At 54.0% G+C, this 67,701-nt stretch overlaps 5 protein-coding genes across 5 annotated transcripts; 2 read left to right on the plus strand and 3 right to left on the minus strand.

Annotated features, from left to right (window-relative positions):
- The first annotated feature begins 5,239 nt into the window (after window positions 1–5,239).
- On the plus strand, window positions 5,240–12,548 carry INO80B (INO80 complex subunit B). Its single transcript, XM_081877166.1, has 5 exons — window positions 5,240–5,321; window positions 6,501–6,687; window positions 7,817–7,935; window positions 8,855–9,000; window positions 10,639–12,548. Exons 1-5 carry the CDS (start codon window positions 5,264–5,266, stop codon window positions 11,101–11,103), a joined length of 975 nt encoding a protein of 324 aa, XP_081733292.1. The 5' UTR covers window positions 5,240–5,263; the 3' UTR covers window positions 11,104–12,548.
- A 3,467-nt stretch (window positions 12,549–16,015) lies between these two features.
- On the plus strand, window positions 16,016–24,147 carry WBP1 (WW domain binding protein 1). The gene is made up of 4 exons (XM_081877161.1): window positions 16,016–16,133; window positions 18,315–18,417; window positions 20,328–20,489; window positions 22,753–24,147. Exons 1-4 carry the CDS (start codon window positions 16,059–16,061, stop codon window positions 23,397–23,399), a joined length of 987 nt encoding a protein of 328 aa, XP_081733287.1. The 5' UTR covers window positions 16,016–16,058; the 3' UTR covers window positions 23,400–24,147.
- Window positions 24,148–26,966: 2,819 nt separating this feature from the next.
- MOGS (mannosyl-oligosaccharide glucosidase) lies at window positions 26,967–35,605 on the minus strand. The gene is made up of 4 exons (XM_081876785.1): window positions 35,217–35,605; window positions 33,862–34,082; window positions 29,906–30,102; window positions 26,967–28,840 (listed from the first exon to the last, which is right to left on the minus strand). The coding sequence occupies exons 1-4, from the start codon at window positions 35,578–35,580 to the stop codon at window positions 27,118–27,120; spliced, it is 2,505 nt and encodes an 834-aa protein (XP_081732911.1). The 5' UTR covers window positions 35,581–35,605; the 3' UTR covers window positions 26,967–27,117.
- Window positions 35,606–38,890: 3,285 nt separating this feature from the next.
- On the minus strand, window positions 38,891–51,721 carry LOC309350209 (programmed cell death protein 4-like). Its single transcript, XM_081877009.1, has 11 exons — window positions 51,562–51,721; window positions 49,498–49,777; window positions 49,263–49,360; window positions 48,451–48,564; window positions 44,991–45,212; window positions 44,795–44,892; window positions 42,741–42,855; window positions 40,929–41,036; window positions 40,681–40,791; window positions 39,842–39,981; window positions 38,891–39,195 (listed from the first exon to the last, which is right to left on the minus strand). The coding sequence occupies exons 1-11, from the start codon at window positions 51,631–51,633 to the stop codon at window positions 39,144–39,146; spliced, it is 1,410 nt and encodes a 469-aa protein (XP_081733135.1). The 5' UTR covers window positions 51,634–51,721; the 3' UTR covers window positions 38,891–39,143.
- Window positions 51,722–54,030: 2,309 nt separating this feature from the next.
- On the minus strand, window positions 54,031–65,793 carry CCDC142 (coiled-coil domain containing 142). The gene is made up of 11 exons (XM_081876729.1): window positions 65,707–65,793; window positions 61,362–61,524; window positions 59,461–60,885; window positions 58,454–58,540; window positions 57,489–57,653; window positions 57,224–57,381; window positions 56,879–57,019; window positions 56,529–56,643; window positions 56,144–56,321; window positions 55,820–56,028; window positions 54,031–54,757 (listed from the first exon to the last, which is right to left on the minus strand). Exons 2-11 carry the CDS (start codon window positions 61,474–61,476, stop codon window positions 54,495–54,497), a joined length of 2,856 nt encoding a protein of 951 aa, XP_081732855.1. The 5' UTR covers window positions 61,477–61,524; window positions 65,707–65,793; the 3' UTR covers window positions 54,031–54,494.
- Window positions 65,794–67,701: the final 1,908 nt, after the last annotated feature.

Here is a 67,701-nt window from a genome sequence, read left to right on the forward strand (position 1 = left end):
TCCAAGGAGCCTCCTGGGGCTGCATCAGTCCTGGGGGGCAGGAGCTTCCCAGTGCCTGTGGGGGGGGCACCCAGTCTCCCTCTGCTTGGTTCCAGACAGTAGTAGTAGTAGTAGTAATTTATTATTTCACTCCCGCCCATCTGGCTGGGTTTCCCCAGCCACTCTGGGCAGCTTCCAACCAGTGGCGTAGCGTGGGGGGTGCAGGGGGGGCCAGCCGCACCGGGCGCAACATCTGGGGGTTAGGGTTAGGGGGCGCAAATCAACAGGTTAGGGGGCACAAATTACTTGCCTTGCCCCGAGTGCTGACAACCCACGCTACGCCACTGCTTCCAACAAAAGATTAAAAATACAGTGGTACCTCAGGTACCATACGCTTCAGGTTACAGACTCCACTAACCCAGAAATAGTACCTCGGGTTAAGAACTTTGCTTCAGGATGAGAACAGAAATCGTGCTCTGGTGGTGCGACGGCAGTGGGAAGCCCCATTAGCTAAAGTGGTGCTTCAGGCTAAGAACAGTTTCAGGTTTGGGTTTGGGTTTGATATCCCGCTTTATCACTTCCCGAAGGAGTCTCAAAGCGGCTAACATTCTCCTCTCCCTTCCTCCCCCACAACAAACACTCTGTGAGGTGAGTGGGGCTGAGAGACTTCAGAGAAGTCCAGAACGAATTAAGTACTTAACCCGAGGTACCACTGTACATTAAAACATCAGTCATTAAAAGCTTCCCTAAACAGGGCTGCCTTCAGATTTCTTCTAAAAGTCAGATAGTTGTTTATTTCCTTGACATCTGCTGGGAGGGTGTTCCACAGGGCGGGAGCCACCACTGAGAAGGCCCTCTGTCTGGTTCCCTGTAACCTCACTTCTTGCAGGGAGGGAACCACCAGAAGGCCCTTAGGAGATGGACCCCGGTGTCCGGCCTGAATGATGGGGGTGGAGACGCTCCTTCAGGTATACGGGACTGAGGCCGTTTAGGGCTTTCAAGGTCAGCACCAACACTTTGAATTGTGCTCAGAAACATCCTGGGAGACAGGTGTGCCTTGTGGCGTTTCTGTGCTGCTCTCTTTTCGGGGCTTCTGCTGGGAGTCCGCCTGGCCAGGCTGGCGTTGGGCTTGTGCCAGAGTCCAGTCTCACTCCACAGGCGGGGGTGTTTTTTTTGGGGGGTGGGTCTGGTGCCCTTTGGGGTTTGCCTCTGGTTTGCTCATCCGGTTTGGTGCAGCAGAATATTCCTTTGGCAGACAAGTGGGACTTCCTGCCTGGGCCCAGCAGGAAAGGGAGACTCAGAAGAGCCCCTGGGCTGGATCAGGCCAGACTCCTGTTTCCCCAGGGGCCAGAGGGAAGCCCTAAAGCAGGATTGGAGCTCAAGAAGCCCCCCCCCCACCGACTTTTCCAGCCACTGGGATTCAGGAACATGTCAGATTCTGACTGCGGAGACCAAGCCATCCTGGCGAGTAGCCACTGACAGCCCTCCATGAATTTGTCCTCTTTTGAAGCTGATGCCTGCACAGGGGGATTTTCTGCCTGTGGGACTCCCTGCCTCATGGGGGACAGGGAATGATTTAGGTTTGCTTTGATGAAACTCTGTCAAACGCCACACCCCTCAAGGATGCTGTGAAGAAGGACCAAGCCCTCCCTGAGTCTCAGGCAGGTGGGCGATGGCAAAGCAGCAACGGAAAAGAGTCTGTGCTGGTGTTTCTTATTGCTAACAGGATCTTCTGAAGCAGCGGCCAGTCTGCATTTTCCTTGCATCGCCCCCTGAAAGCAGGAGTGGGAAACCTCTGTCAGCCTGAAAGCCACTTTCCCTTGAAATAAAAAATGTAAGGTTATATATATATATATATATATATATATATATATATATATATGCTTTCGTAGATTTTCACGGGTACAGGAATGCAGGTTTTGGTGTCCTCGGGTGTCTTCCCGTGTAAAAGTTGGGGTGTCTAGGCGACGTTTCGACGAGGTCTCACTCGTCATCTTCAGGCTGGTGCTTTCGGCTTCTTGTTACTGGAACAGAGCAGGATCTCAGTGTTTGAGTTCCTATAAATACTGTAGAGGGGGTGTGGTTTATATATATATAAAAATAAAATAAAAGTTCATAAATGTACCAACCAAGCACATACATAGATATGTGGACCACACATCTGGAGCAGCACAGGAAGACCACCCTGAAACCATTTTGACTCCCAAACTGACCAAATGTTTTCTCTGCAAGGAGGGAGGGGGTGAGGGAGCCTCCCCATTGTCTCAGGAATTGGGAAATCACCATCTCAAAGGAATGGCCAGACTACCAGGAAAGGCAATCAGATAAGGCATTATCAGATAACCTGGCAGACAGGAAAAACAACAACATTCACATTTCTGTTGTAGACCGCCTTTTCTGTGATGTAGGTGTGATGTATGGAGGGGTGGTCTGGAGCTCCAGGGCAGGGAATTTAAATTTCTATATAAAGGCAGGCACACCTTTGTTCTGGGTCCTCCTCCTTTCCTGCGTGTGAGGGGAGCACCCTGTTGCAACAGATCAATAAAGATCAGGCTTCCTAGCTGCTTTGCTTCTCAATATTCCCTGGTTGGCTTCTGTTCTTTTCTCCGACCGATGGAGAACCTACAAAGGACTCTATAAGGGCTCTTGCATCCCCCATAAGGGAATGAGGGCAGATTTTGTTTATTACAGTTTATTTTGTATCTGTCTATGTTTTTCTTCTGCAAACTGCCCTGTAATTCTTGCACAAAGGGCACTATAGAAATTCAATATAGAAATAAAAACCAGAACTTCTCGGGAGATGGGAGGCTCTCCTTCCTTGGCGGTTTCTCAGCACAGGCTGGATGGCCGCCTGCCATGTATGATCTAGCTGAGATTCCTGCATTGCAGGGGGTCAGACTAGATGATCCTCGGGGTCCCTTCCAACTCTCCCATTCATTGGGGTTTTTTCAGCAGAGGTTTCTGGGCTGCCTGTCAGGGCTTCTTCAGTTGGGCTTCCTGTATTGGACTAAATGGCCTCTGGGGATCCCATACACTTCTCCCCCGTGGCTGCTGCCAGTTGGGGCTGGAGAGACCAGCTGAAGGGAGGAGATGGAGGCCTCTGGCAGGGGAACAGAGCAACGTGGCCACCAGTGAAGGAATGGGTTTCCCAAACCCCAAAACCTGACTGTGCAGTCAGTCTGAAACGGGCCCCAAAATCCCCATTTTTCCTTCTCCAAGGGAGCATTTCTAAAATGCATTAACCTGAGCTCTTGAGCCAATGTATAAACAGAAACTCAGCTGTATAAACAAGTGCTCAAAGCCCTCTCCTTCATCAGTCCGTGACGGCAATGGATGACCTTGTCAGTTCCGAGTGGAGCAGGGATGGCACATCTGGGTCTTATCTTACATCCTGACCACACTGACGCACAGACCTTGTCAGCCCGGGAACAGTGCCAGGAGTGCTCTTAGAGTTGGTGACCTTCTTACCCCAAGATAAGGAATACAGGAACAGGAACACCCTTTTATGGTCAAGAGTGCAGGAACAGGAATATCTGTTTATGGTCATGGATGTCAACTTACATGTATAAGCTGACGTGGCTGGATTCCTGGGGAAGGGGGGAGAGGGTGCCTGGAGGATATATATACTGCATGTAATCTCTCATTTCTTTGGACTTGCTGTGGACTGACCACGCTGTTACGATATGGATGCAATGCAGCTGCAAAGTGCTAGCTTGAAAAGTAAACATGTTGGGACTGCCGTGGGAAAAAGAGGGACAGTCATTTCACAGTGCGAAGCACCGGAATTACCTCAGAGTGTAATATGAGCTGTACAGGAAGTGTTTGTCACTAGACTGCTGGAGCTTGAAGAGAGCAGTCATGTTTTTTGTAACGCTGCAAAGACAGAAATAAAGGCATGTAAATACGTTTCTGTCTATCTCTTTCCCCTGCCAGGGGGGGGGCAGGAAAGAGGGGTGTGTTTTTCTCACGTTTGAGAAGAATCGCCGATCGAGACCTTGCCTGCGCCTGCTGGGGAATGCAGCCAGGGAGGTCAACAGGGAATCAAGCCGGGTGCCTAGGATTGTTGCCAGTTCCTCCTGATAAAGGGCTTGATATCCCGACACACGCAAGTGCCTTTCTGCTGCTCTGGAGAGGAGAAATAAAGAACTCTTTCTCTGAACCAAACCTCGGTGTCATTTGACTTCCTCCCTCCCATGCGGGAGCACCGCAGAGCCCACCAATCGGTAAAGTCTAATAAGGCTACACCGCCACTCCAACTCTGGGTGTGGAGCCTGGTGACGGTCAGCTGCGAGGCGCCGAGTGCAGATCCTGCGCCAGGGACTCACTTGGCTGCCGGCTGGAGCTTCTGGGGCGCTGCGCCCTTGCATGGAAGCAGGCCGGTTAAGAAGGGCGGAAAGAAGAGAAGGAGGAAGAAGCAGCCGTGTCGAAAGCAACAAACGCATTCCAGTGAGGATGAGATGGTTTTGCTATTTTGTCTGAATTATTTACTTGGGCTTGTATCTTGTATTTTATTCTGTGAACCCCCCTGAGATCTTTGATTCATTATTATTACTATTTATTGAATTTATATGCTGCCCTATAACCGGAGGTCTCAGGCCAGTTCACAGAAAAGACCAACATAAAAACCACAATATATATAATCAAAATAAAAACAACAACACAATAACACCCTCCCCCTCCCCCCAAAAGAGCCATATTTTATTTTTTAAAATAATTTTTATTAATTTCTTTCTTATAAGACAGTATTTCCATCAGTACAATAACAAACAAATATACTCTTTTCTCTGCCCAGCTTGTGACTTCCCTCCATCCCTTCAACAGGTTTTTTGTTGAAGTCTTTCTATTGCACTTTAAATCTTCAACTTCTGACCTTTATGTCCTTATAGTCAACTCTGCTCTTTGGCCTAGTTTTAAAAAAATAATAATATTGTTACAGGATTTCTTTCAGTCCCACTAATGAAAAAAGAGTCATCTTTTAAAAGGGCATAGGGTATGCGGTATATAAATTTAATAAATTAATAGCAAATTAATAATGGCACGGGCTTGGACTAGATGCCCCTCGGGTCCCTTTCCCACTCTGCTGTTTTGGAGTCTATATGATTTTAAGCATCAAACGAACCCGGAAGTTAGCGACCCTGCGCGAGTCTATATTACTCTGCTGTCACAGTCTGTCTATGGTGTGACGTCACTCCGGCCGCGCCAGCTGCGGGGCGGAAGTGCGTCAGCTGCGCGCGCGGGGCCTTGTCCGTCCGCTATTGCGTCCCCCCGGGCAGCCGCCGGCTCGATGAGTCAGTCGTGGCGGAGGGCGGAGGCCGGAGCCCGGATGGAAGGCGCCGCGCGGGGTGAGTAGCCGAGCGAGGCCGGGTCGGCCTGGGCCTGGACCCCTTTCCTCCCGGGAGACCCAAGGGGCGGGCCGGGCTCCAGCCGCACAAGAGCCCGGTCATTTGAACCCCGGTCTCTCCCGGCTCCTAGGCCAGGCAGAGGCCAACCCCGGCCCTCCAGATGCTCGGGACTACAGTTCCCATCGTCCCTAGCTCACAGGACCAGTGGTCAGGGATGATGGGAATTGTAGTCCCGAACATGTGGAGGGCCGGAGTTGGCCTCTGCCTGTTCTAGGCCGTTGTTGCCCTTTATTAAATTTATAAGTCACTTTTTCGCGACGGGAACTCAAAGCAACTTGCAAAATGATTTGACAAACAAGCAAGCGTGCATCATCGTCATGAATTGAATTGAAATACTTTATTGTCACTTGTACAACTTGTATACAGTGGTACCTCGGGTTACAGACGCTTCAGGTTACAGACTCCACTAACCCAGAAATAGTGCTTCAGGTTAAGAACTTGGCTTCAGGATGAGAACAGAAATTGTGCTCCGGCGGTGCAGCGGCAGCAGGAGGCCCCATTAGCTAAAGTGGTGCTTCAGGTTAAGAACAGTTTCAGGTTAAGAATGGACCGCCAGAACGAATTAAGTACTTAACCCGAGGTACCACTGTACAGTGAGATTACACAGCAGCCCCCACTCAGTTCTCTTAGTCTTAATTCCCCTCGTTTACTGACGCACACCCACCAAACCCAAAAGTCAGTTGTCCTGTTGTTATCTTTTCATTCAGCAGCCTAACAGCCCACGGATAGAAGCTGTTCTTTACCCTGTCGTCATCATCATTTTATTTATATGCAGCCTATCCATAGTTAAAACAGTGCTCAAGGCAGCTTACAACATGACAAGATTTAAATAATTACCAACGTAACAAAAATCATAAACAATAAATAAAACACATCAAAAAGTACACAGCCAAATTGAAAACAATTTCCACATAAATCATAATGCATGCAGACATAAAAACCAAGAAAGAGGGGGGAACACATTTCAACAGCCCACCCGCTCTGAAGGCTGTGGAGAATTAAAAGCGGAGAATTAAAAGCCAAAGGCTTGGTTAAAAAGGGAGGTTGTTGCACCGTGAAGCTGCTGGACTGACTCCTATGGTCTTCTGCTTGCTTTCTCTGTCCCCCCGCCCCTCGCAGGAGATGAGGATGAGTCCAGCAACCATGGATCCCACAAGAAGAAGCACAAGAAGCATAAGAAGAAGCACAAGAAGAGGCATCACCGCGAGGATGCGGGCCTGCCGGCAGTGGAGCCTCTGGCCGCCCTGCCAAAGCCTCAGCTGAAGCTCAAGATCAAGCTTGGAGGACAGATCCTGGGCACTAAGAGGCATGTAGCAGGATCTCCAGAATTTAACTTTTTTTCACAAAATCTAGGCCCATTTTTTCTTGTAATAGTTTTCTTTCTTCATTATCCAGATTTTTCTCAATTACTTTGGTTTTGCTCTTGTTTAATTTGAATCCTGCTACCTGACCAGCGCGGGTGGTGCTGTGGGTTAAACCACAGAGCCTAGGGTTTGCCGATCAGAAGTTCGGCGGTTCAAATCCCCGTGACGGGGTGAGCTCCTGTTGCTCAGTCCCTGCTCCTGCCAACCTAGCAGTTCAAAAGCACGTCAAAGTGCAAGTAGATAAATAGGTACCGCTCTGGCGGGAAGGTAAACGGCGTTTCCATGCGCTGCTCTGGTTCGCGTGGCCACATGACCACATGACTGGGCACATGACTACATGACTGGCCACATGACCCGGAAGCTGTACGCCGGCTCCCTCGGCCAATAAAGCGAGAGGAGTGCCGCAATCCCAGAGCCGGCCACGACTGGACCTAATGGTCAGGGCTCCCTTTACCTTTACCTTTTTACCTGACCAGACTCTTGTATCAGCTCCAGTGCTTTCACTGCACTGGAGTCTGGATCTTGTAATGTCAGAACTAGATCATCAGCAAAGGCTTTTAATTTATATTGTTTCGAACCTACTGTAATACCTTTGACTTGTTCACCCTTTCTAATCATACTTAGCAAGACCTCCAGGACTGAAATAAATAGCAGAGGGGAAAGTGGGCACCCTTGCCTGGTTCCCTTCTCAATTCTAATTTCTGCTGAAACCTTTGGATTTATTTCTTGGAGTTGTAGGCAAACCACTGGCATATGGTGCATGTCATATCTAACATATATGTAAAATCTAAGCCATTCAGATAAGATGTATGACTCCAAGCAATGTTGAAACCACCTTTACCACACAGCCTAGAAGAGAGAATTTTGCCCTGTTTCTAGAAAATGCTCAAACCTCTCAGAGGGAGGAGGGACTTAGCTCAGTTGTGCCCTCCAGGTTTTTCTGATCCGTAACTGCTTTGCTTGGAAACCCCGTCCCTACCACCCATTCGCCCATCAGAGCTGGGTTTGGCTAATCTCTGGACCCCCCAGTTTATTGGGATGAATTCATTGGCTTCCTCTTTGTCTTCCCAGTGTGCCAACCTTCACCGTCATTCCCGAGAGGCCGCGCTCTCCCTCCCCACTGATGGTTGTGGATGATGAGGATGAGCCAATGGAAGGGGTGCCCATTGAACAATATCGCGCATGGCTGGGTAAGTGAGTGATGCTTTTCTGGTGGAAACCCATAGGCCACAGCTGGAGGGAGCTACTGGAGTTCTTCTAGATTTGCTGGTGTATAGAAGTGTGGTTTCTTTCTCTACATTAGCTAGTTCAGCTGTAGGGCCGCTTATTTAGTAAGGTGGCAAGGCTGTGCTGCAATATGGTCCCCAAAAGAGGACAGGAAGATTAGCTGCCTGATCACGACGGATTGGTCACGGCCATAAACACAGTTAAGAGTATGAAACCACTTTAAACTTGCAAAACAGCAAGGCAATTGTCCACTCACTCATGGTAATGTAATAATAATAGTAGTAGTAGTAGTAGTAATATATTATTATTATTATTATTATTATTATTATTATTATTATTACCCCGCCCATCTGGCTGAGTTTCCCCAGCCACTCTGGGCAGCTCCCAAGTTTCCTTCTGTTGCTTTATGGCCCCATTGTGTTTGTCACTTGCTTCCAAAATGAACTGAAACGTCATCTTGTGATTGCCTATAAGACTGCAGAAAATATTCTACTCTCATTAACAGTAGCTTCATTCTTTAGGAGTATTTATACCCTGCTTACCAACCAAATTTCCCAGGGTGGCTTAAACTTTTATAACAAAAGAAAACAGGCAGTGATACAATAGTCACTGAAACGGGGCAAAGGTGCATAAAAATCCCCCCTCCCAACGTTCTCTGGTGTTGCAGCAAATGCCATTCTGCAGCTGAATCCCCTGGCTGTTGAAGCAGCTGGCTGTCAGTCCCACCAAGGCCAGGCTGCTACTGCTGTCCCTTCCATCCCTGGCTGTAGATAGGGGAGGTGCAGGTGGAGCAGTGATATAAGATGCCTCCCTCCCCCCGCCCCCAGTTCTCCAATGTTGCAACTCAAAGTTAAGGCAAACTTTTCTTGCGCACAAACGCAGATGAGGACAGTAATCTGGAGCCGTCTCCCCTTCCGGAACTCGATACTGAGGAGCAGCGCTGGCTGGATGCCCTGGAGCGCGGGGAGCTGGATGACAACGGGGAGCTCAAGAAGGAGGTGGACGAATCCCTGCTCACAGCCAGGCAGGTAAGGAGGAGGAAGCTGTTACGGCAGCCCTCGCTGGGGAGCACGGACGGGGCTCCGCGCTGGGGAAGCTGAGGAAGCCTTTGGTGCTCTGTTCCCAGAGTGAATGTGCTACGTGGTGCCTGGGAGGCCCCGAAGGACTCTGGGGCAGCTTAAACTGGGGGAATACTTGATACAGAAGGAAAACGGGGCCAGATCAAATAGCAGTATCCATGACCTTGATCTGTCTTGAAAGTAACAGTTCTTACGGTATTTCCTTTAGGAGTGAGAGTCTTCAGCCTCCAAATCAGGTTTGCTTCCACTGTGGCTCCCTGCCTGCCTGCCTAGGAGATGCAGCTTCTAATTTCAGTCTGTCAGGGGCTGATGCTTCTGCTTGGGGAGGGAGCAGGAATTTGTTCTTGCTCTCCCTCCTTACAGGCAGCCCCATCCCAGCACTAGTGTCTAATAATAATAATAATAAAATAAATGTTATTTATACCCCGCCCTCCCCAGCCAAGACCGGGCTCAGGGCAGATAACACCAGGTAAAAATTGATTAAAATACAACTTAAAAACAAGATAAAGTACAACATTAAAATGCAGCCTCATTTCAGTAGAAACTCAAATCAAAAACTTTTTGGGGATGAAAACGTCAAGTCTTCACCAAGGTCAACTATCCAGAGTGGTCCTACATGGGCCAGAAAAAAACCAGGGAAGTCTCCAGATAGGAGTCCCATCGCAGAAGGAGAAACGAAAAAGGAAAGAGGGGAAGCGGATCAAGTGGATTTCAAGCCAAAGGCCAGGCAGAACAACTCTGTCTTCCAGGCCCTGTGGAAAGAAATCAGATCCCACAGGGCCCTGGTCTCATGAGACAGAGCGTTCCACCAGGCTGGGGCCAGTGTTGAAAAGGCTAATCTGACCTCCTTAGGGCCTGGGACATCTAGGGTGTTGCTATTTATGGACCTTAAGGTCCTCCGTGGGGCATATCGGGAGAGGCGGTCCCGTAAGCACCTAAGAAAAGCCTGCAGGGTCAGGCCAGAGCCCATCTAGTCCAGCATTCCGTTCTAAAGACGGCGATGCTCTACTTCCATGGTGGGAGGCAGGAAGACTTCTGAATACTGGCTGCCAGAAACCACAGGAGGGGAGAGATGCTCTTGTGCTCGGGTCCTGCTTGTTGGTGTCCCACAAGAAACCCTTCAGCCATAATGATGATGATGATGGAGAAGATGGGTCCCTTCTGGCCTGATCCAGCATGCTCTATGTTTTGTCATAATAATAATAATTATTATTATTTATTATTTCAACCCTACCCATCTGGCTGGGTTTCCCCAGCCACTCTGGGCGGCTTCCAACAAAGATGAAAAATACATACATGCCTCCATGGACAGCTGTGAGTCCAGAATGACTCCCAGGCTGCGCACCTGGTCCTTCAGGGGCACAGTGACCCCATTCAGGACCAGGGAGTCCTCCACACCAGCCCCCTGTCCCCCCAAAACAGTACTTCTGTCCTGTCAGGATTCAGCCTCATCCATTGATGCAATAAAATCTACCATCAGAGTTGTATCTCTGTGATGCCCGATAGTTGCCGCTGGGCCTTGCTGGCTGCCAGCCTCTTCACTGGTCCTGCACACTCTCTTTTGTTCTCTCTTTCCCTGCCCTCCAGAAAGCCCTCCTGCACAAGCAACAGAGCCAGCCGCTGCTGGAGCTTCCGATGGGCTACAAGGCCAAGGAGCTGACGGAGGAGATGCTGGTGAAGCGAGAGGAGCGCGCTCGCAAGCGGCGCCTCCAGGCGGCCAAGAAGGCGGAGGAGAACAAGAACCAAACCATCGAACGCCTCACCAAGACCAGCAAGGCCAAGGTGAAGACTCTGCGGGAGCGCAAGGCCAAAGCAGCCGCCGCCCCGATGGTCTCCTACCGCAACGCTGCCGACGGGATCACGGTCTCCTTCCCTCTGGGGGTCTCTGCACCTCTGCTGCCCTCCTTGCCGCCTGCCGTGCCTCTGCCCACCCCCTGTGGAGTCGGGGGGTGTCCCAACCTCAAGCGGTACTCCTGCTCCCTCACTGGGGTGCCGCTCTGCAGCCTGGCCTGCTACAAGAAGAACTTGCTGCTCCAGCAGGTGGCAGCCTAAGCGCCACCATCCTTGCCAGAGGAGGACCACCTTGTGCGCCTGGAACTCCTCTAGGAATGCCACCTCTGTGATCTAAAGGAGGATGCGGAAGACCTTCAAACCCGCCCCCCCAATGTGGAGATGGCCTTGGGCAGGCTGCTTTGATGCTCCTGAACATGCTTGTCTCTCTGTAGTGGTCAGACATGGGTCTCGCGGCCTTTGCTGACTGGACTGGCAAAGTGACGGAGGGTGGCAAGGCAACTGGCCCTGTGGCACCAAGAGACAAGGGCCTCTCTCATGTGGGACCCAGCAGAGACTGCACTCCTGGCAGCTGCTCTTGACGGAGAAGACGTAGCATCACTCCTGCTGCAGCTACTGTGGTGGCACAGGAAGTTGACATGGGCAGGAGGCGACCTCGGTAGTCTTGCCCAGAATCTGTGGGGAAGGAGAAAAAAACCCTTCCCAGTTGTAAAATGAAGCCTCTTCTTTCTTTTCGCTCCTGTGTAAGACAGGAAGGAACCAGGTGTTTGATCTTGGGTTCCTTGCCCAGTTCTACTGTGCCCTAGAGAAACATGGTTCCACTGGTGATTTATTTATTTGTAATAAAAGACAGAGTGAAGATAAGAGATACCCAGAAGTGCATAAGACTGGTCTCATCATTTCATTGTTTTTTCATCCCTTCGACAGTGAGCTCTAGAGATGCTAGTGGTGGGGGTGGCCAGACCAGGTGGGGGGGGGGGGAGACACTGTTGTGGTTTTCACAAACCATTTTAGAAAGGACTGCTGCAGGGATGCCATGTCTCTTGCCTCCCCTTCCCATGTTAGGTCATGTAACTAACTGCACAGTCTATTTAGAGCCAAGCACGGAGGTCCAGGCGGCAAATCTGGGAAAAAGCAGTGAAATATGTGTCTCAGGAATCTGGTTGGCTACTATACTGTACTCAACAAGCCCTTGGCCTGATCCAGCTGCAAGATTCTTATATTCCAAAGGACTGTGTATACATTTAATAATAATAATAAGAAGAATAGTAATAGCAGCAGCGGGTCAAAATGGAAAGAGGTGTGGGAGCTACTGTGTTAGAAGCCAACCAAATTTCAAACTACCAGTCTTGGGACGCGCTCATTTGTATCTTTCTAGCACAACAACTAACACACATTACAGACCTACACAACTGGTGGCAGAGACACCCACCTTGATTGTGCAGTTTGCACAACCTAAGCCTTTAGTGTCCCTCAATGACCCCACTCCAAAATTTGTTTAGATTTTAAGCACCACTGTGAGAGTCTGAAGTAGATAATACTTTAAAATGCACTCCTTAAACCACAATAAACTAACCAGTCTGCCTGGCAGCATGAACTAATAACCACATGTCACATGAATTGGGTAATATCACATTTTAATAGAAATTGTTAATAAGTTTAATTTTGTGTTTGCAAAATAAATGATTCTGTCCTTCAGTTTTCAAGACACACTACTCTTTATTGTTGTCTATCCTTAACATATACTTCAAGGCTTGAAAGCACGCACATTTCGGTAAACCTTGTGATAGCCCTTTTAAGGCAGACCAGTATTACAGTGATTGTTAATACTGATGTTATTGTTTTTGCATTGTATTTTCCGCTGTGTAATGACCAAGCTATGCTTCAAAAGGTGGCCTATACAAAATGTTCTTGATAATTAAATACCCAAGGCCATGTTTACACTTCCGCGGCATGGTGACTCATGCTCTTTGCCAAGAAAAGCTGAATTTGAAACTGCTTTGGCAGTCACAGGAATTACACAGAATGATGTCACCCCGAGTGGCGCTAGAAGGGCGAGCTGCTTAAACCACCGCTGTAACAAAATGAGCCCACTGCTTTTGTTTCTTGGATTGCAGACACAGTTTGTCGTCACTGTCTAAGTTGGCAGGGCAATTTTTGCAGATATGCTTTGTAGAACCACAAGGAAAAGGCTTCCAAACCGCACAGGCTGCCTCCTTGCCAGCTGTATTCCTGCTGAGACGCTTTCTGACCTGCCTGAGGCGTCGCATCCCTAGTGGGGACGAGGAGGTCCCGGGTAGGAGGCAGAGAATTTAAAACGATGCAGACTTCCTGTATCATCAACTTCAATGATTTCCTTTGACATGACTGGCAGCCTCTGCAAAGGAGCCAACATGCTCTGCTCTCTTTCGGGTTAGTTGTGTGGAGATGCCACGCGGCTGCGATGGAGCCCCAGCCTACGTATAAGCTAAACAAGCTATAGCTTAGGGCTCCACTCTCTTAGGGCCCCCCCAAAAAATTCTTATTTGTATTTCACTATTAATATACTCCCGAAAACTCCCAGAAGTGCAAGCTGGATTTCGAAGGGGCAGAGGAACCAGAGACCAAATTGCAAACATGCACTGGATTATGGAGAAAGCTAGAGAGTTCCAGAAAGACATCTACTTCTGCTTCATTGACTATGCAAAAGCCTTTGACTGTGTCGACCACAGCAAACTATGGCAAGTTCTTAAAGAAATTGGAGTGCCTGATCACCTCATCTGTCTCCTGAGAAATCTCTATGTGGGACAAGAAGCTACAGTTAGAACTGGATATGGAACAACTGACTGGTTCAAAATTGGGAAAGGAATACAGCAAGGCAGTATATTGTCCCCCTGCTTATTTAACTTATATGCAGAATTCATCATGTGAAAGGCTGGGCTGGATGAATCCCAAGCCGGAATTAAGATCGCCGGAAGAAATATCAACAACCTCAGATACGCAGATGACACAACCTTGATGGCAGAAAGTGAGGAGGAATTAAAGAACCTTTTAATGAGGATGAAAGGGGAGAGCGCAAAATATGGTCTGAAGCTCAACATCAAAAAAACGAAGATCATGGCCACTGGGCCCATCACCTCCTGGCAAACAGAAGGGGAAGAAATGGAGGCAGTGAGAGATTTTACTTTCTTGGGCTCCATAATTACTGCAGATGGTGACAGCAGCCACAAAATTAAAAGACGCCTGCTCCTAGGGAGAAAGGCGATGGCAAACCTAGACAGCATCTTAATAAGCAGAGACATCACCTTGCCAACAAAGGTCCGTATAGTTAAAGCTCTGGTTTTCCCAGTAGTGATGTATGGAAGTGAGAGCTGGACCATCAAGAAGGCTGATCGCCGAAGAATGGATGCTTTTGAATTCTGGTGCTGGAGGAGACTCTTGAGAGTCCCATGGACTGCAAGAAGATCAAACCTCTCCATTCTGAAGGAAATCAGCCCTGAGTGCTCCCTGGAAGGACAGATCCTGAAGCTGAGGCTCCAAGACTTTGGCCACCTCATGAGAAGAGAAGACTCCCTGGAAAAGACCCTGATGTTGGGAAAAATGGAGGGCAGAAGGAGAAGGGGACGACAGAGGACAAGATGGTTGGACAGTGTTCTTGAAGCTACCAGCATGAGTTTGACCAAACTGCGGGAGGCAGTGGAAGACAGGAGGGCCTGGCGTGCTCTGGTCCAGGGGGCCATGGAGAGTCGGACACGACTAAACAACAACAACACAACATTAATATACTTCTTAATTGTATTTCAGCTCAACAATTACTTTGATAAAATACACATTTTGTTATGTGCAAATGGCTTGAGATACCTATTAGGTCTATAAATGACCATATAGCATCTATTCAACACAAATAACAGCGGCAATTTGTTTTGGACAAAGGAGAACTGTATATATCAAGGGCCCCATTACCTTCAGGAGCTGAGGGCCTCATCAAAGCTCAATCCGGCCCTGCTCGGACCCCCGACATGGGCCGGTGGAGGATCCTTCAGGCTCAGGAGGATCCTCAGGAGGGCCTTCTCGGTGGTGGCACCCGCCCTGGGGAAGGCCCTCCCACCAGATGTCAAAGAGATAAACTAGTGTGACTTTTAGAAGACATCTGAAGGCAGGGAAGCCTCTTTAGGGAAGCCTTTAATCTTTAACAGACCACTATATTTTAATATTTTGTTGGGAGCTGCCCAGAGTGGGCGGGGTAGAAATCCTCCTCCTCCTCCTCCTCCTCCTCCTCCGGATGGGCTGCTGACTGACAGGCCTCCGCCGGTTCTCTTCCTGCTTGGAGGCCCCCTTCAGCCTCCCCAGGAAGCTCCACCCCAGCCGAGCCCGCTTCCCGGCTCCCTGGCCTGCCCTCTACTCCGCCCGGCTCCGGCTTCCTCGCAGCCGCCGGCCTCAGGCGCCCCTCCCCGCCACCCATGCCTTCTACTCGAGGGAGGCTCCACTTCCGGCTCCAGGCCCAGCGTGCCCTCTCGCGCGACGAGAGAACAGCTCCCCCCCCCCTTCCCCTCTCTGCGCAGGCGCTGAAACGCTCCTTTCGCAGCTTCAGGCGCTCCCCCGGGAGGCGAGAGTCGCCGCTTCCCATTGGCCGGCTCCCTCATCACGCGCCTCCCCCTCCGCATCCCATTGGCCGAGAACGCCCCGGAGGTGGGCCCGGCGAGGGGTTGTTTCCGCAAAGCTCCGCCGCCCCTTGGTCGGGCCCTGCTGTCCATCGGCGCTTCGGCCGACCTCTCGCGCTGCCTTTGGCCAGCGCCGCTGCCAGTTACGAAGGCGGTCTCTGCTCGTTGGCTGGAGGCGCCGCGGAGGGCGGGCCCCTGACCTCTTTGTCTGCTGTTGTTATGGGAGAAGCCGGCCGGCGATTGGTCCCCGCCGGACGGAGGCGCGGGCGCCGGTTGGCCGCCCGCCCCGCGGAAGGCGCGGATTGGAGGGCTGGGCGGGGCGGGGGCGGGGCGGGAGCCGCGGCCCCGAGTGATGGCGGCGTCGGCGTCGGGGCCGGCGGCCTGGGCTGAGGCGGCGGAGCCGGAGCCCCGGGCGGCCTGGGCGGCGGAGGCGGAGGCGGAGGCGGAGGCAGCGGCCATGAGGGCCGGGGGCGCCGCGGGGCCGGAGGCGGCGGGCGGGCCCCGGGAGGCCGAGGCAGGGGCGGCGTCTGGGCGGCTCTAGGCGGCGGCTGAGGCGGCGTCGTCGTGGTCGTGGTCATGGAGCGGAGGAGGCCTCCGCCCGGGAGGGAGGCCCAGGCCGGCTGGGCGGCCTTGCTGGGCCGGGAGCGGCAGGTAGGGGCGGCTCTGGGCGGCGGGCCAGGCAGAGGGCCTCTGGCCCGGGAGGCTCCCCCGGGAGGGACCCGTCCCTGCGGGGGCCGGACAGCCCCTTCTCCCAGCGCCAGGCCCCGCCGCTGCCCCTTCGGGGGGGCGGCCCTAAAGAAGCCCCCGGAGGTAGCGGGGCCCTTGCGAGCTCCAGCTGCCCTTTGGCTGGTTTGGGGGTGGAATAGATGCTAGATGGTCATTGACGGGCCTCGTAGGGATCTCAAGCCATTTGCACCTCACACAAGATGTATTTTATCAAAGTAATTGCTGATCCCTTATTTTCTAATCTGTAAGTTGACAGCTATGGAGCGCCAGGGTTGACTGGGGCGCCAGGCACATCGGGCAAAGCAGCCTCTTCCCAAGGGCGGCCAAGCAGGTCACCCTCTTTCTCATGATCTTCCGTGCCCCCGTAACAATCATCTTCATCCTTTTATTTGTATGCCGCCTTTCCATAGTTAAAACAGTGCTCGAGGCGGCTCACCACACGACAAGATTTACAGAATCACCAGCATGACAAAGGTCATAGGCAATAAATAGAGCACATCAAAAGGTGCACAACCAAATGGAAAACCAATTTCCACATCAATCATAAAATGCCAAACTAAAAATCCAGCATTATTATCAATCGCAATTTAAAATGACATTGATGAAAACAATATTTAAGAAGGAGCCCTCTCTGTTGAGCAGCAGCAGCAGGTGCCCCTTACTGGGAATCCAGGAGCAGCGCCCTCCTGAGATTTTCAGAAGCTGGGATACAGAAGCCTGGCTCCCTCCAGCTGTGGGATGCAGAGCAGAGGCATCACAGCTGTTGGATTTGTGGACAGACCCCTCCTCCTTCCGGAATTTGCCTAGCCTCCATTTGAAGCCAGGTCAATGGCGGTCGCTGCCTCCTGTGGCAGCGAGTTCCATAGACTATGTGGTGCATGAAGGAGGACCGAACTGACAGATAAAGGGCATCATGCAATTTTTTGGGGTGTGTGTGTGTGTGTGCAGAAACAGCTTCACAGGATGTCAACTGGAGTTCCAATATCATTATTATTATTTCATCATTAATTAAATGTCTATGCCACCCTTCATCCAAAGATCACAGGGCTGTTTACAATATAGAAGCGCATAAATACATACTATAGTAACAAACAAAAACCAACCCCCCCCCATGGTTTAAAAGCCCATACTTTGCTTAGATAGCCAAAGGCCTGGGAGAAGAGGAATGCTTTCGACTGCGGCCTAAAGATATGTAACAAAGGCGCCAGGCAGGCTTCCCTAGGGAGAGCTTTCCACAAGCAGGGAGCCACCACAGAAAAGGCCCGTTCTTGTGTTGCCCCCCCCCCCGACCTCTCATGGACGAGGCACACAAAGAAGGACCTCAGATGATGTTTGCAGGTTCCAGGTCAGTTCGGGTGGGGAGAGGCAGACCATGGGGTATGGCGGTCCTGAGCCATTTAAGGCATTACAGGTTAAAACCAGCACAGAAACTTATTGGCATAAAGGTTCTCATGTTAACTGCAATTAATCCAGAATGCGGCAGCCAGACTGGTGACTGGGAGCGGCCGCCGAGACCACATAACACCAGTCCTGAAAGACCTGCATTGGGTCCCAGTACATTTCTGGGCACAATTCAAAGTGTTGGTACTGACCTTTAAAGCCCTAAACAGCCTCGGTCCTGTATCCCTGAAGGAGCATCTCCACCCCTATTGTTCAGCCTGGACGCTGAGGTCCAGCTCCGAGGGCTTTCTGGCGGTTCCCTCACTGCGAGAAGCCAAGTTACAGGGAACCAGGCAGAGGGCCTTCTCGGTGGTGGCGCCCGCCCTGTGGAACACCCTCCCATCAGATGTCAAAGAACTAAGCCACTATTTGACTTTTAGAAGACATCTCAAAGCCGTTTTTAATGTTTAATGCTGTATTGTGTTTTTAATATTCGGTTGGAAGCTGCCCAGAGTGGCTGGGGAAACCCAGCCAGATGGGCGGGGTAGAAATAATAAATTATGAAGATGATGAGACAGGGAGAAATACTTTTCTCTCTCCGCCTTCTCTATGCATCATTTTATACAGTTCTGTCATGTCACCACTTGCCTCTTCTCCCCTTGGGTGTTTTCGGTGCCCTTTTCCTGAACCTTTCCCTGCTTTGTCCCCATCTTCTCTCTGGTCCAGGCGCGCGAGTTCTGCCCCGGGGTGAATGACCAGCCGTACGTGTGTGAGACAGGTCACTGCTGCGGGGAGACCGGCTGCTGCATCTACTACTACGAGCTCTGGTGTGAGTAGCAGGGAAGGAGGGAACTGTTAGATCCCAAAAGTAAGAACTTGTCAAGAATGTATAACTTACTGTTGAAATGGAACACTCAGGATGAAACGGTGAAATCAGCTATGATTAAATGGGCACAAGATGTTGGACATAATATTATGATGGCTGACTGGGAACAGTTATGGACCACAGGTATGAAATTTACGGCATGTAACGCCTTAAGAGAGAATATAATGAAAATGATATACAGGTGGTACATGACACCAGTCAAGCTTGCAAAAATTTACCATTTGCCCGATAATAAATGTTGGAAATGTAAAGATACTGAGGGTACATTCTTTCACCTTTGGTGGACGTGCCCAAAGATTAAGGCTTTCTGGGAGATGATCTACAATGAAATGAAAAAGGTATTTAAATATACTTTTCTGAAGAAACCAGAGGCCTTTCTCCTGGGCATGGTCGGCCAATTGGTGCCAAAGAAGGATAGAACTTTCTTTATGTATGCTACAACAGCAGCAAGGATACTTATTGCAAAGTACTGGAAGACACAAGATCTACCCACCCGGGAAGAATGGCAGATGAAGGTGACGGAATACATGGAACTGGCGGAAATGACTGGCAGAATCCGAGGCCAGGGAGAAGAGTCGGTGGAAGAAGATTGGAAGAAATTTAAAGTTTATCTACAGAAACATTGTAAAATTAAGGAATTTTAGAAGGAGGCTGGAATGAAGTTATGTGGCTTTAGCAGAAATATTATAAAGGATTAAGTAAAAATAGACTGTTAATGGATGAAAGGAGGAAAGGTAAAGTTACATTATATTAAGATAAATTATAGGATAAAAATTGGGAAAGATGGAAAGGATTTGCTGAAATAGCTAACCGAACTAGAATACAAAAAAGGGAGGTGCGAGGAGGTCAAGGAAACAAGCAAATGAAAGATAAGTCATGAGAAGGTTCGTTGTGTGTTTTTTTCAATTGTTTCTATTTTTCTGTTTTTTATAATTATTATTTTTCTTTTTCTATTCTCTTTTTTTCCCCTTATTGTGATGTGATGTTAAGTGTTTGTTTAACTTGGTGTTATTTCTTTTTCTTTTTGTAACCTTTGAAACTTTAATAAATATTATTTTTTTAAAAAAAGAGTAGCAGGGAAGGAGGGAGAGGCCTCTGTGTCACAGCAGCGTGGGAAGCTGCCTTACGTTGAGTCGGATCCATTGACCCATCTAGCTCAGGAAATCCAACACTGATTGGCAGCAGCTCCCAAGATTTCCCGGTCTGACATTGGGAATTGAGCATGGGGCCCTCTTGCTTGGAAAACCAGGTGCTCAGCCACTGAACTGTGGTTTTCCTCAAAGCAAATTCTAGACCTCATGATTCCATTTAAAGGCTGTTTTTAACAGAAACCTTGGAAAGGGCCTTATGCCAAGTGAGAGCCATTGCGCAGCTCAGTATTGCTTGTGTACTATTTCTTTAGTGCCCATGCCTTGACGTCCCTGTGGGCCTCCCCAAGGTGCTCTTCAGGCATACAAGCTCCCCAAGGGGCCGACATACAATCCGAACAAGGCAGCCTCTACCCCCACAGGCTTACTGTCTTTCTTTTAAATAAACAGACACAGGAAAGGAGCCAGGGAGGAAACAAGAATCAAAACTCAGCAAATCAACAGCTTTCTATGCTGTCTATGCTGACTGGCAGCTGTGGCTCGTAACCTTAAAATAAAGCAGGATTCTAGTCCCCATGATTCTGAACAGGCAGTATTGAACAGCTGCCTTCTCCTGAGAGAGAGAGCCTTGGTCTGTGTAGCTCAGAATTGTCTACACACTGACAGGCAGCAGCTGTCTCTCCCCAAACTACCTAGGAGAGGAGGGCCAGAGCGGCCTGTTTCCTCCAGAGCTGACCTTCCTCCTTTTCGCCCCTTCCCTGGCAGGGTTCTGGCTCCTGTGGACTGTCCTGATCCTCTTCAGCTGCTGCTGCGCCTACAGGCACCGCCGGGCCAAACTGCGCCTCCAGCAGCAGCAGCGGCAGCGGGAGATCAACCTCATTGCCTACCACGGTGCCTGCAACTATCCCCCGTCCATGATGGATCTCAGTGAGTGCCTTTTCTCTTGGGCTCTGCCTCGCCCAGCCCCTCCCTGTGGGGGCAGCGGGTGGGGCAGTGCCACGAGGCTGGGAGGGAGGGAGGGGAGCGAAAACGGGGGGCTGCAGGGGCACCTTGAGCCAATATCCCCAGAGATCTCAGGTCCTGCAGCCAGAGCCTGTTTCTCAAACGAGACTCTGGGAGCGGCTGGCAGGCCCCTGGGCCACCCCTTTGCCTGCTGATTAGTTGGGAGACAGAGGAGTTCAGGGGAAGGAAGGCCCCCTCTCTGAGGAAAAAGGGGTTTAAGGATAACCAGTAGCAATAATAAATATTAAGAGTGATAAATAGGGAATATAAAGGAATGGGATAATAGAGGAAGGTTGTTACAGGAGCAAAAAAAAACAAATACAGTGGTACCTCGGGTTACATACGCTTCAGGTTACATACGCTTCAGGTTACAGACTCCGCTAACCCAGTAGTACTACCTCGGGTTAAGAACTTTGCTTCAGGATGAGAACAGAAATTGTGCTCCGGCGGTAGCGGGAGGCCCCATTAGCTAAATTGGTGCTTCAGGTTAAGAACAGTTTCAGGTGAAGAACAGGTCTGGAACGAATTAAGTACTTAACCCGAGGTACCACTGTATCAAAGGACAAAGGGTGAAAGAAACTAGCAGGAATTTGTGAGGGGTAGAGGTACAAGTCGAATGCAGAAGAAGAAGCAGAGAATAAATTACAGAAAATACTTTGTGAGGCATGTGGGGTGGGAAAGGAAAAATATGTAAGAAGACGGCTTCTCTACTTGCATCAACAAATTGTGGAGGCTGTCATTAAAACTCCAGAGAAAATGCCTTTAGCTTGAGGAAACATGAACTGTAGACTTCCTTGCTACAAGGAAAACACATGGCAAAGAATTCTCTAAAGATGGACTAGATATTGATAGAGAGCAGGGTCAGTAATTGGCCAGTGATGATGCCAAATGGTGCCTCACCTGTCACCATTTTGGAACCGGTTCTGGCCCTCCCCGTCCTGTTGTGGCTGGTGGGCCTCAGAAATCTTAAGCCGACAGCTAAGGCTTGTAAACTAGGGGATTGGAGGAGATTGGGTCAACTAGCCAGAACATCTAGTTCTGGGTGTTTTTTGCTCAAATCATATCCAGCCGGTGCTGTTTTAAGGAGAAGCGTTGAGGGAAACCTTCAGAGCCAGCAGTTGAGCCCCATGTTGGTGCCCCTCCGTTTATGTGAAGGCAGCAACTTTTTTGTCCGTTTCATAACTTGGCACACACCCCTTAGACCGCAGAACTTTTACTGAACTACAACTCCCATCATCCCTGACTATTGGCCATGCTGGCTGGGGCTGATGGGGGTTGGAGGCCAGCAACATTCAGCGGCCTACAGGCCTGCGACCCCTAATCTACGCTTGCTGGCAGAGCCTCTCCAGGTTCTCTACAACCCAGCAGTGCCAGTGATCGAGCCCAGAAACTGTGGCACGCAGAGCAGTTTGCTTTGCCACTTAATAATAATTTATTATTTGTACCCCGCCCATCTGGCTGGGTTTCCCCAGCCACTATGGGTGGCTCCCAACAGATTGAAAACAGAATAAAACATTGAACATTAAAAACTTCCCTGAACAGGGCTGCCTTCAGATGTCTTCTAAATGTCAGGTAGTTGTTTATCTCTTTGACATCTGATGGGAGGGCATTCCACAGGGCGGGCGCCACTACCGAGAAGGCCCTCTGCCTGGTTCCCTGTAGCTTTGCTTCTCACAGTGAGGGAACCGCCAGAAGGCCCTCGGAGTTGGACCAAGGCCATTTAGGGCTTTAAAGGTCAACACCAACATTCTGAATTATGCTCAGAAACGTACTGGGAGCTAATGTAGGTCTTTCAAGACTGGTGTTATGTGGTCTCAGCGGCCACTCCCAGTCACCAGTCTAGTTGCCACATTCTGGATTAGTTGCAGTTTCTGGGTCACCTTCAAAGGTAGCCCCACGTAGAGCGCATTGCAGTATTCCAAGCGGGAGATAACTAGAGCATGCACCACTGGCCAGACAGTCTGCGGGCAAGGAGGGTCTCAGCCTGCGTACCAGATGGCGCTGGGAGACAGCTGCCCTGGACACAGAATTGACCTTTGCCTCCATGGACAGCTGTGAGTCCAAAATGACTCCCAGGCTGCGTCACCCCTTCCTGCTGGTCCAGCTCTCAGACGTCCGTCTGCTTCTGCGGTCCTGGGTGGTGCTGAGCCGGTCTCTCTGCCCTCCTCCCCACCTTCTCCTTCTGCAGGGATGCTGGCTTCCTTCAAGCTGCCTGCCTACGAAGAGGTGGCCCATCGCCCGACCACCCCGCCACCCCCCTACAGTGCCATCCTGGGAGGCTCGGCCAGCCGCCTGGGCTCCAGCACGCTGACTCTGACGGGCAGCTCGGAGAACTATACCAGCTGCTCTTGTGAGTCCAGCTGCCTGACGTCACCCAGCAGCACCTCTCTGTCGGCCACGGAGGCCAGCACCCCCAGCGAGGGCGAGGCGGATGCTGAAGGGGCCGGCGGATGCAGCAGCAGCCCGGGGGGCAGCTGGGAGCTGGCGGGCAAACTGACACCCTGCCCCACGCCCCCCAAGCACGCCCTCTTCTCCTCCAGCGTGGAGCTCTTTGAAGGCGACTCCCGGCGAGTCTCAGACAGCGACGAAGGGCCTGACGACGAGGGCGAGCACTTCCGCCACCGCCGGCTGACGGGCGACTCGGGGATCGAGGTGGGGCGCGGACAGGACGAGGAAGAGGCCGCTGGCGAGGACAGCGAGGAGGAGGCGGCCCACCTGCTGGCCAAAGGGGTCCCCTGCTCTCCCCCGGGCAGCGAGACCCAGAGCCTGTGTGCGGGGCAAGCGGAAGGCCACCCTGAAGAACTGGCCGCCTCCTCGCCTACGTTGCCTGTCTGAAGGGCGCCCGCCCTGCTTGGCTGACTTCCCCTCCCTGCTTTACGGGGACGGCCCTTTCCTGACCCCCGGGACTCCGCCGCTGCCGCCCTCCTGGCGCCCGGCAGCAGGAGGCGGGCAGGAAGGGCTTCTGTGCCCTGCAGTTCACTGTGGAGAATTACCGCCTTAGCAGCAACACTGCCCTCTGCCCATAGCCAGATCTCACGCTCTGTTTCTTGTTTCCCTGCCTAGGCAGTCCGTAGTGCGCCCCTCAAGCTCTCTTCCAGCTTTGTGACCAAAGGTCTGCTCCCCCTCTTGCCCTCTGGGTTGGGTGCTTCCGTAGGAGCCTTCTGTGGACTTGTACAGTGCCCTGTCTCTTGGGGGGGGGGCCCTGGACTACCCCGACTACCGTAGCAGTTGTGTGTGTGTGTGTGTGTGTCTCCCGCTGCGCTCCGTAACCTTTGGTGACAAGGTGCAGCTCTTCCTCTGGGTGGGGGCTGCCTCCTTCCTTCCCTCCCCCTGGGGGTTTGCACTGGGTTTGGGGTTTGCTGGTTGCATGGATGAAACTGTTCTGGCCGACACCTGCTCCTTGCTCCAACCAAGCTGGGCTGGGAGCGGGGAGCTGGCCTTCCCTGGGCAGGCTGCTTGAAGCAGCTTGTTGGGTCCTTACCATACCAGTGCCTGGTAGCCTTGGGAGTGGAGGCGCTTCTTCTCCCCGTGTGCTGTGGGGGGGGGGCAGCAGTACGTGCTTATTATTAAAGAGATGTGGACACCCCTGGCTCAGAGGCTCTTGTTTGGAGTGTGTGTTGCAGGGCTGTCTGTGTGGCAGAGCTCCTTTGTGAAAACCTGCATACTGAGGCAGCTGCATCTTATAAGTTTGGCCCCCTTTTAGAGTTACAAGGGTGGGCTGGGATAAGCAATCCCCCCCCCCACTCCATAGGTCAGGAGATGCATAACTGGGGCAGGGAAGGGGGACTTGGCTCATTGTGGCCCATCCTCCTGTCTCAGCAAAGGTGCCCTGTAACCTGAATCCAGTGACTTTTTCTTTTTTTAGTCTCGGGTGAAGGCACACATTCTTTCTGAATTTACCTCCCTGGCATTTGATAAGTTAATTGGGGTTTTGTTCTTAGAAGGAGTGCCGTAGTGGTTCCCATTTTTTTAACTGCCATCCTTGTATTTGGATGAGAACAGCCAGCACAAATGCCACAGGGTCTGCTCACCCCCTCCTTGGTCTAATCTAAACACAGCCCCCTTAAGATTTGAAGCATTCCTGTATCCTGACTTACCCACCTCTGTTTGAGCAGAACTGGACCTGTCACTCCCGGCTGAGATCTGAGCGTGCCTTGGAAGCAAACTTAACTGCTTGCTACACAGCTGTAGCACTGTACTTGATTTCTCCCACTGAAGCGCACATGCTTAGCTTATACCTCCATTTCTTCTGTAAGAATCACACTAGCGTGCTCAAAACATCAGGCACACCTCTGGCAACAACTCCTTAAGGCTGGATAGCTCAGCTGGCTAGAGCATGCTTCTGCTAACAGGTTCAATCCCTATATGGGACAGCTTCATAGTCCTGCCTTGCAGAGGTTGGACTAGATGACCCTTAGCGTCCCTTCCAATTTTTATGCTTCTGTGAAGTAGTTCTCTTCTGTCTGTTGCCCTCCATATTCTGCTGGCCCCCAGCTCCCATCATCCCAAACTTTTAAATCATTCATTCATTTGTGTAGCCTGTCTTTCAGCTAAGGAATTCACGGAGAGTGTGACTGAGAATCTACAAGTTGTTACTCTTGCAAAACTCCTTTTGAGCTAGAGCTGATTTTTTATTTTAAAAATCCAAATCTTGTGTTTGGGGGCAGAGTTTGCAGCTGGACTTCAGCCCTTGGCTTGTGGGTTGCAAAAAATAATAAAAAATAAATAAATAGTGGGAGCAGTACAAGTGTACAAATAACTCGTTCCAGAAAGCAGTGGGAATCCTTAGCATGATTTCTTGCCCAGTGAGGAAGTCATGCAATATCCAGGCTACATCGTGAAGCAAGGCAAATGTGGTTGGAGAATCAGCAGACAGTCAAAGGAATGGTGGGGTGCATTTATGTATTGCTCCCTAACTATGGCAGGGGCCACTCATTGGGGGGGGGGGTTACAATGGAGACGGCACACTCTTTCACGATACCAGTTTGTCCACAAATCCATGTGGTCAAACAGGGAGGCCCACCTCATATGGCAGCCTGTGGACTCAAAACCCAGCGGTTCCGCAGCTGAGGAGTGTGCTTGAACACCAAGTCCACACATGCAGCGGGGCCACACTTGTCTCCTGTGAATGGGGGGGGGGGACGACTCTGGGAATCTGGCCGGGACGGGGAATGGTCAGCTGTAGCACCCTGTGCCAAAACAATTTTCTTGCAAGTGGCAACCCAGATTTCCATGCAACTGCTAACGGAGGGCAGCACTTTCTGTAAGGAGACAAGAGGAGCTCTGCTGAATCGGTGCCACAGCCCATAACAGCCTCCTGTTCTCACAGTGGCCAACCGGGGGGAACCAGGATCCAAGCACAAGAGCCCCCTCCCCCCAGCTGTCCCTGCTGAAGGGGCCTGCAGCCCAGGAAAGGTGAGGGCATGATGTTAAGTATTTGGGGTGCCTTGAGATGGCCTGGCGAGAGATTCTGTGGTCCGGGGTCAGAGCAGCCTCCTTGGAGGCAGGACGTTCAAGCTCCATGGAAAAAACTCCGGTAGCAGATGATGTTTTGGGGGGCGGGGGATTTCCGCCTCTGGAGTTTTCCATATCTCCCAGCAACCAGCCAGGCAAGATCCTGTGGCGCTCAGCTCATTCTGTCCCCTGGGGTTGGGATTTGGAGGCTTTTCCCTCCCTCCTGTGGGCAGATGGTGCCATTTTGCCCACCTAAGTATTGGCACGGATGGAATTCAGGTGAGGCTGATGGCCTGTGTGGCTACATTGACAGGCATGCATATATCTCTTATGTTTGCCTGGCCGCAACAGCTCAGTTGCTTAGAGCCTGGTCCTGATAATGCCAAGGTTGCAGGTTCGATCCCTGGTTGGGACAGCTGCATATTCCTGCATTGCAGGGGGTTGGGCTAGATGATCCTCAGGGTCCTTTCTACAACTCTTCTATTCTCTGAGTGTGGGGAAACATGTTGTGACCCTGAAGCAGCTAATCCCAGTTCATATCAGTTTATTGCACCATAAACCCATTACTCCCCAGGGCTTCAAAAAGTTGTTAACTTGCAGCACATTTGTAGCTGCACTGCCCAAACAGGGGAGCAGCAGGGGACCAGTCAAAGCCCTCCCTCCCAGGAGCTAAAAACATGTAAAGGCTTTGAAGGCTTTTCAAAATAAAGTGGCATATAAATTTTGCAAAACAACAATAAATAAAATCCCAAGTGCAGATTCACCAGCACCCCCTGGGAGCCGCTCTGAGCGCACAAACCCCTTTCATGTTGCCTTCACTTCTGACTCCAAGGCATCTCCCCTCCCTGCCCCGAACTCCAGAGGCGGCAGCGCATGGGAATGCCCAAGCAGCCCAAAGAGGCTTCTTCCCACAGCCCAGCTCCTTTCCCGCAAGAGGCCACTGGCACGTCCAGCTTCACAGCTTTATTTCGCTAGAAAATTAGATCCTGGAGGGAGAGCAGTGGAAGCCAGCTGCCCAGGAGTCCAAACACCTGAGGGGAGGAGGCGGGCACCGCGCCCGCCAAGAGCATGGCAGAGGCAGCCTGGCACTTTTGGAAGCTCAGTACTCCTCGGCCATCATGAGCACCACCAGGGCCGACCAGCCCGTGAAGGGGTAGCACCCTTGGCCCTTGCCCGTGCCGTCGTGATACTGCTCCCACACGTAGCCGCTCTCCAGGTACTGCCGGTAGACGTTGCCCACGACGTTGGCGCGCAGCTCCTGGTACAGGGCGGCCGCCTGCTCCCGGAAGGGCCCCTCCAGCCGGCTGTAGTGCTTAAGAGCCCGCACGGCCAGGAAGTTGATGTTGACCCACACCGGACCCCTCCAGTAGGGGGGGTCGTGCTCCGTGTTGTGCTTGAGGTAGAAGGGGCTGGTGCGCGACAGCGAGCGCAGCCCAAAGGGCGTCCACAACTTCCTCTCGCTGCGCAGGTCGGTCAGCAGGCTGCCTAGCCGCGGTGAGTCGGGGCGCAGCAGCTGCAGCAGCAGCGGGAAGAGGCTCACGTAGCCAAAAGCGCCCCCCACAAACTGCAGCCGGGGCGGCTTCCGCACCACCCGCAGCAGGCGCGGCGTGGGCAGGGGCTGCCCCGGAGGAGGCGGGCGCAGCTTCTCACGCTCCAGGGACGCCGCCTGCGTGTGGTTGCCGTAGTCGGCAAAGGTGCCCAGCGCCTCGGCCCAGTGGTGTTGGTCCAGCAGCTGCCCGTCCGACAGCGCCTCCGCCATGCGCCGGTACTCCTCAGCCGGCTCCCCCAGCCGCGTGGCCACCTCCGCCATGACGCCCGAGGCCACAGCCATCCAGCAGCGCAGGTCCAGGTGACGCTCGTCCTCCGAGGGGTGCGAGGCCCTCGGGTAGTCGTCCAGGCCGGAGGTGAGCGTCTTGGGGTTCAGGAACGCCTGGGTGTCCTGGTCGCGGCCGCGCCAGCGGAAGGTGAAGGGCAGGGGCCCGGCCTGCGTGCTGTTGTACCAGTCGTACCAGCTCTGCAGCCGCGGGTAGAGGCGCCGCAGGTAGTCCGTCTCCAGAGCTTCCTGCGCCAGCAGCTGCCGCAACGCCAGGAAGAGCGTCGGGGGGTTTCCGGCACTGCTGTGCTGCACGATGAACTCCGCGGGCACCTTGGCACGGGCCTCGGCGCCCAGAATCTGCTCCCGTGGGATCCAGCCTTCGGCGTTCATGAGGTCCAGCCAGTGCGCCAGCACATCTCGGCTGAGAGCCGCATCCCAGCGGGCCAGCAGCAGCTGGTGGAAGCCCTCGTCCCACAGGAAGCCCCGCGGGAAGAAGGAGCGCGAGGGCACGGCCGTGAAGAGCGGCGCCTCCGGGTAGGGCTGGGGGAGCTCGGCGTGGGGCGACTGCACCAGTGAGCGCCCGTGGAAGTAGCCCATGCCGCCCAGCATGTTGCTGAGGGCGGCCCGCGCAAAGCTCTGCTCCGGCGGGGAGAAGCCCTTGCGCGCCAGGCCAAAGGCCTCCTCGAAGCGCCGCTCAAAGGCCGCAGTGTGCCGGCCCAGCTCCTGCGACAGAGCCTCGCCCGCCATACGCCCGGCACGGTTGCCCGCGCTGCCCGACTCAAAGAGCACCTCCAGGCGGCAGGGCAGGGACACCGTCACCTGGTGCACCAGCAGCTGGCTGTGAGGGGGCACTTGCTCCCCGGCCGGGGAGTGAGAGGCATCCACCCCAAAGTAGCGGCGCTTGGGGGCTCCTGGGGGGGCGAAGGTGAAGCGAGGGGTCAGGCTGGCTTTCACCACGTCGCTCAGGCGGTCTAGCCCTTCGGCCTTCGCCTGCAGGTGGTTGTAACTGGAGAGGGAGAAAGGGAGTGAGAATCACCGCCAAGGACTACTGCTCTTCCTCCACATTCAGAGGCATCTATCTATCTATCTTTCTTTTTATCTATCTATCTTTCTATCCAGCCATCATCTATCTATCTTTCTATCTATCTATCATTTATCTATCATCTTATCTATCTATTTCATTTATATAGTGCACCTTCACCCGCAGCTCTCAGGGCTGTTCACAAGATAAAAACGAAGGATAGTAGCACAAAATATATACCCTATTTTTCTGTCTATAAGACACCCCCATGTATAAGATACCCCCTATTTTGGGGGACTCCGGTTTAAGAAAATGGGGGGAGATGGCCCCGTGTATAAGACGCCCCCTAATTTTTGACATTATTATTAAGGGAAAACGCCTAGTCATATACACTGAAAAATATGGTAGTTAAAGCAAAAGCAAAACTAAACATACCCCTCCTTCCCACAAACAGAGTTAAAAGGCCATAGAATATGATTCGTTAATTTTAATATCTTAATATTAATTTTAGAACTGCATTGATCATAATTTGGTACCTTAATGACTGAACAGTAGGCAAGTTAAATTGGCCAACCGGAATGTATGCAATACCCGTACCCAATGTCTTGTGAACTGCCCTGAGATCTTTTGCCGACAGGTGATACATAAATCAGATAATCAATCAATCAGCCCAAGGTCTGGTTGAAGAGGAACATTTAGCCTGGCACTAAAGATGTATGGCGAAGGCCCCAGGCGAGCCTCCCTAGGGACAGCATCCCACAAATGGGGAGCCACTGCAGAAAAGGCCCCATTCTCCTGTTGCCACCCTCGGGACCTCTTGTCCAGAGCAATGCTTCCGAATGCCAGCTGCTGGAGGGCAGAGTTGATTTTGTGCCCAGATCCTGCCTGTGTGTTGCCTGCAATGGGTATCTGGCTGTCCACTCTGAGAGCAGCATGCTGGGCCATGGGCCTGATCCATCCACCTCGGCCTGGGTTCTTACTTAAGGGAGACACAATCACATCCCCACCCCCTAGGATTGAAAAATGCGGCACTTCTGCCCTGCAGGGTACCTGGCGTAGAGAGGTGCTGTGCCAGCCTCATTGGTGGGTGGCTGGAAGGTGATGGTGAAGTGGCCCAGCTCCTCAGTGGTGCCCGTCAGGGATGCCAAGCGGCCGGTCTTCTGCTCCACCACAGGCTGCAGAGACCCCTGCCCATCTGTCGCCACGTAGAAGAGCAGGGAGATGAAGGGGGCAGGGGGCCCAGTTCTCTGCAGACAGGAAAGCGCCGTCAGGAACCCGCAAGACTCCTTTCCCTGCCTTGTGGCTTAGGGCCCTCGTATTTATGGACCGCCTCTCCTGCTCTGCCCCACAGAGCACCCTAAGGTCCATGAATAACCATAGTTTAGAGGTCCCGGGCCCCAAGGAAGTCAGACTATCCTCCCCCAGGGCCAGGGCCTTCTCAGTGGTGGCTCCGACCTGGTGGAATGCTCTGTCCCAGAAAACAAGGGCCCTTCACTAGGGACCTAGATTGGCTCCCAGTCCGTTTCTGAGCACAATTCAGAATGTTGGTGCTGACCTTGAAAGCCCCAAACGGCCTTGGTCCAGCATACCTGGAGGAGCATCTCCACCCCCATCGTTCAGCCCAGACACTGAGGTTCAGCTCTGAGGGTCTTCTGGCGGTTCCCTCACTGTGAGAAGCCAAGTTACAGGGAACCAGGCAGAGGGCCTTCTCGGTGGTGGCACCCACCCTGTGGAATGCCCTCCCACCAGATGTCAAACAGAACAACAACTACCAAACTTTTAGAAGACATCTGAAGGCAGCCCTGTTTAGGGAAGCTTTTAATGTTTAATAGGTTATTGTATTTTAGTGTTTTGTTGGATGCCGCCCAGAGTGGCTAGGGAAGCCCAGCCAGATCTGTGGGGTATAAATAATAAATAAATTATTATTATTATTATTATTATTATTACTACTACTACTACTACTACTTCAGGATTTAACTTCCTTCCGCAGGGCTTGTAAGACAGAGCTATTCCACCTGGCCTTTAATTTGAATTCAGCCTGATCTTTTATTTCCCTTGTCTTCCCTCCCCTTTTATGAAGATCACCTGCTCTGAGACCCCACAGCTAATTCTCCCCTGGTCTCCTCGCTGGCCCAAGTAGGACCAATTCAGCCAGCTAGCCCTGGGGATTATCTAATGCTTATTAGATGGATTTCCCCTAAATTGATTTTTGAACTTTGAATTTTATTGTTATTTCTGTTTTTATGCTGTCTTTTATGCTGCTTTTACAGTTAAGTGTTTTAAATTGGTTGTTAGCCACCCTGAGCCCGGTTTTTGAAGCGGCAAGGGGGGGGTATAGATAAAATTTTTATTATTATTATTTATTATTGAGTGCGAGGGTGAGCTCTGTCATGGATACACTGCAGGGGGGTTGGGCTAGAGGACCTTTGGCACCCCTTTCAAGTCTGCCACTCTAGGAGTCTGTCTGCCTGGGCGCCTGTCTGCTTCTGAGAGGCCCGCTCTGGGTGACCCTTGTGGGTCGAAGTCTCGGGGACCTGAGCTGAGACAGGCCTTTGCATCCTGGCTGAGCATCTTGGAGCAGGCGGGGGCCAGTTAGCCCCATGCATTCTATTATTTTTCCCCAATTTTTTTTTATTGGTTTTACAAAAATTTTAAACAAACAAACATAAATCTTAACTGTACTTAATCCAATCTTCTTAACATGGTTAGGTGACTTCCTCTAATCCCTCTGGCTGAGTTTCAGTATATATCTTTGTAACAGTTTTTCAAAACCAAATTAACATTGTTAATTAATTAACACTTAACATCGTTCTTTCTTTTCATTTTAACTTTAAACATTTTATTCTCTAACATCACATATTTAAATCCTAAGCCTATCTGATATTTGCAAATTTTCCCAATTAAGTTGTCTTAACATATTTAACTAAATAGTCTTTGAATTTCATCCATTCCTTCTGGTACACCTCCTCCTTCTGGTCGCGGACTCTTCCAGTCAGGTCGGCTAGCTCCGAAAAGTCCATCATCTTCATAGCCCCCTGCATTCTAAACTTGGGAGAGACTTGGCTCCCTTCCGCCCCTTGGACAGAGTTTGGGGCCTCGGCTGCCGTCTCGAGGTCACGGGATAAGATAAGAGGCAGAAGGAGAACGATGCGGTGGATTATCTTTATGTCCTCAAGGACTGTGCGTGTTTTGGAACAAACAAGGCAAGGAAACCAGAGGCTTCCATGTGCTTAAAATTTAATTACGCTGAGGTCTGCCGGCAAGCGGGTGCCAGGGCTGCCATCTGAAGGCCTGTGAAGGAGCCATCAGGCTCAAGCCACGGAGCAGAGGGCTAGCAGCGGCAATGAGCCACAACAGCTGCATTCCGCTTCCATGGTCGGAGGCAGCAAAGCTCACCTCTTCGGCTCAGATCCTGCTTGCGAGTTTCCCGCAGGTCACTGGCCTGATCCTGTAAGCTCTTCTTAGGTGCAAGCATGCCTGGGCCTGGTAACAGCTAGGCAGGAGCCCCCCTGCACCTCCCTCCAGCTCCATGAAGGTGCATACCTATGGGACCGCCTCTCCTGGTATGTCCCACGGAGGACCTTGAGGTCCCAGATTGCAAGGTGGTTAGGTTGGTCTCAACCAGGGCCAGGGCCTTTTCAGCACTGGCCCCGACTTGGTGGAACACTCTGTCACAAGAGACTAGAGCCCTGTGGGACTTGACATCTTTCCGCAGCCCTGAAGACACAAGATTTACCCACCTGGGAAGAATGGCAGATGAAGTTGATGGACTATATGGAATTGGCGGAAATGACTGGTAGAATCCGAGACCAGGGAGAAGAGTCGGTGGAAGAAGATTGGAAAAAAAATAAAGCTTATTTACAAAAATATTGTAAAATTAATGAGCTATAGAAAAATGGTGGAATGAAGTTATATGGCTTTGGCAGAAATGTTATAAGGAACTAGGTACAGATAGATTGTTAATGTGTTAAAGGGAAAAAACAAGGTTAGAATATGTTAAGATTAATTATAGGACAGAAAATAGATGAAGATGGAAAGGAATTGCTGAAACAGTTAACTGAAGTGGAATACAAAAAGGGAGGCGTGAGGAAGTCAATGAAACAAGTGAATGAAAGTTAAGATTGAAAATATTGGAAGTGTTTTTAATTGTTTTTGTTTTGTTAATTTAATGTTTTATGTAGTGTTTTTGTTTTTGTTTTTGTATTTTATTATGTTGATTTGTTTAATTCTTTAATTCTTTTTCTTTCTTTTTGTAATCTTTAAACTCTTAATAAATATTATTTAAAAAACAAAACAAAACAAGAGACTAGGGCCCTGCGGGACTTGATATCTTTCCACAGGGCCTGCAAGACAGAGTTGTTCCGCCTGGCCTTTGGTTTGGACTCAGTCTGACCCTTATGTTTCCCTCCCCTTATGGTCTTCATCTATCAGCTACTTTTAAAACGAGGCTGCATTTTAAATTGCATTTTAACCTGTATTTTTTTAGGGACGTGGGTGGTGCTGTGGGTTAAACCACAGAGCCTAGGACTTGCCAATCAGAAGGTCGGCAGTTCGAATCCCTGTGACAGGGTGAGCTCCCATTGCTCGGTCCCTGCTCCTGCCAGCCTAGCACTTCGAAAGCACGTCAAAGTGCAAGTAGATAAATAGGTCCCGCTCCGGTGGGAAGGTAAACAGCATTTCCGTGCGCTGCTCTGATTTCACCAGAAGCGGCTTAGTCATGCTGGCCACATGACCCAGAAGCTGCACGCCGGCTCCCTCGGCCAATAAAGCAAGATGAGCGCCGCAGCCCCAGAGTCGGCCACGACTGGACCTAATGGTCCCTTTACCTTTTTAACCTGTATTTTAAATTGGTTTTTGTTTTTCCCCTATTATATTTTTATTGTAATTTTACTGGTGTTAGCCACCCTGAACCTGGTTCTGGCCGGGGAGGGCAGGGTATAAATAACTTTTATTATTATTATTCCTTAAGAGATGCCCGTCTCTCCCGCTGGCCCTTCCCCCCTCACCTCGGGCCGCACTGTGACCCTCCAGCTCCAGTCTCCCCCGTGCTGACCCCCAGGTCGCTTCACAAACTCCGTCTGCAGGCTGAGGCCCACGTCCTGGATCTCCTGCACCCCAAAATTGACGCCGTCGTGCAGCAGCCAGCCGTAGCGCGGGAGGCCGTCGCTCTGCTCGCAGGTGTGGCGCAGCCGGACGTCCCCCTCCAGCTGGTGCATCCACATGAGTCCTGCAGGAAGAGCCGCAGAATGGCAGTCGGAAGGGCCCTCCAGAGTCATCTAGTCCAACCCCTGCAATGCGGAGAGCAAGGGCAAGAGCCACTCTGCCAGGGACAGCAAAGGCCAAGACCCTGTTGCCTCCTCGTCTCTTGGCCACGCTCCATGAGGACAGAGGCCGGGATGGAAGCCTCGCAAGCCCAATTTGTGCCTGACTTGAGAAGGAAGGTTCACAACAGGAACTTAAAGGAACTATTGGAAACTCAAGGCAGCAGAGATATGAGATGATCAGAGCCCCCCCCCCCCCCGAACTTGAAGCATGGGAAGTCCCAATAAAAATTTATAATTTGGCAGAATATTTGGACTATATGATATGTATTTGTATAATCTGGAATATTTAATGTGACCTGATTGGATTGTTAAAATGGAAAATTTAATTTAAAAATATATTTTTTAAAAAATATCTGTGCCTGACTTGCAGAACTCACTGCCTCCCTTCTTTCCTCTTGGAGCACAGATGATGCCCAGATTTTGGGAGAGGGTTGGGCAATTGCAGAGCTGGGAGGAACTTATACGAAGATCAGAACTATTGGGCCACAGATTCCAAAACCATAGCTGCCAACTTTTCCCTTTTCTTGCGAGGAATCCTATTCGGAATAAGGGGATTTCCCTTAAAAAAAGGGAACCGTTGACAGCTATGTCCAAAACAGCTGCCAAGGAACAGCTGTTGGGACAAAGAACCTCCCCGGTCCCAGCAGCCTGTGACACGGGCCAGCTCCTCACGAGTCGCATCATGCCAGTGCTCTCTCCTTTGCTGCGTGAGTGGGGGGCAATGGGGGGGGGGGTGTCTTTCCAGCAGCAGCTACCTGGGGTCTGTCTTGCGCTGGATGGGGGCCCCAGGCTGCAAGCCCACGGTCTCTGCAGGCTCTGACGCCTGTCCAAATCGGACTTTACCCCGACGCTGCCATCTTGAGACCAATGGATGCCCATAGGAGCTTCCCGGGGGCTCCAGACTCTGTGCCCCCTGCCTGGTGCCCCCTGCCAGGTAGACCTGGGGCAAGGCTGCCCACCTTTCCCTGTTCTGGCGGGGAATCCTATTCGGAAGGAGGGGGTTTCCCTTGGGACGGGGCCCCCGGGGGTCCTCTCACCTGCGACGGGCGAGCGGGGGCTGCGCGCCTTCATGCCGAAGTAGACGTGCGGCCGGTAGGAGCCCCAGAAGCGGGCGGGCTGGGCCTCGGGGCCGCCGCCGCCGCTGCTGCTGTTGGCGGCGTCGAGGATGCGCGGCGCCGGGTGCAGGGCGAGCACGCGCGCCGCCCGCCAGCGCCGCGCCCCGACGCCGTAGCCCACGGCCGCCAAGCCCAGCGCCAGCGAGCCCAGCGCCAGCACAGCCGCCAGCCGCCCGACGGAGCCCCCGACGGCGCCGCGCCCCTTCCTCGACGCCCCCCTCGGGGCTCCCTTCTCCGCCGGGCGCCGCCCCGCCTCCGGTCCCGGGCGCCGCCGCTCGCGGGCCATCCTCCGCCGCCGCCGCCCCTGCAGCCCCGACGGGGCGGGAGAGGGGAGAGAGGCGCTGAGGAGCTCGGGGGCCGAGCGGGGACTCCCCCGGCCCCCGACGGGCAGGATCCTGGCCGGGGTCCCCCTCCCCCAAGGCGGCAGCGCGGCCTCGCTCACCCGGCCGGATCGACGCCACGCGGCTCCCCGACGCGGGCAGCAGAACTACCTTTCCCGGCAGGCCTCGCGGCGCCCCAAGCCCGCTGCCCTCTGGGAGATGTAGTCCCTCCCTCCCCCCGCCCCCGCCCCCCGGAAGTGCTCGGGGTCCCGTCCCCCCCCCGTCGGGGCTGGGCAAGGGTGGCGTGGCGCCTGGCGAGAGGTTGGCATCCCGCGCATGCGCCTCCGCGTCCAGGGAGTCTGCCAAGGGGGCGGGAGGGAGCCTCTCCAGGGGGGCGCCGCCTCCGTCCAGGGCCGGATTTACGCAGACGCTCAACAAGCTCTACTTTAGGGCCCCCCTTTATTTGGGGGGGGGCAATAAAAATCAAAGGAAAAACCACTGGATGTACATTTCCAAAATATAAGATAAAAAACAGCTAAAATAAAACCTACATACAGTTAGAGCTTAACAATTTCACTATTAATATACCTGTATTTTGTATTCATGTACAAAATAATATTGTATTTCACTATGAACGGACTTCATTGTATTTCAGTTCAACAATGACTTTGATAAAATACATATTTTTGTTCTGTGCAAATGGCTTGCGATACCTGCTAGGTCCATTAATTACCATCTAGCATCTATTCAACACCAAAAACAGGGACGCTGGACCAGAGCACAGCCCAGGCCCTCCGGTCTTCCACTGCCTCCCGCAGTTTGGTCAAACTCATGCTGGCAGCTTCGAGAACACACCCTGGGGATAGCTGGACACTAGCCACTGCACCACACTGTCCCTGGGGGGCAACAGGAGGCTGGCCTGGAAGGGTCCCTCCTCGGACCTGATCCAGCTGCAGCAAGGAAACAGCCACCCTAGTGGAGCCGAGAGAGCAGGGCCTGTCACATGGGGAGGACCCCTCAAATACTGCCCCCCCAAGAGACAGGGGTCCCTCTTCTGCGTCACCACCTGTCCCACTTCAAACCCCCCCCCCCATCAGAAGAGGGACCTGGAAAAGGCCGAGAGCCACCACAGGGGTTTCAAGGCTGGCAAAACGGGTCCCTCAGCCCTGGTCCCGGTGAGCCCCTGCAAATGTGTGGGGCAGCCCCTCCATGCCTCCCAAAGTCCACAGGCATCATTAAAAAGCCAGGGTTGCTGTATTTTTAGATTTATTGCATTTATATCTCACCTTTTCCCCCAAGGAGCTCCAAGTGGCAAACATAGTTCTCCCCATTTTTTTGTCCCAATGACCCTGTGAGGCAGGCCGGGCTGCGTGGGAGTGACTGGCGCAAGGGTTTCACGGGGAGCTTTGTGGCTGCTGGGGATTTGAACCCGTGTCTCTCTCAGGTCCCAGGCCAACCCTCTGACCCAGGGGTCAGCCAACTTTTTCAGCAGGGGGCCAGTCCACCATCCCTCAGACCTTGTGGGGGGCCAGACTGTATTTTTTTTGGGGGGGGGGGAATGAACGAATTCCTATGCCCCACAAATAACCCAGATATGCATTTTAAATAAAAGCACACATTCTACTCATGTAAAAACACGCCGATACCTGGACCATCTGCAGGCCAGATTTAGTTTTCCTACCCATGTTCTGACCACTGCACCCCACTGCCTCCCATGAAGCCTCTCAGCCTTGCCTGCCTCACAGGGTTGTTGTGCAGATTAAAGGAGAAAAGGAGAAGAACCACATGCGCCACCCTGAGCTCCTTGGAGGGAAAACAAAAGGTGGGATATAATGCAACATAAAGGAAATTCTCCAGCCGATCTGAGGAATGGGTCCCTGAGCTTCTCTGACCCTTTTGCCACCTGACACAGGACCACGCGAGAGACAAGTCGCCCTTCTTGGTTCTCTGAAGCTCAGCTCTCCATGTGGCTGAGACCCTCCCGGCCCGCAGACTGTCTGGCCAGAGTGGTGCATGCTCTGGTTATCTCCCGCTTGGACTACTGCAATGCGCTCTACGTGGGGCTACCTTTGAAGGTGACCCCGAAACTACAACTAATCCAGAATGCGGCAGCTGGACTGGTGACTGGGAGCGGCCACCGAGACCATATAACACCGGTCTTGAAAGATCTACATTGGCTCCCAGTACCTTTCCAAGCACAATTCACAGTGTTGGTACTGACCTTTAAAACACTAAACGGCCTCGGTCTCCACCCCCATCGTCTATCCAGGACGCTGAGGTCCAGCTCCAAGGGCCTTCTGGCGGTTTCCTCCCTGCGAGAAGTGAGGTTACTGGGAACCAGGCAGAGGGCCTTCTTGGTGGTGGCGCCCACCCTGTGGAACGCCCTCCCACCAGAGGTCAAGGCAATAAACCACCACCTGACTGTTAGAAGACATCTGAAGGCAGCCCTCTTTAGGGAAGCTTTTAATGTTTGATGTACTATTGTATTTTAATCTTTTGTTGGAAGCTGCCCTGGGTAGCTGGGGTATAAATAATAAACTAATAATAATTTTTTTAAAAAAGTCCAGTAGCATCTTATATAGACCAACTAAGTTTGTTCTGGGTATAAGCTTTCATGTGCATCCACACTTCTTCAGATACCTTTTGTAAAAAAAATTTTTTGACTGCGTCAGACCAACACGGCTACCTGCCTGAAAACAATTCATTATTATTTGCTTTTATGTGTCCGGGGGGGTTCACACCTTTTGCAAATTGTGTGAGGGTGACGGCCGTGCCCCTGCCAGGGCCATTCCCGCCCCCCCCCCGGGCCTTTTGTCCCTGCCCCCAAGCAGTCGCAGGAAGAGACGGGCACAGCCAGCTCCTTTGGATACATTTTTATTTTTAGATTTTCCACGTGCCACCCGTTCCCCCCACCGCTGCAAGGACACCAGGCCCCTCCCCATCTCCACCCCCCACCTTATCTTCCAGCCGTGCTCATGAGACGCCGCTCTGCCCTCCCCGATACCCAAGAGAGCTGCTTCCCCTGACCTTGAGATCTTCCTCTCCCCCCCCACACACCTTAAGCAGCAAGGATAGACCTCTCCCCCACGCAGAAATTAGGGGACTGCGGAGGGGGCTTTGGGGGAGGTATTTGTGCCCTTTTGGGACGCAGCAAGGGGCTAGACCTGTTGGAGGAAGCCTGGGTCCCTAGGGAGCCCTATAGGGCCAGGAATGCCAAGGTGGCCGCCATCCCTGCTGAAACAGGGCCCCAGGCTCCCCTCTGCTTCCTGAGATGCGTTTGGGGGGGCTGGGGAAGGGGGGCAAGACCCAGATGGGGTGCCCTGCGGGCGGGCAAGCACCCTCTTTTGACCCCCTCGCCAGGCTGACCCGGATGTGGCGGCTGAAGCTCCCTTTCCTTCCCAGGCTGGTTCTGGTGGGGGGGGGCGAGGGGTGTCTGGTGCAGCCTCCTGGCCTCTCCCTTGAAGCTGGCAGGCCCTGCTGGGCTGGGGGGGCATCGCAGGGGGCAGAGGCCAGGGCTGGAATAGTCAAGCTAGGGCTTGATTTGGCCGCCGTCCCCCTCGCTGACAAAGCGCTTCCGGCCCCTGAGGAAAGAAGGAGAGAGTGAGTTGGGGGGTGGGGGGGAGTGACAACACAACACAAACATACACACACACACACAACCACAGACAAAGCCTTTGGATCTTCGCTGCCCCATTCCCAGGCCCCCCACCACAAAACCTCCTCCCATTCCAGTCTGCAAAGACCTGCAGACCTGTAATGGCCATCCTGCCACACACAGAGAGAGAGAAACTAGCTAGCTGCAAGGGGTTGGACTAGAGGACCTTTGGGGGTCCCCCCAACGCCACGATGCTCTTCTTTTGACCCTTGAAAGAAGAGCAAAGAGACAAGCGGGCTTTGGGACTGGAGAGACCTAGCAAACTGCTCCATCTCCGGTTCAGATGAACAAAGGACCCTCCCGGAAGTTGGGGCGGAACGGAGGGGGCTCCAGCGCCCGTCAGACGCAAGGAGCACATCAGGAAAGCCGGACGGATCAGGCCAGCAGCCCACCCAGTCCAGGCCGCTACTCTCACTGGTGCACATTTGCCTGTGGGAAAGCGGCCCGCAGGATCCAAGCCCCTGAGGGCTCTTTTGAGAGAGAGGCCGCCAGACCGGCAAGCCTGGCGCTCTGGACACCCGCTCTCTCCCCGCCTGAACCCCCGAGGGCAAGAAGGGCGGATCCTGGCCTACCGCGCAGGGCAGGCGTCTCTCAGCTGCTTGGTGATGACGCCCTCCTCAAAGCAGAGGTCCACCAGCCGCTCCAGGATGCTGTGCGCCAACGGGACGTCGAGGCTGATGTCTCCCAGCTCATCGTACACCCGCTGGAAGCCCTGGGGGGGGGAGGAAGCAAGAGGGGTCAGTGCAGGGGGGGCTGAGGGTGGAACCCCCCCCCCGAGCAGCACAGCTGCCTCCCTGCCAGACTGCATTAGCATTACACCTTACCAGTCTATGCGCACTTCATTTTTATTATTCTTTTTGGTCAAATATCAGGAGAAATTTTGACTTTCTCATTTCCTTGAACTTCAAGATTCAATCCAAATCTGTCAGGAGATCTGTGTTCTTACCGTACATTTAAAGATATTCTTTAAACGTCAGCCAATCTTTACTCAATTTCTAGTTAGAATTTCTTCTTCTTATTTATTATTATTACTACAGTCATACCTCATGTTACGTTTGCTTCAGGTTGCGAGATTTCAGGTTGCGTCCCGCAGCGACCCGGAAGTACCAGAAAGGGTTACTTCCGGGTTTCACCGTTTCCGCAAAATGATGTCACGCGCAGAAGCGTGACCTGTGCACACACCAAGATGCGGATTGCGTTCTGCTCATGTTGCGAACGGGCCTCCAGAATGGATCCCGGTCGCAACCAGAGGTACCACTTTCTAATTTTTTTCAATTGGTACAGCCCCCAATACCCACAGATCTCCGGGCGCTGCGCAACCTAAAACCCCCATTCTCTGGCCCCTCTGGGCCTGCCTTGCAGAACTCTGGGCGGCAGCCCCGCTGCGCCCCTCCCAGGGGGCGGCCCTCACCCGGTTCATCTGGTCCAGCGTCACCAGGCCCGTCTCCCACAGCACCTTCAGCAGCCGCACCATCATGGCCACGGCCGTGTCTCCCGTGGACTCCAGCACCATCACCACCGCCTGGGGGAAGGAGGCCAGGAAAGGGCTCAGAGGGGACCAAGCGAGGCCCAGCCCAGAAGCCGTGCCCAGCGGCCAAGAGGCGGGCACTGCCCGTCCCCACGCAGCACCCAAGGGCCCCGAAGGATGCCCTGCGCTACCTCGTAGACGAGTTCGTGGTGGAAGTGAGGCACCTCCAGCTGGCGAAGGCAGTGCTCGGCCTCAGAGACTTCGCCCGAAAGGAGGTATTCGCGGAGCAAGAGGTTCATCTGGAAGAGCGGAGAGGGCGGTGAGAGACCAGCAAATGAAGCATGGTAAACACACATCAAGACTTTAAAAAAAGATGGGGAACCTTTTAGGATGTATATACAGAAGCAATGCATTGAAATGAACTCACTGGCCAGATTTGAGTAATACACTTGCAATGGACAAATATTAAGAAGAGATTAAGAAGACAATGTTAATTTTAGCATATAAGGGATATAAAATTAAAAGCAGAACAAACAAATATGTTACAAACCAGAAAAGGAAGTTGGGGTTAACTGAAATTGTAAAATGTAATTTGAATTTTTGAATTTGTTAAAATTTGTTGGAAAATCTTAATATAATAATAATAATAATAATAATAATAATAATAATAATAATAATAGCGATAGCGGAGAGGGAGCACTGAGCCCCACAACAGCTCAGGACAGCTCCCCCCCCCCAGCCAAGCCTAGAAACAAAGGTTGCTATTGTGGGGCATTGACACCCCCCAGGTTTTGCAAGGAATTCTGCCGCCCCCCAAGAAGGAAACGCCTTGACGTTTTAATTTGGGTCCAGGCAGGACGCAGCACCTCTCCAGACCTTCACCAAGGCAAAATTCCAGCCCCCTATCTGGCAACACCCGCCCCCCCCCCCAGCCGTGCACAACACCAACTGCTGTGTCTCCCCAGACAGTGTCTGGCAGAACTGGGGAGAGTTCAAGGCCAGGAGACGAAAGCCTTCCTTTGCAAGTGTCGCTGCTCTGTGGGGCCGGTCCCGGAAAGGGCAGCCATGCAAAGTGGGGCCTACGGAAGGCGAGACTTGGCTCCGCAACTGGGGGGCTCAGAGGGATGCATCCTGCCCAGAAATGGAGACTTCTGACCCCAAGGCTGCTCCACCTTTGAGCCCCTGGAAGACTTGCACAGTGGTTCCTTGGTTTGCATGCGCCTTGGACTACAAAAACGTCAAACCCAGAAGTGCATGTCCCGGTTTGCAACCTTTTTTTGGATGACAACCCATTGGGGTGGGGGGACTATGAACAAATCATTTTCTGGAGGCCCCATTGGTGAAAGCGCGCTTTGGGTCACAGCCTGTTTTGGTTTACAAATGGACCCCCGGAACGGATTATGGTTGTAAACCAGGCACCCCCCACCTTCGGCCCTCCAGATGTTTTGGACTACAATTCCCATCATCCCTGACCACCGGTCCTGTTAGCTGGGGATCATGGGAGTTGTAGGCCAAAACATCTGGAGGGCCGAAGATTGCCTATGCCCGTTATAGACCAACTAAGTTTGTTCTGGTATGAGCTTTCGTCTGTTTTGCTTATTGTTACCCTTTCTATTATCCCTGCGTCCTTCTTATTCTGCATATCGATATTTCTATTCTGAAAGAATGTTTCTTTATATATTCTCTTACACAACTCCATTCTCTGTTTTTTGGTTTGATTTTCCTCTTATTGCAGTTAATTTTGCCATATTTAGGAATTCACAAAATTTGAGGGTACAATTTTTTGCTATCCATGCCCTGGCAGCTGCCGCTGTGTATAAGAATATATTTATCCTATTCTTGGGGATGGTCTTCTGGTTTCTTCTTAATTGATGTTTCAAATATCTTCTTTAATTCTTCGCATATATTGTTCCAAAGCTGTTTTATGTTTTCACCCCCCCCCCCAAATACGGTGCATTTGAGCATTTTTCTCAAGCCGGCCGCCAACCATTTTGCTGCCTCACCTCCTTGATGAGATGCTTAACGGGCCTCTGTCCTCCCCCCACGCCCCAGACGTTGTCCAGGCGGTTGACGTCCCGCTTGATGCGCAAGAGGATGGCCGCGCGGTCCAGAGCAGCCCTGGAAATGGAGAATGGTTTTGTGGGGTTGGGAGGGACCCCCAAGAGCAGCCTGGCCCCATGCGCTGCGGAGAAGGCGGCAGCCAGACATCAGGAAAGAGGGGCCAGTGGGGAGGGCGAGGGGGTCCAGGGGCGTCTTGCCCATAGAGGCTGGTTGCGCGGCGCACCAGGGTGCCAAGTTTTGGGAAGAATGGACAAAATTTAACGATTATTTAGCTAAATTTGTTAAGTTAAACTAACTGGAAATAGCTTGCAGGCAACAGATTGGCTTAGGAATTTATACAAGTGATGTTTAACATGTACAATTTTGAATTGAAAAGATATAAGGATATTAATGGACTAAGTTAAGTTTATAAGAATCAGGATTTGGAAAGCCGTTATAAGGATATGCATGGAAATTCAACCAAGGGAAAGCGAGGAAGTCACTTAACAATGTTAATAAGCGTAATTCTAATAAGGTTATGATTTATGTTTGTTTGTTTGTTTGTGTTTTGTTTGTTTATAGCCTTGTGAAAATTAATTTTAAAAATTGGGGGGGGGGGAGTTTTGGAGGGTGCCAGGTGTAGGAGTGCAGATATCCAGAGTGTGGGGGTCAGGGGGGATTACTATGAGGAATTATAAAATAGGCATCAAACCACTGTGTCCACTATGAAAGCATGGCGTTGACTGGGTTCGATTCATTGGCAATAATTTCTGATCAAATCCCACAAGCCTCTGCATTTCTGGCCATTTTCTCTACTGTTCATTTTCTACGCCTGACAGGCACCTATCAGCATTCTAAACACAGGCCAGTTGCTGCATCCTGGGTCATCAAGATGGTAGATAGCTTTGATGTAGCTATTGTTAGTTTTGTTAATCTTAAGGGCTAGGAAGAGAGTTCATAAGGAGATGGTAAATCCTGCCTCTCCTGTATATGACCTCCGGAGTTTCCTAAAAGCATTTCTCTTCACTTCCTCTTTTATTCACTCTGAATTACATACGCATGCTCAAGTAGGAAATTAGCTCCTTGTAGTTTTAACTTTTACCTTTGTCCCACATTGGGGTTTTGAAATGCTCAGAGGAAATCTGATTGGTTCTTGCGTACACTGAGTAAAAAGTTCTTTTGTGAATAAAACGACCTGGGCCAGAGGGTGGAGAGGAATCATTATTATACACGCTCCTCCCAGAGTCTTGCTGGTCCAGCCTCTGTGTGTCTTCTGATTAATCAGAGTTCAATCCTTCCTTTGCTTTGGGAAGGCCTCACCAGGGAAGAGGTGGAGGCTGGACTGGCACCTCCTGGCATCAGCTCACTTCCCTCACCTGCCTCCGCATGCCTCGCCAAAGCAGGGCCGCGCCCAGAGCCATGGTCTGCCGTGGCAACCATGGCACGAAGCCGCCAGCTGAGCCAGGAGGCGCAGCACCCAGCACCCAGCCTCCACCTCTTCCCCGCTGAAGGAGCCGCCCTCCAGCCCCGCCAGCAGCGCCGTCCTCCCTAAAAAACTCTGGGAAACGGGGGGGGGGGTGCCGGAGGGAGTTTTGCACCACAGCGCCGGATATGCTTAAGACAGCCCCGAGTGTGGAGAATTCCGTTCCAGGAACAAACACGGGAGAGTTGCGTGTCGCATGTCTGTAACACGCACCAGCATTGCACGCTGGGAACTTCCATTTGTGTTTAGTTTTCTGTTTTGCTTTGGACACGAAGGAGATCAGACGTGTTTCCTTTTGTCCTGATCTACACACAGCCTCTCTGTTTGCGCACCGTTTTCTCTGCTGAATAGTGCGCTCCGTCGTCTAAAGCCTGGACCACTGATTGATGCTGCACCAAGGACCGGAGTTTGCCCGGCACGCCAGCCTGCCAACTGCCCCCGTTTCCTTGGGTGCCTGCCAACCCTGAGTGGGTCGCACCTGGGGGCGGGCGAGGGCCCCCATCTGCCCTCCCCCCGTGAGCCCGGCCCTCTCACCGAGCGTGCTCGCAGTCCACGCGCCCCTTGTAGCGCTCAAGGAAGTCTAGCGGCAGCGCATGGTCCGCCACGGCCCGCGCGATGAACTGACCCAGCATCTGCAAAGACGGACACAGGGGGCGGAGGGGTCACACGTCCGTCTGCCCCCCGTTCCCCCCAACCCAGCCCCCCTTGCAGGGCTCGGCCTGCCCCCCACCTGCGGGGCCTCGGGGGTGTCCAGGATGAGGTCGGGGAGGTCGCTCAGCGTCCGGTCAAAGGCGGCCGCGATGTCCTCGGGGCTCATCACCTTCCCCACCAGGTCAGAGAGCAAGCGGGAGGTCAGCTCCCGGTGGCTGGCCTTGCCCTCCAGAGACAGAGCCACGGCCAGCGAGGGCACAGCCGCCTTGTGCCCGCCCAGGTTCAGCTCGCGGAGCAGCTCCTGCAATAAGAAGAACAATAACTTTATTATTTGCACCCCACCCATCTCACTGGTGTGCCCTGGCAGCTCTGAGCAAGACAGGCAAGGAAGTTTTGAGGAGGCAGGATCAGTCCACAGCCGCACTGCCCTGGGGGCAAGACATACGGCTGCATTTAAAATTGCTTTTTAACCTGTAGTTTAAATTGGTTTTTTTCTTTTCTTCCCTCCCCCCCCTTTCCCCCCTATTATGTTTTTACAGTGATTTTATTGGTGTTAGCCGCCCTGAGCCCGGCTCTGGCTGGGGAATAAATAAAATTTATCATCATCATCATTATTATTATTATTCGGAGAGCCTGCTGGATCAGGCCAATGGTCCACCCAGCCTGGCATCCTTCTCTCCGAGTAGCCAACCAGACGCCCATTATGGGAACCCCACAAGCAGGATAGGAGTGCAAGTGATATTCAGAAGCACAACTGCCTCCTTCCAGAGCAGAGCCACTCTGGCTAGTAGCCACCACGACTTACTAGTCCTTGCTAGTCCATGGTGGAGGCCCCATGGAGACACCCTCGCTGCCCTTCCAGTGGGGTAGACCTGAAGGAGCGTCTCTGCCCGCACACTGAGGTCCAGCTCCAAGGGCCTTCTGGCGGTTCCCTCCCTGCGAGAAGCCAAGTTACAGGGAACCAGACAGAGGGCCTTCTCGGTGGTGGCACCCTCCCTGTGGAACGCCCTCCCACCAGATGTCCAAGAAATAAACAACTATCTGATTTTTAGAAGACACCTGAAGACAGCCCTGTTTAGGGAAGTTTTTAATGACTGATGATTTAATGTGTTTTTAATCTCTTGTTGGAAGCCGTCCAGCGTAGCTGGGGAAACCCAGTCAGATGGGTGGGGTAGAAATAATAAATTATGATTATATTATTCAGTGGAGCATTCGGGTGGGCAGGATAAGCTGGTGGCCTCCTTTGCAAATGCGACTCCCTTCTGCCCAGCACAGATAGGAACTTGCCAAGCTGCTCTTCTCACCCCCACAGAATCACAGAACTATAGCTGGAAGGGGTCCCATAGGGCCATCTAGTCCAACCCTCTGGGGTGCAGAAATCACCCTGGCAACCTGTTTAAGAAATTCCAATGTATCACGGAATTGTCGGCTTGGAAGGGAAGACTTCCATCCTCTCTGAACTTTGCTGGCACCTGAGCTTCAGGGTGAGACAGAAGAGGGAGCCCAGCCTCTTAAGGACCATAGGGGACCTGGGATCCACTGACCTTCGATACTGCAGTTACAGATAGGTAGCCGTGTTGGTCTGCCATAGTCAAAACAAAACAAATTCCTTCCAGTAGCACCTTAAAGACCAACTAAGTCAGTTCTTGGTATGAGCTTTCGTGTGCATGCACACTTCTTCAGATACACTGAAACAGAAGTTTCCAGACCCTTCTATATAGTGAGAAGGTGGGGAGGGGTATTACTCAGAAGGGTGGTGGGAATGGGTGATTGGCAGATAGCTGTGATGAGCCTGTTGACGACTCTTAACGACTGCAATAGGTCTTACAGGAAAAAGCAAGGGGTGAAAAGGTGAAAAATGGCTTTGTCATGTATAATGAGATAAGAATCCAAGGTCTTTGTTCAGACCAGGTTTCTCCATGGTTTTGAGTTTGGTGATAAGTTGTAATTCAGCAGCTTCTCTTTCCAGTCTATTTCTGAAATTCCTTTGTAATAGAACAGCTACTTTGAGATCTTGTCCCGCCGCCCCCCCCCCTGGCGCGGGGACCCTCCGGAGCGGCGTCGGAGGGCTGCACCCCTTCGCCCGCCCGTCCCCCCCGACACGTGTCCCGCCCCCCGAGGCGTGTCTCGCCCCCTCGACCCGTTTATTGTGTGATGTTGTTGGGGCCAGTAATGCTGGGGCCGGACAACACCATTACTGGCCCCAACAACATCACACATACCATCTCGGGACTATTTAATTGCTCATCGTCTAACATTGTGTATGCCATCAAATGCCAACAGTGTCCTTCAGCTCTCTATATTGGACAAACAGGCCAGACCTTACGCCAAAGAATAAACGGACATAAATCGGACATCAGGAATCACAAGACAGAGAAACCAGTAGGAGAACATTTCAATCTCCCAGGACATTCTATACAAGATCTCAAAGTAGCTGTTTTACTACAAAGGAATTTCAGAAATAGACTGGAAAGAGAAGCTGCTGAATTGCAACTTATCACCAAACTCAAAACCATGGAGAAACCTGGTCTGAACAAAGACCTTGGATTCTTATCTCATTATACATGACAAAGCCATTTTTCACCTTTTCACCCCTTCCTGTAAGACCTATTGCAGTCGTTAAGAGTCGTCAACAGGCTCATCACAGCTATCTGCCAATCACCCATTCCCACCACCCTTCTGAGTAATACCCCTCCCCACCTTCTCACTATATAGAAGGGTCTGGAAACTTCTGTTTCAGTGTATCTGAAGAAGTGTGCATGCACACGAAAGCTCATACCAAGAACTGACTTAGTTGGTCTTTAAGGTGCTACTGGAAGGAATTTGTTTTGCTTCGATACTGCAGTTCTCATTACTGCCAGCGGATTCCTCAAGGCCACCTGGCCACTCTGGAGGGTCTCATCATTCTGTTTATTTCAAGAACCGACTGGCCCAGGAGAAGGGGAGCAGAGCTCCCGTCCTGGCCAGACTTTCCCAGCTGTCATGTCAAATAATAATAATAATAATAATAAATTTTATTTATACCTTGCCCTTCCCAGCCAGAGCTGGGCTCAGGGCGGCTAACACCAATAAAATCACAGTAAAAAAATATAATGCAATTTAAAATACAGCCTCATTTTAAAGTAGCCGATAAATCAAACAAAGCCCCCCTTGGCCTCACAAATGCCCCCTCCCTCCCCAGTCAGAGCTCAGATCCAGCGTCCGATTCTGAATGAGGAAGAAGTGACCCTGTCGCTGGATCCGTTCTTTCGCCTTGGAGGGAATGCCCTCTCCTTCGCAGGAGGTTTTTAAGCAGAGGTCAGAGGGCTGCCAGCCTGGGATTCTTTAGCTGTGACACCTGCACTGCAAGGGGTTGGGCTGGATGAGTCCTGGAAGTCCCTGCCCAAATCTACAACTCTGGGATTCCTCTTCCATGACATCCCTTCCTGCCCTCCCTTCCCCCCAGAGAGCCCACTCTGGCTTGCAGCAGAATTCCCCCGTGGCCCAGGGGGCAAACACCTGAGGGGGCCCCAATCCCAGCTGCCCCCCAGAATACGCACCACCACCTCCAGAGTGTCCCCGTGCTCAAAGTATTCCTTCATCATGGGCTGCACGGCCTTCTCCAGCTCCTCCTCTTCCAGCTCGGGCACCACCGTGGCGTAGACCGTGTCCCCCTGGGGAGAGGCCAGGCGGCACAGAGGGAGGGGTCAGGCTTGTCAAACCCCACAAGCCCTCGCCCTGGAGGACCCTGCCCCTTTCTCCAGAAGGGTCCTGCCAGGCACCCAGAGAAGACCCCCAGAAAGGGGGCAGAGAGCCCAGCCGGAGCAACGTCAAGCCTTCTGGAACCGGCGGCCCATGAACCCCACGGGGCATCATCCCCAGAAGGTGTGGGCTGCCCCATTGCTGTGGGGATCATGGTGGGAGACCCCCCCAAGGGGCAGGGGCCCCCTCCAGTTAAAGGACCCTCGTTTCAGCTTTTCCTTTGCTTTGCCTGTGGCCAGGTAGGGAGCGCAAGGGGCTCAAGAGGCTGGAGGAAAGGGGCGGCTGGCTTGCCCTCTCCTCCTCCCCCCAGCTCGGGTCCCAGGCGTGCACTGAAGGGAGGGCGCCTGTCCCCCCACCCAGAATGCCCCCTGCCAATCGGCACCCCCTTCCCAGATCCACTGCAACAGCTGCACCTGGCATACGAATCCGTGCCCGCTGCCTGGCCATGCGTTCGACGATTCAAGTTCTATGCCGCCAAGGGGTCTCTATGCCCCCCTGCAGGCTGTGGGGCAGGAGGGACAAGGTCTCCCATGGCAATGGGGCACGTGGCCTCGGGGTGGGGAGAAAGGACAGCTGCCTGGGAAGACCCCCCTCCTCTGGCCCAGGGTACCTGTGCCACTTCGTCGTAGTTGGGGTCCCGGGCGTCCGGCTCCTGGTAGCTGTAGACCACCCCGGGGGCCCCCCACACGCCCTTGCCCCCTGCGCCACCTAGAGAGAGAGAGAGAGAGGTGGGCTGAGCGCTGTCACCCAAACAACACCCCCCAAGACGGCTGCAGCCACTCCGGCCGTGGGCAGAGCCCGCAGCGGGCACAAGGAGGCCGGGGTTGTGGGGTGGGGGTCGCTACCTTTCTTGGGCAGCCCCCGGCCTTTGCCCATGCGGGATTTGCGGTCGTGGCTTTTCCCCTTGGGGCTGCTGGGGTCGGGGAGGGGCTCCCCGCCTTCGGAGAGGGACTCGCGGTTGGAGTCGCGGGAGGACGTCCGGCGCAGTCGGCGCTTGGCCTTGGCCTTCAGCCGCGCCTCGTGCAGAGCCTTCTCCTGCAGGGTCCATGCCCGGGGCTCCTCGTCGCCCCCGTCCATCAGCTCCCCCGCCAGGTCCTCGTCCTCATAGTCCGCCTGGTCTGCCCCCTGCAGGCGGGGGGGGGGGGAGAGAAGGCAGGCTGAGAACCACAGGGGAGCCTTGCAGCAGCAGGATCAGGCCCAGCCTCCTGGTACCCGGCCAGGTGCCCTAGAGGCAAGGAGCCCCCCCCCCCAAGAATGCCCAAAGGGGATTTGGGTCTGTGTCTTGCAGCCCCTCCCCTGACCCACACTGCCCCCCAAGTCCAGGCGCTCCTGCAGCCGCTGCTCAAAGCCACGTCCGGCAGTCACAATGCCGCTTGCTCCAGAGATATTCGCTGGCATTAAAACTATGTTCCTGGGGCTGAGCCTGGTTTCAAGGGGTCCTGGGCCCCCCACGTCCATCAGAAAGCCCCAGGGCAAGGCGTCTGTTTGCACCCCAGCCGTGCCCGGGGCTGCCTCCTGCTCAGAGGTGAATGCATTTCAATTAATTGATTGTGATTTTATGTAACTGTGTTACTTTTATTGTTAGCTGCTCTGAGCCCGGCTTCGGCTGGGGAGGGTGGGATATAAATAAAATAGTATTATTATTATTATTATTATTATTATTATTATTATTATTATTATTAGAGAGCCCCAACTACCCAGAGGGAGGGAGCAGCCAGAGTTGGGGAGGGGGGCATGCGCATGGCACCTCCACCAGTTCAAGGGGGTCTCCTTTGCTCAGCCTTTAAACATACCATGCCCACCTCAGGATGCCCATCTCTGAATTACTCAGCCTTTTTTGCTCCCCTGCTCCAACTTTTCTTTACTATCTTTGCTGTTGTTCTTCCTAACTGCATGGCTTTCCCCCGAGGAGCCCAAGGCGGCCTAGTGGTTCTCCTCCTTTTCCCCTCCCCACAACCCACCCAGCCAGCTTCATGACCCTTTCCAGTAAAGTCCCCCTTTACGCCTTTTCCCCAGGCGCCCTCGCCGCGAGCCAGACCCCAGGCGGAGGCGCGGCCCCGACGGGCGGACGCGGGTCTCGCCCCCCTCGGCCCGGGGAAGCGCGCCAGGGCAGGGCAGGGCGAGCCCGGGCAGAGAAGCCTCCCGAGGCCGCGAGGGGCGGGGCAGCTGGCACCGTGCGCGCAGCCCCCGACGGGCAGCGGCGAGGCCAGCCTGGCCCCCGACGGCTGTCCAGGATCACGGAGCCCCCCGGGGCCGGGGTGGAGGGCGCCTGGGCCCCGGGGGGCCTTTGGGCTCGCAGGAGGGGGCGCCCCGTCGATACATGTCCCGCCGCCCCCCCCCTGGCGCGGGGACCCTCCGGAGCGGCGTCGGGGGGCTGCACCCCTTCGCCCGCCCGTCCCCCCGACACGTGTCCCGCCCCCCGAGGCGTGTCTCGCCCCCTCGACCCGTGTCTGGCCCCCCACCCCTGGCGCAGGGACCCTCCGGAGCGGCTTCGGGGAGGGGTCGCTTGGGCACCATGGGTCCTTTGGGCTCGTAGGAAGATGCGCCCCGTCGACACGCGTCCCGCCCCCCGACACGTGTCTGGCCCCCCCAGCTGGCGCAGGGACCCTCCGGAGCGGCGTCGGGGGGGGGCGCCTGGGCACCAGGGCTCTTTTGGGCTGGCAGGAGGGTGCGCCCCCCCGACACGTGTCCCGCCCCCCGACGCGTGTCTCGCCCCCTCGACAACTGTCTGGCCCCCCACCCCTGGCGCAGAGACCCTCCGGAGCGGCGTCGGGGGGGGCGCGCCTGGGCACCCAGGGGCTGGCAGGAGGGGGCGCCCGGCCCGTGGACACGTGTCCCGCCCCCGAGGCGTGTCTGGCCCCCTCGAGCCGTGTCTGGCCCCCCACCCTCCGGGGGCGCGCGCTACTTGCCAGCAGGGAGGGGGCGCGGTCGGGCCGCAGGAGCTCTGCCGAGCCGGCGGCGAGGGCCGAGGCGGCGGACATGGGGGCGAGCGAGCGAGCGAGCGAGCGAGGCGCGGCGGCGGCGGCAGGAGGCGGCCCCGTCGAGCAGCCCGTCGGCGCGGGGCTCCTGGCTGGCGGACTCGGCGCGGCGGCGGCGGCGGCGGCGGAAGTGAGCGGGGGGGGGCGGGGGGGCCTTGCCTGATGGGACTCGTAGTCCCCGCTCGCCCCGCCCCGGAGGCTGGACCGGCAGAGGCGGCGCCGGGAAGGGGAGCCGCCCCGTCGGCTGCAGGGCTGCGGCAGGGGCTCCGACCACCGAGAAGGCCAGCTTGGCAGGTGACTCTCTCAATGGGGCGCCAAATGGAGCTTCCAGGCTTAGAGGCAGCAGGAAAAGGCTGCCATCATAATAAAAATACCCCAGGCACCTGGGCAGCTTCCAACAAAATATTAAAATACAGTAATGCATCAAACATTGAAAGCTTCCCCAAACAGGGCTGCCTTCGGATGTCTTCTAAAAGTCTGGTAGTTGTTTTTCTCTTTGACATCTGCTGGAAGGGCGTTTCACAGGGCGGGCGCCACCACCGAGAAGGCCCTCTGCCTGGTTCCCTGTAGCCTCACTTCTTGCAATGAGGGAACCGCCAGAAGGCCCTCGGAGCTGGACCTCAGTATCCGGGCAGAATGATGGGGGTGGAGACGCTCCTTCAGATATACTGGACCAAGGCCGTTTAGGGCTTTAAAGGTCAGCACCAACACTTTGAATTGTGCTCGGAAACGTACTGGGAGCCAATGTAGGTCTTTCAAGACCGGTGTTATGTGGTCTCGGCGGCCGCTCCCAGTCGCCAGTCTAGCTGCCGCATTCTGGATTAATTGCAGTTTCCGGGTCACCTTCAAAGGTAGCCCCACGTAGAGCACATTGCAGTAGTCCAAGCGAGAGTTAACCAGAGCATGCACCACTCTGGCGAGACAGTCTGCGGGCAGGCAGGGTCTCAGCCTTCGTACCAGGTGGAGTTGGTAGACAGCTGCCCTGGGCACAGAATTAACCTGCACCTCTATGGCTGGCTGGGAGACCAAAATGACCCCCAGGCTGCGCACCTGGTCCTTCAGGGGCACAGTTACCCCATTCAGGACCAGGGAGTCCCCCACACCCACCTGCCTCCGGCCCCCGCAAAACAGTACTTCTGTCTTATCAGGATTCAGCTGGCCCTGATCCCATTTGGGGTCACTCTAGAGGCAGCTGCACAGCCACTAACGGGGGGCAGGATGCTGGTGGCACCGGCGGACTTTGGGCTCTCCAATTCCAGCAGTGCCAGTGCCGTCATGCTATCCTAAAACTGCCTCCCATGCTGGCATCCTGCAGCCAGCTCTTCCCTGCTTTCTTCATGCTGGATTACACAGGAGGCCTCATCCTGCAGCCAGCTCTTCCCTGCTTTCTTCCTCGTCTTTTCAGTTGTATCGAGAGCAGCAGTGAATGCACTTTTCAGGTTTCCTTGAAAATGCCTTGGACCCCCCCTCGCCCAGCATCCCAGTCCCCCCACGTCCAACCAGAAGCCTGTCCCCAGTGCGGCTGCACAACAGGCATTCAGGGGCAGCCCTCCTGGCTGGTAGCTGTCGGCAGCCGTGCCCCACCTTGGATTTGCCTGATCCTCTGGGGACAATCTTCCTCTGCCCCCGCTGCAACGAAACATGTCTCTCCCCTATCGGTCTCTACAGCCACAGCAGGCGCTGCAACCTTCCTAGCGTTGGACTTCACCCCCCCCCCCGACCCCCTCTTCCATTGTCTCCAGAAACAGACAGATGCCAGCCAGTTGGTGGCCATCCCGGCATGCTGTGGCAGGGAGTTCCGCAGTTTAACTATGTGCTGCTGTGTGAAGTCTGTCCTTTCACCCATGCTGAATCTCCCAATGGCTCATTTGTCTTCTGAAATGCACTACTAAATAGGCAGCCCCCCTCCTCCTTTCCGGTACTACTGTTTTTCTCAACTTGTTTTTCAACTTGGCAGGGGAGTGAGGGGTGGGGCCTGGCTGTGCTCAGCTTTCGTTGCCTTGCGGGTGTTGTCAGAATGCACAGATGTTGTGACTTGCCAGGATTCGCTCTCACAATGCAGGCGGGCAGGAAAGCAGAGAGCTGCTCTCTGGGACAGGATTTTACTCCCAGGGAACTCGGAGTTCTCCCGCTCGCTCCTCAGCCCGACTTCTGCAAAGCCAGGGACTTTGCGGCCAAACATCAGGATGCCAAGAAGGCTAAGAAGCTGCTGGGTCGACCGCTGGGCCATCTGAGCTCAGCTCTGGCTGCACTGACTGGCAGCGGCTGCCCAGGGATTCATGCAGGGGGTCTTTCCGAGCCCGCCCCCCATGCAGATGCCATTGGGGGCTGAGCCTGGGGCTGGCTAGAGCCTAGCCCTTCCCCCCCAGGGGGAGGCGCCTGGAGGCAGAGGAAAGTGGGTCACGCAGATTCTTACGGATTTATTCCTGAATCAACAGAAGCGCCGAGTGGCTGCAATGTCAGGAGTCTTTAATGTGGAAAACAGGTGATCTGAGATACTGCATGTGCTTTTCCAGTTTCCTTGTGACCCTGAGCGCGCTGAAGCGCCTTTTGGGATTTCAGGCCCTGCCGCCCAAAAAGCTGCTTTCTCTTCCTCCAGCAGGAGCTTCTCCCATGAGCCAAAATGTCTAGGGCCAGAAAGTTCCTGCAGGGAAGCAGGCAGGGCCTGGCGGGAGGCAATCGAGGCTCCTCCCCGCCCCCCCCCCCCGTGCACCAGCCCCCCTGGGGAGAGTGTCACGGCACGGCTGCCACTGTGCAAGGCCGCATGGGGGCGTGAGGCACGTGTGGCAGGAGCCCCGAGGAGTCCGTGGTGCAAGTGGCGGCTCGTCCTGCCCAGGCCGGAGCTGCCCCCCCCCCCGGCCCAGTCAAGGCTCAGAGGTCCTGTTCATGCAGGGCAGGGCGGGGACTTTCCAGCGGCGGCCCCCGTGCAGCCGCAGCGCCAGCCACTCCTGCTGCATGGGGCTGAGGTAGGTCTCAGGGCTGCAGCCGCCCCCTTGCATGCGGCTCAGCAGGTCGCCCGCCTGGCTCTCCAGCACGGCCCTCGCCTGCGTGGGCAGCCCTTCCAGACTCTCCAGGCTGTTCAGGCTGCCTGGGCCACCGTCCTGCGTGCGAATCCCGTCGTGGGAGCCTGGGGGGGAGGAAGAAGAGCAGCTGAGGAAGGAGACAGGGCCTGCCAGAGACAGCTCCACCTCGGGACCCTCCCTCCCGGCCCACTGAGATATGGCCCTTCTCTACTGAAACATCCCAATCCGTGGCTGCTCAGTGGCAAGGAAAAGGCCCCTCTGCAGGCTCAGGGGCACTCTTTCCTTCGGAACTTCTCCGTACGCTCCAGGACCGAGTCTCTGCAGCAGTTTCGGACAGAACCCCCTTCCCACCCGGATCTCTTCCCAAGTCCACCAGTCTTTCTTGTAGCAATGGATCCAAACTACATTAGGAAGAACTTCCTGACAGTAAGAGCTGTTCGACAGTGGAATTTGCTGCCAAGGAGTGTGGTGGAGTCTCCTTCTTTGGAGGTCTTTAAGCAGAGGCTTGACAACCATATGTCAGGAGTGCTCTGATGGTGTTTCCTGCTTGGCAGGGGGTTGGACTCGATGGCCCTTGGGGTCTCTTCCAACTCTATGATTCTATGATTCTATTCTATGATTCTATGAGTCCTCTATGGAGGAGATCTGGTCAGAGAGCCACTCTGCAAAGGCCTGGCGGGATCGGAGTGAGCAGAGTCCACTTTCGACAGCAGCCAACGCGAGGCCCAGTCAGCGCAGGGCACAGAGGTGGCCCATGGCAGTGGCTTCTGCGGCAGCACTGACATCGCCCTTTCAGAGCGCTCAAAAGTGCCTCGCTTGCGTTCCCCACAACTTCCAAACGACCCTCTCAAACAAGCCAGTCTCCTGTGGGGGCAGCTGAGGCGCCATTTGGCTTCCTGGGTCTCCCTCGGACTCTACAGACGCACCAGTTCTGCTGGCGGCTCAGAGGTAGACTGCCACTGAGCGCAGAGGCTCCATTTCCAGCTTTCATGACCCTGGCCTTGAGGGGCAGAGGTTTCCCCCAGCCGTGGACAGGAGAGGGATGCACCTTCCTTGCCCACAGACCCACTGGGTTGTTGGAAGGGACCCCCAAGGGCCATCTAGAGCCACCCCCTGCGATGCAGGACTCGCAGAGCCCTCCAGAGCGCCCCCACAGGCCCACTCACAGCACTTGTGGAAGGCATCCCAGGTGTGTGAGGGCAAGGAGGTCTTGGGGGGCTGCTGCAGGAGGCAGGCGATGGCGTTGTCCACTTGCTGGAAGACGCGGAGGGAGAGCACCAGCTGCTTGATCTCTGGAGACAGACCATAATTCTCCGACTGCAGCAGCTCACGCACCAGGTCAAAGTCCTGCTTCAGCTGGAGGGCGCCCTGGAGGCTGGGGGGGGGGCAGAAGGCAAGGCTGGCTGTCAGAGGGAATAAAGGGCAGCCCAGCCTGCCACCCTCCTGGGGCAAAAGGGCCAGACCCCTCTCCCTCCCGGACGAATGCTCACCTGAACTTGATCTTCTGGGCCAGGATGTGGTCCATCCAGGCTTCCAAGAAGGCCGTCGTCACCTGGCTGAGGGCTGGTCCCTGGGCATCTTGAGGCAGGAGCTGTATGCCCAGCAAGACCTGGCCCAGGACGCTCTGGGCAGCAGCCGAGGCGTATTCGCTGGGGGAGGGGGGCAGCTCTGCGAGGGCAATGGGAGGACTTAAGGGGGGAAGCCCGGCAGGATCAGACCCAAGCAAGGCCTGCTGACTAGGCCAGGAGCTCCTGGGCCCCACAGGGCCAACCACATGCCCCGGTGGGGAGCCCACAAGCGGAAGAAGGGCAGCAGGAGCAGAGCTATGGAGGACTGGTAGCCAGGAGGGCGCTGCTCTGTGCCCTGCAGGCCTACCTGTTCGGAGGGTGAGGCGCCAGTGCTTGCCCAGGGGCATGGTTTGGCTAAAGATCTCCGCCGACATGCGCTTGCAGTCCAAGGAAAACAGCGTCAGCACTTGGTTCGCAAACAGCTGTGCAACAGAGGAGGAAAGGGGCCATGGGGCGGGGTGGGAAACAAAGCACCCCATTGCCCCCTGCGCAAGCCCTACTGAAGAGGTTGGAGGGCTGCCAGGGGGCAAGCAGAGGGCCTCTCTAGGGAGCTGGGGAAGGCCCAGCCTGCTCAAAGCCAGTGTCAAGGTCAGCCAGGATCCTGGAGGCTGCTGGGAGGAGAGTGGGGCAAGGCAGGCTGGGACCCCCGGCACTTACTTGGACACTTGAAGCTGTGGAGTGGATCTGCTGGCTCAGCTGCTGCTCCTGGCCAGAGAGGAGGGGGCTCTGCTGCTTCCTGCCCTCAGGAAAAGCCGTGCTCACCAGTGCGGACATCCTGGTGGCCTCTGCCTTCAGCAGCTGTAGGAAGGAGTCAGGAGGCCTTAGAGGAGCTTGTTCTGGCGCAATCCTCTCTCTGCACTGGCCAGGACTTCTGCCTCTTTCTCTGGCCAAGAGAGACACACGCGATGCCCACAGCTGGACTGTGGGCTAAGCGGGCGGCTTTGGGGGTGGATCCTTGGCTATTTGCTCCCCTCCCCGCCCACCACTCATGGTTCTACTTGCCTGCAAGTCCCCCTGGGTCACAAGGAGGAACTGGTTGAGGGACCAGGAAGCCAAGTACTGGTAGGCCTTGCTCATGACCCAGTAGCAGGAGGAGTGAGCGGTGGCCAGCGAGAGGGACAGCAGCCGCAGGTGGAGGCCGGATGGGACAAGGCTGCCGGCTGCAAGGGGGAAAGGGCGTCAGTGGAGGAGGGAGTCGGGGCCCAGCTGCTGGCCAGGCAGGGCAAAGGGACTCCAGCCTGCCCCACAGAGTGCAGCCCCCACTCACCTGGGCTCTCCGTGGGCTGGGAGTCCAGGCACTGCAGGCTGAAGGCCAAGGGCAGGTAGAGGCTCTGCAAGAGCTGAGCCGTCTGGCTGCAGGTCACCTCTGTGCTCTGGGCAGGCTTGGCCAAGCATTTGTCGGTGAGGCTGGAGCCCAGAGCCTGGCAGAAACCTGGGATGGGAAGGGAAGAAGGTCGGATGGGGTCACAGGGCCAGGACCAAGGAGCTGCCTCCCAGCTGAAGTAATAACTTCACCCGTGGCTCCTCTAACTCTACTATTTGGTAGGTTACAGAAATTGTACTAACAGATGATCTGGAATCAATGCAACATCTCTTAAGTACTGCCAGAGTGATTATTTGTCAGAATTGAAGGGGGCGGGGATGAGAGCACCACCTGAGAGAGAATGGAAAACTAAAATCTGGACATGGTTTGTATGATGGGGCTTATGAAGACGGTGAGAACCAGAGAGGGCAGGCAACCCAATGTCTTCATTGAGAGATGGAGCCTTTTCATAACATATGGGAGGAATAAGGTATTGGAGAATGCAAACCCATTTCTGTTACTTGAAACTTTATGATATTATGATGTTCAACTTTGTTATGGAAATCAGTTGCTATCTGTTGGGCTCTAGATATCCCCCTTCTACTCTACTCTTATTTCAATTTATTTGGTATTTTACAATTTTTTTAATTCTTGTTGCAAAAAACAAAACAAAAAACAAAGAAACCATCTCTTCTACAATGAAACAGACTTCACCAGAAGGTGGGGAGCTCTCCTTCCTGGGGGGCTTTCATACAGAGGTTGGGTGGCCATCAGTCACCGATGCTTTAATTCAGATTCCTGCATTGCAGGGGGCTGGACTAAATGACCCTCGGGAGCCCCTCCCAACTCTCTGTCTCGTGCCCAAAGGCCGGCCCTTCACTCAGCCCTTGCCCCGCAGCCCCCACTCCTGCCAACCGTGACTGCCCTACCTTGGTCCCAGTATTGGAGGACATCCCGTGTAAGCAGGTGGAACGCCAAGGCCTTCAGTTCCCCCGTGCTCTCCTGAGGCACACAGGCTGCAGAGACACAGAGGGAGCGAGAGAGCATGAGCCCCATGGGGACCAGACTGCCTCTTCCCACCCAGAGTGGCAGGCAGGGACCCCAGCCCAATTCCAGGGGGCTGTGGATCCCGAGATGGAATGGGAGCCTCCCCCCAGAGGCCATACCAAAGTGTTTAGGGGCTGAGAAAAGAAAATCCAAGCGGCCCCCCACAGGGCATATTCCACCAGACACAGGAAGGAACTGGTCAGGGAAATTTCCCCTTGGGCTGCAGGTGCCCATTCCTCCTTTGACCTCCCAAACTGCAGCCCCAGGTGGGCGTGGGCCTTGCCTGTCCTTTCGGGACTCAGAGGGCACCAGCACCCCGGAAGCAGAACTGCAGGAGCCCCGCCTGGTCCTCTGCCTCCCCAGCTAAACTGGCGGGGCAGCCATTTTTGTGGGACAGGGAAATTGCTGGCGAGTCAGACCACACACGGGCAAGACTCAAGCAGTCCGCGAGGGGCACCATCAAGGCCTGGGGAAAGTGGTGGGAAATGGGTTGTAGGGAAGGCAAAGACCCCTTGGAGATCCCAACCAGAAGCAGGAAGGGAGGCAGAGGGCTGGAATGCCATCCCGGCAGGTCCCCTTGGCATTGTCTCAACCCCACCGTCAGCCAAGAACCTTAACCTGCACCTATGAACCTCCAAAGAGCCTTCTGGATGTGGCCATGGGGGGCCTATCTAGCTCAGTATCCTGCCCCCCCCCAGTGGCCAGCCAGATACCCACAACAGGAGCTGAGTGGCAAGAGTCCACTCCCCTCCTGTGGTTTTCAGAAACTGGTATTCAGAAATGCTGCTGCCTCCGACTGTGGGGGCACAGCACAACCATCTTGGCAAGTAGCCACTGAGAGGCCTCTCCTCCTCCCTGCTGTGGCAGGGAGTTCCGCAGTTTGACTTACCCTGTGCCAGACCACGGCTCAACTGCCGGGCCAAAGCAGCCGCTGCCCCCGGCTGGAAGTGCGCCAGGGGCGGGTGGAGCTCCAGCTGGTGGGCCAAGGAAGAGGCCGCTGCTCTCCACATCAGTGGGCAGTACTGGGCATAGAGCGCTGCAGCCGCCTCGGTGAAGGAGGTGTCCAGCCAACGCACAGACTTCCAGCTGGGCAGCGAGGCAGAGTCCAGCCCCTGAGGCAGCTCAGTCGGCTCCAAGCGTTCGAGGGGCTTCTCCTGCTTGGGCCGGTTCAGGACGTGATGCCACAGGCTGTCCGTGGAAGCCACCAGCTCCCCCAGGACAACAAGGAGGGCCTCTTCCTCCTCGTGGCACAAGGCCTGCAGCTCCACCGAGAGGCTGGGAGGACCCTCGCCTGCCGGAGAGGCCTGGGAGGCCCCTTCCAGGAGCCCAGGCTTGACATCCCCACCCCAAGGCGCAGCCTCCAGACACCCCCCTCGGAGGAGGAGCGGGAGCAGCCTCTGGGCGGCCCGCTTGCCCCTCTCTGCTGCCAGGATGCCCAAAACCCTCTCCAGGGGGAAGGCTGGGGAACTGCTCGCTGTCCTCTGCAGGCCAGGCTTCCTGGCCGGCTGCTCCAGGAAGGCCTGCTGCAGTGCCTGCTCGTTCACCACCTGGTTGTAGATCTCCAGCCCCTGGAACAAGTCGGAGAGCGGGGCAGCGGGCACAGGAAGGGCGTGGGCCAAGCTGCGCAGCAAGGCCTCGATGTGGCGCTCCAGGAGGCAGACGGCGTGCAGGGCCAGCAAGCAGAGGGCCCGCCTCATGTGCTGGACCACCTCGTGGCGCTGCAGCAGCATGTGCCGCAGCCAGGGGTCACTGCGGATGCGCCGCTGCAGCCCCTCCCAATGCGTGGCATGGGTGCGCATCTCCTCGCACAGCCCCCGCAGCTGGCGGCCCCAGGTGGCGTCCGGCCGGCCGGCCAGCGGCAGCAGGGACGGCAGGCAGCGCTCGGCGGCCATCAGGTGCTGCACGAAGCCCGAAGCCGCCTTGAGGCGGCGGCTGAAGTGGCGGGAGAGGCGGAGGTGGTGGCGGTGCTGCAGCAGAGCGTGGAGCGTGGCGCACTGGCGAGCCACGCTGCTCCGGGCCACGTGGTAAGTGAAGGCGCCCCGGGCCGTGTCCGGGAGGGCTGGGCGCACGTGGGCCTGGAAGGTCTCGGTGCGGGGGTTCTCCATCACGCACAGGCAGCGGCTGAGCCCCAGGAAGCTGCGCTCCACCTGGGCCAGGCGGGCCAGGCCTCCGGGAGAGTCCTCCTCCTCGCTGTCGTAAGCGCTCTCGCTGGGGCGCGGGGGCAGCAGGCGCCACAGGCTGGGGTTGACGCAGTGGCGCAGGAGAGCCTCCGCCCTCTGGAAGGACTTGGCCAGGGGCGTCAGCGATCTGGAGCCTGCAAAGAGACAGGAGTCTGATGCCAACCCCTTGCTGCAGGGCTGCCTCAGCAGGCTGGCATCCCCTGGGCAGCCCCAGCCATGCCCTTCCCCTCCGTCCTGCCAAGGTCTGCCAGGAGGTCAGTCACCTCTGCTGCCCCTGCTGGGACCTGGTCTGCCTGCAGCAGGCGGCTAATTCCCAGGATTAAGTTGGCCTGCCTGGAGCAGCCCAGCAGCAGGAAGAAAGGGCAAATGCCATTAAGGGATCTCCCAGAAGCAGGAGGGGGGCAGCTGGTTCCACCCCACCCCATCCACCCCCCGCTTTCCAGAAGGGCTTCGGTGACAACCTTGCAGTCAAGCGAGGGTGGGAAGCACGACTGGGAGCGCTCCAGTCCTCCTGAACAGAGCTTCCTTTGGGCACCATCTCATCTATGTGCAGTGGGCAGAGCAAGAAACAACTGGAAGCCTCTGGCAGGAACCAGAGGCCCCTACCTACCTGTGTCAGCTGCCTCCAGGTGTTCCCCTCCATCAGCTGGCAAGACCTTCCTGGGCCCCACCAGGGAGCTGAGAGGTGGCAAGATGCCCCCCGAGGCCTGCGATACACGGGACATGAGGAACAGGAAGATGGTGTTCAAGCCCACAGCCTCGGCCTCAATCACCTGTGGAAAGACAGAAGGGTCAGCACTGCACCCTGACCCCCCCCCAACTTTGGGCAATGTCTCTGGAAACCTTGCATGCTTCCTAGGACCAGAATCTGGGACCAGCCACGCCGGGCGAGTCTGAGCACCAGTGGCCAGGAGCAGCTAGAGAGGGGCCTTTTCAGAACAGAGGCGTTTCACTGGCTGCCATTTGCTTCCAGACTTTGGCTCTGGGAATCTTCCAGAGTGTGTGCAGACCTTAAGAGCTCAGCCACAGGATCAGGCCAAAGGGTGCCCATCTCGTGCAGCAAGCTGCTCTCAAAGTGGCAAGACGGAGGCTCCTTCCTGCCAGTCCCAGCAACGGGGGTTCCTGCCTCCCACAGCATAGGCAGAGCCTGGCCATTGTGGCTGGCGGCCACTGACAGCTTTATCCTCAGCTACCAAAATGGGTAGCTAGCACTAAATCTTGCTGTTGCGAATTCCATAGTTTTAACTGAAGGCAGATGGTCCTTAAGAGTCGTTTGGAAGCAATTCCACTTAATGGGATCTTGAAGAGCTTGAGTGTTCATTTTGCGCCTTGGTTTCCTTCCTTGAAGCCTTCGTTGAGGTATAATCTTGATAGCCACCGTCACTTGCCTACAAGCACTCCAACCGAAGAACAGCCTTTACCAAAGGTGTCATGGGCTTTGAAGACACTCGAACTCAGGACCAAAGTGAGAAACGAGCTACAAGAAAGGCATGTTTGGCAAATCCACACCGTGATCAACTCCCGCCCAGAAACCAATGTCCCCACTGTGGAAGGACGTGTGGATCCAGACTTGGCCTCTACAGTCACTTATGGACTCACTGTTAAGACCCTGTTCATGGAAGACAATCTTACTCGGCTACAAGGGATCGCAGAAGAAGAAGAAGAAGAGTTTTAACTCTGGACAATGTGGAGAAGTCTGTATTGAACCTTCCAACATTCAGTTTCTTTCGTTGGCCCTCCTTTCTAGTATGATGAAAGAGAAACTTCTCCTATCTGCTTTCTCCAAAATGTGCATAATTTTATACACCTTTATCATGTATTCATTTGCAAAATGCCGCAACCTTTATTCAGTGAAATCGCTCCACCCCCTTGATCATTTTGGTTGCATTTTTCTGAAACTTTCCCAGCTGGAGAACAGCCTTTTGGAGGTGAGGCGACCAGAACAGTATACAGGTTGCACAACTGATTTGTATAAATGACATTACAGTACTGGCAGCTTTATTTGCAATCCCTTTCCTAATGATGCCTAGCATGGAATTTGCCATTTGCACGGTTGCCACACGCTGGTTCAACATCTTCCCTGAGCTGCCACTGTAACCTCAAGGACCCAGCCAGTCGCCACCACTTCAGACCCCACAAGAACATCTGTGAAATTGGGATGTTAAAGCCTCACTGGATTAGTGAGCTGGCCGTAGTCCTTGCTATTTTATCATTTGCTCTGTTCCTATACAGTGGTACCTTGGTTCTCAAACTTAACCTGTTCCAGAAGTCCATTCCAAAACCAAAGCGTTCCAAAACCAAGGTGCGCTTTCCCATAGAAAGTAACGCAAAATGGATTAATCCGCTCCAGACTTTTAAAAACAACCCCTAAAGCAGCAATTTAACATGAATTTTACTCTCTAACGAGACCATTGATCCATAAAATGAAGGCAATAATCAATGTACTGTACTATAAAATGAATAAGACAGCATTGCAGATGATAAAAATTAAAAAAAAAAATTTCCATACTTGCACTGATGATAGTCATTGTTTGGATGGGGGCTTTTATCCATTTCCGCCGTTACACAATCAATCAATCAATCAATCAATCAGTAGTTGAACTCGGTTCCACATAGTCACAAAAACAAATTAACTGAAAAAGCCTCAAAAACACAAAATGAATAGCAAAAACAAAAGTGCCAAATACAGTGGTACCTTGGTTCTCAAACTTAATCCACTTCTGATTGGTGCAGGCACCCGGAAACAGTAGCCGACAGCCGCATCGGACGTTTGGCTTCTGAAAAACGTTCGAAAACCAGAACACTTACTTCCAGGTTTTCAATGTTTGGGAACCAAGACATTTGAGAACCAAGGTACCACTGTAGCTGTCTCAATCTGCCTGTGAAATATATATTAAAAAATTATAAATAGTCCAGTAGCACCTTAGAGACCAACTACGTTAGGGACGTGGGTGGCGCTGTGAGTAAAACCTCAGTGCTAGGACTTGCCGATCGCATGGTCGGCGGTTCGAATCCCCGCAGCGGGGTGAGCTCCCGTCATTCGGTCCCAGCTCCTGCCCACCTAGCGGTTCGAAAGCACCCTTAAGTGCAAGTAGATAAATAGGTACTGCTTTATAGCGGGAAGGTAAACGGCATTTCCGTGTGCTGCACTGGTGCTGGCTCGCCAGTTGCAGCTTCGTCACGCTGGCCACGTGACCCGGAAGTGTCTCCGGACAGCGCTGGCTCCCGGCCTCTTAAGTAAGATGAGCGCACAACCCTAGAGTCGGACACGACTGGCCCGTACGGGCAGGGGTACCTTTACCTTTAAGTTTGTTCTTGGTATAAGATTTCATGTGCATGTACACTTCTTCAGATACATGGAAACAGAAGTGAAACATTAGAGCCTGTGCAATTTCACTGATAGTTTACATTGCTGGTTTGTTGTACGCCACTTTCATTTCTTTAAGCAGTCTACTTGAACTTGAAATAAATGACAAACCAGGCATATTTTTTAAAGACAACTTGATGCTGAGCCTCCTGGAATAGTGGCCTTGGGGGTGGGTAGAAATCCCCTCTTTGTCCCCAAGACTGCCTGCTTGGGCCCCCGCAAGTGGCTGCCCAGGCTTCCCTCTGCTCCATGCCCAGCAGAAAAGGACCTCAGAAGAGCCTGCAGGATGAGGCCAAAGGTGTCCAGCCTCCTATTCTGGGTTCCAGGTGCCCCTTTGGGGAAACCCGCGCGCAGGATCCGAGGCCAAGAAAGAGAAGCCCTCTCCCTTCCTGCGCTTCCCTGCCACAGGGATCCAGAAGCCTCGCTGCCTCCACTGTACTTGTCCTGTCCTCTTTCTGTTTCTAAATTAATTTTCCATGACTAAAACCCAACAAAATCCACATTTTGTCAATCTCTAATTACAATTCACATTGCAATATGTTGCTGTTGTTTAGCCATTCAGTCGTGTCCGCCTCTTTGTGCCCCCCTGGACCAGAGCATACCAGGCCCTCCTGCCTTCCACTGCCTCCCTCATGCTGGTAGCTTCGAGAACACTGTCCAGCCATCTCGCCCTCTGCCGTCCCCTTCTCCTTGTGCCCTCCATCTTTCCCAGTATCAGGGTCTTTTCCAGGGAGTCTTCTCTTCTCCTGAGGTGGCCCAAGTCTTGGAGCCTCAGCTTCAGGATCTGTCCTTCCAGTGAGCACTCAGGGTTGATTTCCTTCAGAATGGAGAGGTTGGATCTTCTTGCAGTCCATGGGACTCTCCAGAGTCTCCTCCAGCACCAGAATTCAAAAGCCTCCATTCTTCGGCGATCAGCCTTCCCTATGGTCCAGCTCTCACTTCCGTACTATATGGACCTTAACTATACGGACCTTTGTTGGCAAGGTGATGTCTCTGCTTTTTAATATGCTGTCTAGGTTTGCCATCGCCTTTCTCCCAAGGAGCAGGCGTCTTTTAATTTCGTGGCTGCTGTCACCATCTGCAGTAATTATGGAGCCCAAGAAAGTAAAATCTCTCACTGCCTCCATTTCTTCCCCTTCTATTTGCCAGGAGGTGATGGGCCCAGTGGCCATGATCTTCGTTTTTTTGATGTTGAGCTTCAGACCATATTTGGCGCTCTCCTCTTTCACCCTCATTAAAAGGTTCTTTAATTGCAAAATATATATAAAGCCAATTACACCTTGTCCTGTCCTCTTCCCAAGCCATCTCGCTTGGCGGCTCTTGCTGCCTCCTCTGGCGGGGAGTTCCGCAGGTTAACCCCGCGCTGCCCTGATGCTGCCCCCGCCCTCGCGCCCGCTTCTCTCCTCCAGAGGAGGCTCCGCCCCGCGCAAGGTCCCCGAAGGCCCAGAGGAGCGCGCAGACCCGTGACCCGCAAATCTGTCTGCGTTCACACGTGCAAGCCAGCTCAACGGGGGGGCCGGCCGCTCGTCGCGGCCACGGCCCCCGGAACGGCCCCCTGCCCGCCCCCACGGCCCTCTCCGCTCCCTACCGGCCTGCCTCCCTCCGAGAAGCCGCCTCGCTCGCCGCCGCCGTTGGAGCCGCTGCCTCGGCGCCGGGCAACCGAGCGGCCCTGAGGGAACCGAGCGGCGGGCCAATGGGAGCGCGCCCAGGAGTCACGTGGAAGGGGAACCGGTCGCCTCCGAGCCCTGCCGTTCTCCACGGCGCCTGCAGGTGGCGCAGCGCGAAAGGGAGGCCTGGTCCACCCAAGCAGCGGGCGGGGGGGGGGAGAGAAGGAACGGGCTGTACCATGGCAGGCGGGGGGGGGGCACAGGGATGCCAAGAAGATGCTTCTTCTTTCCCATGCTTTCCTGGGGGGTGAGGAGCATGTAGAGGCAGCAGAGTGGGGAGCAGCAGCGAAGAGGCCCGGGTTCAAAAAACCCTGAGCCTCCCTTAGGCTTGCCTACCTCACAGGGTTGTTGTGAGCAGGGCGGGATTTAGGCATAGCTGTCAACTTTTCCCTTTTCTCGCAAGGAATCCTATTTGGAATAAAGGAATTTCCCTTTAAAAAAGGGAACCGTTGACAGCTATGGTCAGCTACTGAAGGTAAGAGGGCCCTTTCTATGTCCAGCTGTCCTTCATCAACAACAAATTGTTGCTGTTTTTTGTGTTGAATAGATGCTCTATGGTAATTGATGGACCTAAGAGGTATCGCAAGCCATTTGCACATGTTGCCCTGCAAGCAGTCCAGGCAGAATGTTGTTATCATTTAGTCGTGTCCGCCTCTTTGTGCCCCCCTGGACCAGAGCACGCCAGGCATTCCTGTCTTCCACTGCCTCCCACAGTTTGGTCAAACTCAAGCTTGTAGCTTCGAGAACACTGTCCCACCATCTCGTCCTCTGTCGTCCACTTCTCCTTCTGCCCTCCATCTTTCCCAACATCAGGGTCTTTTCCAGGGAGTCTTCTCTTCTCATGAGGCGGCCAAAGTCTTGGAGCCTCAGCTTCAGGATCTGTCCTTCCAGTGAGCACTCAGGGCTGATTTCCTTCAGAATGGAGAGATTTGATCTTCTTGCAGTCCATGGGACTCTCAAGAGTCTCCTCCAGCACCAGAATTCAAAAGCATCCATTCTTCGGCAATCAGCCTTCTTTATGGTCCAGCTCTCACTTCCATACATCACTACTGGGAAAAGCATAGCTTAACTATATGGACCTTACGCAGAATGCAGGCACCCTATATATAGAAAGGAGCAAACCAGTGATATTTTAGGGAGCAGGCGAGCGGGCGGGGCCCATGACTTACATCATAGGAGCCTACACAACACAAAACAGTGTTGCTGTAGGTAGGTTTTATTTTAGTTGTTTTTTATCTTATATTTTGGAAATGTACCTCCAGTGGTTTTTTTTCCTTTAAATTTTTTTGGGGCCCCAAGAGAGTGGGGCCCTAAGCTAGAGCTTGTTTAGCTTATATGTAATTCCGGCACTGGTTGTGAGCACAAGAGAGGGAGGAACCAGGTGTGCCCCCCCCCCCGATCTGCTTTGAAGTCTCCACAGGCTCCAAGGGCAGACCAGGACTGGACCCAAGGAGAGTGGCCAGGAAGGGCACAGCCAGGGCTTCGGGACCTGGGTGCCGATTCTGACACCCTCACTATGGAGAGCAGGCAGGGCGGCACACTTAGCAGCCACAAAAGGGCAAGACATCCAAACTGGATCAGACCTAAGGTCTATTCGACCCAGTGCTGTGCTTCCAACGGGGGACAGCCAGGCAGGCTTGGGACTGAAATGGATCCCTTTCGGGTGACTCTCCAGCCCACAGCTCCAGGAATGGAGAAACAGTCGTCAGCACTGGAAAATTTGAATGCCGGCGTTGTTAAGTTGTGGGCGAACATATCAGATGACACAGCGATTCTTCAAACAGCTCTTGTTTATTCAAAGGCCAGAACAGAACAGAACTGAGGAGCTCAGTCAGCCTGCTTATATAGAGCTCCAGAACAACGTAACTGTAGCAACTTTCTAAAACTATCCAATCACTGAATGTCACTTCCGATCC

Source organism: Podarcis erhardii (assembly GCF_964252035.2).
Source record: "Podarcis erhardii genome assembly, chromosome: 9".
NCBI lineage: Eukaryota > Metazoa > Chordata > Lepidosauria > Squamata > Lacertidae > Podarcis > Podarcis erhardii.

Excerpts from the sequence above, each read along its gene's own strand:
- INO80B (XM_081877166.1), top strand. The coding sequence starts at position 5,264 with ATGAGTCAGTCGTGGCGGAGGGCGGAGGCCGGAGCCCGGATGGAAGGC. Across the intron at positions 6,688-7,816 it reads CAGATCCTGGGCACTAAGAG|TGTGCCAACCTTCACCGTCA; the intron begins GCATGTAGCAGG and ends TTGTCTTCCCAG. Across the intron at positions 9,001-10,638 it reads CCCTGCTCACAGCCAGGCAG|AAAGCCCTCCTGCACAAGCA; the intron begins GTAAGGAGGAGG and ends CCTGCCCTCCAG.
- WBP1 (XM_081877161.1), top strand. The coding sequence starts at position 16,059 with ATGGAGCGGAGGAGGCCTCCGCCCGGGAGGGAGGCCCAGGCCGGCTGG. Across the intron at positions 16,134-18,314 it reads TGCTGGGCCGGGAGCGGCAG|GCGCGCGAGTTCTGCCCCGG; the intron begins GTAGGGGCGGCT and ends TCTCTGGTCCAG. Across the intron at positions 18,418-20,327 it reads CTACTACTACGAGCTCTGGT|GGTTCTGGCTCCTGTGGACT; the intron begins GTGAGTAGCAGG and ends CTTCCCTGGCAG.
- MOGS (XM_081876785.1), bottom strand. The coding sequence starts at position 35,580 with ATGGCCCGCGAGCGGCGGCGCCCGGGACCGGAGGCGGGGCGGCGCCCG. Across the intron at positions 34,083-35,216 it reads CCCCCGCTCGCCCGTCGCAG|GACTCATGTGGATGCACCAG; the intron begins GTGAGAGGACCC and ends CTCTTCCTGCAG. Across the intron at positions 30,103-33,861 it reads GGGTCACAGTGCGGCCCGAG|AGAACTGGGCCCCCTGCCCC; the intron begins GTGAGGGGGGAA and ends TCCTGTCTGCAG.
- LOC309350209 (XM_081877009.1), bottom strand. The coding sequence starts at position 51,633 with ATGTCCGCCGCCTCGGCCCTCGCCGCCGGCTCGGCAGAGCTCCTGCGG. Across the intron at positions 49,778-51,561 it reads ACCGCGCCCCCTCCCTGCTG|GGGGCAGACCAGGCGGACTA; the intron begins GCAAGTAGCGCG and ends CCCCGCCTGCAG. Across the intron at positions 42,856-44,794 it reads GTGGACTGCGAGCACGCTCG|GGCTGCTCTGGACCGCGCGG; the intron begins GTGAGAGGGCCG and ends CTCCATTTCCAG.
- CCDC142 (XM_081876729.1), bottom strand. The coding sequence starts at position 61,476 with ATGTCCCGTGTATCGCAGGCCTCGGGGGGCATCTTGCCACCTCTCAGC. Across the intron at positions 60,886-61,361 it reads CCTGGAGGCAGCTGACACAG|GCTCCAGATCGCTGACGCCC; the intron begins GTAGGTAGGGGC and ends GTCTCTTTGCAG. Across the intron at positions 57,020-57,223 it reads TGACCCAGGGGGACTTGCAG|CTGCTGAAGGCAGAGGCCAC; the intron begins GCAAGTAGAACC and ends TCCTTCCTACAG.